Here is a 72,089-nt window from a genome sequence, read left to right on the forward strand (position 1 = left end):
CCTACATGACAGCTCTCTCTACCCTGAAGAATCACAGCAGGATCACGTTTACTTTTTCAGTAGTAACCATATTAAAGAAACATTGAAACAGTATGTCTTCAGAGGAGCCCATAAGTCTGAAATACTTCCTTTAAGAATTCAGTCATATCAGACCCCTCCATCCACATCTTTGAAATGTAAATAGACAAACGTACCTGATTTTCACATCTATCCCTTCTTCTGGATCCCCTCTGTCTAGGTCTCACTTTCTTGCCCTCTTGCCCCACGTGGATGCAGGGTGTGGGTGAGCACAAATTTGCCATCCATCAACTAGAGAGAGATATGAGCTGATATAATTTGCTCAGAAGGATAGCTAATTGGACAGACAAGAAATGACAATGTTCTGAAGAAATAGTAGGCAGGGATGGGAAGAATGGATTCATAAGGATTTGATAACCAACTAGACATGGGAGAAGAGCAAGGAGGAAACTATATCTGCTTGAGGAATAAACAGATAAAGTAACCTAGGGAATGAGAGATGAAAAGGCAGAGGTAGTTACCTAGAGTTAGAGTTTTAATTGACCCATGAACACTTAAGCAGGATAAGGAAAGCTGTATCCATTCTCTCCCACCAGCAAATTCCTGCTTTGAAACCCACACCCAAGTCTGGTGCCCAAGAATAGGTTAAAAACAGGTGATGTGACATTTCAGGGAAGAACATACAGGAATGTTCAGGATTGGGTTTTTTCCATGAGTTTGCGAAATGAAAATATCTCCTGCCATATCAATAAACAAGAAATATCACAGCCATCAATGATTTCTGGTCTCCAGTTGTGAAGGAGGGCTCCCAAAACTGGTCCAGGGGATACTGCCACCCCCCATGGTGACGGCTGAGGAGCTGGGGGATGCAAGAAGCAGCCATCTGCTGCTGCTTAAGGTGAACAGGGAAACAGGGTTGGCCCCAGATAGCTGAGCTGCATATGAAAGGAATGAATCCAGTGAGACCAGAGGCTTGCATCTTCCCATACATAGAACGCTACATTCCTTAACTTGGTACCTGATCTTTGATGTTCACATTCCCTGCTCCCTTTGCTGCAAACTTGTATACAGCCTGACTACCCCTGCTGCCTCTTTGGAGCAGTTTTCTCAGAGCTACTGAGATGCTATATCTCCAGGGCTTCAAGTCTTAAGCATTCCCACCAAATAAAATAACTCTACCATGTTCTGACTATACTTTTTGGCCAACAAAGTCATCTTGCTAGGAAGGAGGGTGTGAATGTGGACCAAGTTTAGATACTTTTTCTAAGCCAGAGTGACCTGGAGCATCTGTGATCTCGAACAAATTCATGCCCTCATTAGCCTTTGAAGAAGATGAGAAAACAGGGCAGTGCACTCATCGTGTATTTCCTTTGAGGAAAATGGTGTTTGAGGACCAATCCTCTAAAAGCATTTGACATGGAATGTGGTAATTATTAACAAAGCAAAAAAAAAATTACTTTATTCAGAATATTTCATTTTGAGCAATTTCCATATAACACAGAGGTCAGCACTATTCTATTGAGATACAGGCAATTAGAATATCTGCGGCATGATCTTGTATTTAATACAACATCATGGAAAAGTCACCGTGGATGTTCCCAGGGCACTTAGTTCAACATCATCATACCCAGGGTCCCCTTTCTCCCCCTGGAGCAGCCAGGGGCTCTCTCCTCCTTCCCCAGGATCAGCTTCCTCTGTAAAGATGTTTAGAGAAGAGCCTGAAAGAGGAAAGAGAGGTATGATTTAGAACAGAGACAAGGGGGCCAGACAGTGAGGAGGAAGCTAGTTAAGCAAGTGGTGATGAAAAAGCATCCCTGGGACCCAGGGGTGGGCAGGGAGGCTCAGACTATTTCATATCAGCTACAGTGAGGATGGATCCCAGCTGTCCTCCCAGGTCCAGTCCATTTACTCTCTGGGGCCTCAGCTCATGTGGAAATCCTGCATCACAGGAGACCTGTGCTCACACAGGAGCTCTGAGAAGACCTACCTCCAGGCAGTGAAGTGCTAGTTATTCAGTTGTGTCTGACTCTTTGCATCCCTATGAACTGTAGCCTGCCAGGCTCCTCTATCCATGGGATTCTCCAGGCAAGAATACTGGAGTGGGTAACCATTCCCTTCTCCAGGGGATATTCTTGCTCAAGGGATCAAACCCCAGTCTACTGCATTGCAGGCAGATTCTTTACCATCTGAGCCACCAGGGAAGCCCATCAAATGCATGAGATTACCCATGTTTTGAAACTGTAGAAAGGTTTGGCATTGAGGAGCTCAAATTCACCCTTTCCTGGACAGAGACCAAAGATTACAGGGGATCAGCTAATCCCCACTCACCTGTCTGAGACCTCATCCCATCTTCTTTCTTTGGGAGCCCTTCCTCCCTGCTCCCCTGAGAGGCAGGAGGAGCCCCAGACACTGGTACTTCTTCAGCATCATCATAATCCTCACCAGGGGCATCAGTCCTTTGATCTGGGGCTTCTGAGGGCAGAGCAGGGATCAGATGAAACCACAGTAAGTGGGTTGATCTGGGAAATACCTAAGATCCCTTCTGACCCAGAGTTTCTGAGCTGCTAAATAGAGGCACCAGTCACTCCTTGTTTCAAACGATTTTTTTATCTGAGACCATGTTTCATTTTGATGTGTCCATAAACCAAAACATGATTTTACATATCTTAATATTTCCTGACTGAAAATATATATGTCAAAGCAACTCTCCCACCTTTGAGCATTATTAAATATTTTGACAAACTGTGCTTTACAGATGTTATTTTTAAAACCAGCATGTGTCACTTGTGATTCTGAACACAGAGAGCCCAGCCCCAAATGTGCAACATCACAGAATAGCCAGAGAAGGAGAAGGACAGACCAGATCCGGACACAAGGGATCCCTCTGGTCCATTCAAGGAACTGTAAAGGAAGACTTCCCTTACATCTCCTCTCTATGAGGAGGGAAACTCTCCTCTGCAACACTCAGCTGAAGCAGGTCCACCTCTATTACCTGGAGCAGATCTGGAGTCAATTTTGTCCTCACCATCTGACAGGAAGCCTAAAGTGGAGACAAACATCACACAACACACAGAATGACCCTCCCACACCCACGGGACCAGTGTTCAGGCTGAGAAGGGATGGGTCTGGCTCTTGCAGTGTAGACAGAGGCTGGGGCTCACGGGGCTGTAAGAGGCCATCCTGCCACTTTGGAGAGCTGCCTCTGTGAGCCTGGGGAATGTGTGGGGTCTGCAGATGCTGAGAAAATGCACACACCCAGTGGGTGTGACAACCAGAGGTCCCAGGAGGGCAGACAGAGACACCCACCTGGGCTGCCAAGAAGACCCTCCTTCTGAGTCACAAGGTGATCAAGCTCCTCATACATGGCTTCAGCAAGAGCATCTTCATAGCTGGATAAGGCTGAGAGATCCCCAAGCAGGTCAGATGCTGCCCCAGACACCCTGGTCCAGCAGGCCCACCCTTTATCTCCCTGATGTTCACACAGAGGCTGCCTGGACCTCAGGAGCATCTCCCACCCCGTGCACCATGTCAGCACCTTCTTTCCTCGTCTGACCTGAATTCACAGCTCAGCCCCGACTCTCTGGTCTCATAGGAGAGGCTATGAATTATAAGAGTTCATGCCCCAGTCCTAAGAACCTCTGTATACTCACCCCTTAGAGCTCAGCACGGAGCACATGGAGTTCTTCAGACTCACAACAGAGACCTGGCCTAGGTTCTCCTCCTCACACCTGCCCCATCTCCTGCCTCCACACACTCTCCCTGGTCACTGGTTCCCCTTGCAGCCCACCTCTGCACTCTGCTCTCCATCTGAACACCTGAGTCACCAGGATGATGAGGACCAGGAAGAGAAGGGACCCCAGGATGAGGCAGAGGACCCCAGGCAAGGAGAAGATGCCAGGGAGAGGACTTGAAACTGGTCTGGACCCTAAAGAGAACAAGGCAACAGGGGTGGGAGAAGGTCCTTGGCACAGAGAAACCCCCTGTGCCAGCATTTCCAGGGGCTCCAGACAATAGCCTCCCAGCCTCAGACACAAGTGCACTGACAGTGACCTGGCTCCCCCAGGTCTCATCCTGAGATGCGTCAACTCCACTCCGGCCAGTGTGGCCCCGAGGCAGAGCCGGGGATTGTCAGGGAGCTGCCCTGCCAGGACAGCCTCTGAGGACCCGGCTCATCTCTTCTCCTTGGACTTCAGGAGACAGAGCATCAAACGGTCCTGGGACCCGCACCTCAATGATGAGGAGCAACACTCAGGGGCAGGTGGGAGAACCTTAGATTCTGCAACACAGGAACCAGTCTCCCTTGGACCCCAGTCATGAGAAAAATGCGGCCCCAGGAACCAAGGCAGAGGAGTTCCCCAACATAACGCACTGGGCTCCTCCCCAACAGCCAGGGCTCCTCAGGCTCTTTCCTCTCCTGAGCTGTCAGAGGGCCCACAGAACAGGTCCCCAGACCTGAGTATTCTCTCCTGCCCATGGGTGTTCACAGTACCTGCGGCAGTTGGGGGCAATGTTTTCCTTACACCTAAAGAGAAAAACAGCAGTATGAGGAAAAGAAATTGGCCAGAAAGCAGGGCAAACCCATTTTTCCCTCCTGAGCCTGAAATCAGACCTCAGTCTCCACAACACCAGTGTCCCGTCCTCCCAGCTCCCTCGTCCTAGATGAGAGCCCCAGGACCTGGACACTGTCTGAATACAAACTCCCCACCACCCCCGGCCCAGCCCACTGTCCTTGCGCTGCCCCAGCTCACCCAGGGTGGACCCCGAGCGCCTCACTCACCAGAGCACCTCACACCAGCATCCTCCTCGTGCTTGCAGTCACTCTGACCCCAGGGCTCCGCAGCACAGTTCCACAGGGAGGACTCCCGGCCCCCGCACCGCACCTCATCCAGCCAGATGCTCGCATTTCCAGGACCAAATGCCGCGGCCTGCACAGCTTCCAGGGCCTGGCCACAGCCCAGCTGCTGACACACCACCTCGGCCTCTGCCAGGCTCCAGGAGTCATCACACACGGTGCCCCAGAGGCCACTGTGCCAGACCTCCACCCGCCCTGAGCACTTGCTGTCTCCTCCCCTGAGCCGGAGCTTCTCTCTGTCTGAAAAGGCAGCAGCCCCTCCTGTGACTGCCCTGGTGGGAGGAAGGAGCCCCTGGGAGCCACAGGGGAGGGGGAGGGGCTGACATACCTGTGCAGGGGGCAGCAGTTGGACAGCTCTTGGGTCTTCTTCCTGCACACAACGGGGAAACAGTGGATCAGGGACAGCTGGGGGTGATCTTGTCCCCAAATAAGATTATCTAAGGTCCATGGCTCAGTGCAAATGACACATGAAAACACAGGCTCATTCATTAACTCCTGGGCTGAAACTTTCACTGCATCTGATCACAGCTGAAATTACTTAAATATTTACTTGTTTATCAGTCTTCACATCCCACAGCAAATATAAACATGGACATCTACAAATGTACACATCAGTTCAGTTCAGTTCAGTCGCTCAGTCGTGTCCGACTCTTTGCGACCCCATGAATCGCAGCACACCAGGCCTCCCTGTCCATCACCAACTCCCGGAGTTCACTCAGACTCATGTCCATCGAGTCAGTGATGCCATCCAGCCATCTCATCCTCTGTCACCCCCTTCTCCTCCTGCCCCCAATCCCTCCCAGCATCAGAGTCTTTTCCAATGAGTCAACTCTTCGCATGAGGTGGCCAAACTCTTAATGAAAGTTCCATTAGAAGAAGGACCTTGTATATCTTATATGTGCCATGTTTCTGCTATTAGGACAGTGCCTGCACATTGTATGCGCTCATTCAACAAATATGTATGGAAAACCTTTTCTAAATGCCTAGATAAGGACTTCATAGTTATTGAATGAATGGATGAATAAAATTCAGTAAAATAAAACTTTAAATTCACACTAATCAGTGAAATAGTAACCAAATATAAGTGCATGGTAATAGTCTATGATAATAGCTCATATTAAAAATAATCAGTCCAGAAGCACAGAGTTAATTTATACTCAAAATCTCACATACGTAATTTTAATGGAAAATTATTAGATAGATTATAAGCTACTCTTACCTACTATTCAGTGTGACAAGTGGGCAAGTGAAGACTACTGTTGTAAAAGGAAACGCTTTTTTAAATTTATTTTTAATTGGAAGATAATTGATCTACAATGCAGTGTTGGTTGTGTGTGTGTGTGTTAGTCGCTCAGTCGTGTCTGACTGTTTGTGACCTATGGAATGCAGCCCACCAGGCTACACTGTCCATAGGATTTTCCAGGCAAGAATACTGGAGTAGATTGCTATTCCTTTCTCCACTGGATCTTCCTTATCCAGAAATCGAACCCAGGTCTCCTGCACTGCAGGTAGTTTCTTTGCTGTCTGAGCCACCAGAAAAGCCCATAGTGTTGGTTAGGAATCTCTTCAAAAGGAAATATACAGGAAAGACTTAGTAGAATTCTAAGAAGATATATGTACACATATATGTACACACTGAGTAAGGCAGAAATTTTTGCAATAGAGTAAAAAAAAAAAAAAAAACCTGCTGAGAAAAATTTGTATTGAGAAGATGCGGAAATAACAAACAAAAGACTGAAAAGTATATATAAAAGAATTGAAGCTGAGAGAAATAAATACAAATTCAAAGCAACACAAAAAACCAGAAGGGTAAATAGTACCTGTCATAAAGTATCAAAATTTGTGTATTCTTTCCAGATCATCCTATCAAACCTCATACCCACTCTATGCAGAGAACCTCTGAGAAAATGGTGGCAGGACCTTTGTGAGCAGGTTGCTCATTTTCATGGTCAAAGACTTTACCACCTCTCAATTCTCAGTGTTTAATTATAGGAAAAATATCATCAATGAAAGGTCTAATAGTTTAATGCCTCTTTGGCCTCAAATGGAAAAGACAAAGAGATGAAAAAAGAGGCAAGGAAGGGAGTGAGCCTCTGCTTTTGAAATATCTCTTGCCACAGTCTTAGCTGTGGGTTTCAGGCAACATTCAGCGTACCATTCAAGGTGTACCTGAATGGGGGGGTATGTGTTTGTGTATGTGGAGGGGGAGGGAAGGAGAGAGAAAAACAGAGAGAGAAATGTTGAAGGAAGTAAGGTGCTATGGTTTAACTATTTGTCGCCCTCCCCAACATTTATTTATTTCATTCAACATTTATTTTCAAAATCCCAGTTCCCAATGTAACAATATTTAGTGGTGGGGCCTTCTCAAACACTTCTAAAAACAGAAGAAAGAAACACTTCCAAACTCATTTTATGAGGCCAACATTATTCTGATACCAAAACTAGATAAGGACACCACAAGAAAATAAAATTACAGGCTAATACTCTGATAAATACAGGTGCAAGAATCCTCAACAAAATATTAGAAAACTGAATTTGAGAATACACTAAAAGAATCATACACCATGATCAAGTGATGTTTGTTCCAAGGATGCAAAGATAATTCAACATTCATAAATTAATCAATGTGATACACCAAATAAAGAAAATGAAGGTAAAAGTCATATCTCAAAGGATGAAGAAAAAATGTTGACAAATTCAAAATCCATTTATGATAAAAACTCTTTTACAAAGTAGTTATAGAAGGATTGCATCTCAATATAATTAAGGACATATGAGAAGTTCACAGCTAACATCATATTTGACTGTAAAAAAACAAAAGCTTTCCCTCTGAAATCAGACACAAGACAAAATTATCTACTCTCACCACTTTTATTCAACTTAGTTTTGGTAGTCCTATCCAGATCCATCAGGCAATAAAAAGAAAATCAAGACAACCAAATCTGAAAGGAAGAGGCAAAACTGACACTATTTTCACATTGAAAAGTGAAAGTGTTAGTCGCTCAGTCATGTCTGACTCTTCACAACCCCAAGGACTGCAGCCTGCCAGGCTCCTCTGCCCATCGGGATTCTCCAGGCAAGAATACTGGAGTGGATTGCCATTCCCTCGTCCAGGGGACCTTCCCAACCCAGGGATCAAACCCGGGTCTCTTGCATTGCAGATGGATTCTTTACCATCAGAGTCATGAGAAAGGAGACTCCCTTACATGATACTATATATAGAAAACCCTAAAGACTTCACCAAAAATATGAGAACTAATACACTCAGTAAAGTTGTAGAATGAAAAATCTATATACAAAAATCAGTTGCATTTCTATGCACTAACAACAAACTGCCATGAGGAGAAACTGAGAAAACAATTCTATTTACATTTGCATGAAAATGAATAAAATATCTAGGAATAAATTTAACCAAGGAGGTGAAAGACCTGTACACTGAAAACTATTAGATACTGATGAAAGATACTGAAGATGACTCAAGTAAATGGAAAGATATTCTGTGCTCGTGGAGTGGAAGATCTAATATTATTAACATGCCCATACTACCCAAAGCAATCTACAGATTCACTGCAATCCTTACCAAAATGTCAATGGAAATTTTCACAGATACAGACAAACAATCCTAAAATTTGCATGGAACCACAAAAGACGCTGAATACCAAAGCAATCTTGAGAAAGAGTAATAAAGCTGGAAGTGTCATACTTCCTGTTTTCAAACTATATTACAAAGCTATATTAATCAAAACAGTATGTTGTTGGTATAAAAATGGACACAGAGATCAATGGAACAGAATAGAGAGCCCAGAAATAAACCCATATTTGTATGGTCAATTAATTTTTGACAAAGAAGCCAAGAAGATACAATGAGGAAAGGACAGTTTTTTCAGTAAATGGCATTGGGAAAACTGGACAGCCGCATGCAAAAGAATGAAACTGAACCACTATCTTACACCACACAAAAATCAACTCAAAGTAGATTAAAGACTTGATCACAAGTCCTGAAGCCATAAAATTTCTACAGGAAAAAACAGAAAATAAAATCGTTGACATCAGTCTTCATGAGGATTTTTTGGATTTGACACCAAAATCAAAGGGAACAAGAGTAAAAACAAGCATTTGGGACCACATAAGGCTACAAAGCTTCTGCCCAATTAAGGAAACCATCACCAAAATGAAAAAGCAACCTATGGAACTGGAGAAAATATTTACATATTATATTTCTGATAAAGATTATTATCCTAAATATGCAAGGAACTCACACAACTCAGTAGCAAAAATCAAACAATACAACTTTCAAACAATGGGCAGAGAAACTGATAAATATTTTTTTAAAGAATACATACAACTTGACAATAGGTACATGAAAATGTGCTCAACACTACTAATCATCAGAACATACAAATCAAAACCACAATGAGATATCACCTCATATCCTCTAGAAAGGCTTTTATCAAAAAGAAGAAAGAACAGGAGTTAAGGAGAATGTGAAGAGACAGGAAAGCTTTTGCACAATTAGAGGGAATGTAAGTTGACGCAGCCCCTATGGAAAAAGTATTGAGGTGCATCAAAAATTAAAAATAGAATTGCCATACGATTTAGCAATTTCACTTTGGGGCATTTGGGGCTGAAGGAAACACTAACTTGAAAACCCAATGTTCAATGCAGCAATATTTGTTCGGTTGCTAGGTTGTGTCTGACTTTTTGCAACCCCATGGAGTGCAGCATGCCAGGTTCTTCTGTCCTTCACTATCTCCCAAAGTTTGCTCAAATTCATGTCCACTGAATTGGTGATGCTAACTATCTCATCCTCCGTGGCCCACTTCTCCTTTTGCCTTCAGTCTTTCTCAGCATCGGGGTATTTTCCAATGAGTCAGCTCTTCTCATCAGGTGGCAGAAGTACTGGAGCTTCAGCTTCAGCATCAGTCCTTCCAATGAATATTCAGAGTTGATTTCCTGAATGGACTGGTTGGATCTCCTTGCTGTCCAAGGGACTCGCAATTCATTTGTGGCATCCAAGCACCACAATTCAAAAGCATCAACTCTTTGGCACTCAGCTTCTTTATAATCCAACTCTCACATCCATACATGACTACTGAAATAAACATAACTTTGACTATATGGACCTTTGTCAGCAAAGTGATGTCTCTGCTTTTTAATACTCTGTGTAGGTGTGTCATAGCTTTCCTTCCAGGGAGCGAGCCTCTTTTAATCTCATGGCTACCATCACCACCAGCAGTGATTTTGGAGCCCAAGAAAAGAAAATCTGTCTGTATCCACTTTCTCCCTTTTTATTTGCCATGAAGTGATGGGGCCAGATGCCATGATCTTAATTTTTAGAATGTTGAATGTTGAGCTTTATGCCAACTTTTTCACTCTCCTCTTTCACCCTCAAAAAGAAGCTCTTTAGTTCCTCTTCTCTTTCTTCCAATAGAGTAGTATCATCTGCATATCTGAGGTTGTTGATATCTCTCACGGCAATCTTGATTCCAGCTTGTGATTCATTCAGCCTGGCATTTCCCATGATGTATTCTACATATAATTTAAATAAACAGGGTGACAATATACAGCCTTGACGAATTCCTTTCCCAATTTTGAACAAGTCAGTTGTTTATATTCAGTTTCAACTGTTGCTTCCTGACCTGCATACAGGTTTCTCAGGAGGTAGGTAAGGTGGTCTGGTGAATTTTCCACAGTTTGTTGTGATCCACATAGTCAAAGGCTTTAGTCTAGTCAATGAAGCAGATATTTTTCTGGAATTCTCTTGCTTACTCTATGATCCAACAAATGTTGGCAATTTGATCTCTGGTTCCTCTGCCTTTTCTAAACCCAGCTTGTACATCTTGGAAGTTCTCAGTTCACTTATTGCTGAAACCTAGCTTGAAAGACTTTGAGCATAACCTTGCTAGCATGTGAAATGAGCACAACTGTGCAGTAGTTTGAACATTCTTTGGCACTGCCCTTCTTCAGGATTGGAATGAAAATTGACCTTCTCCAGTCCTGTGGCCACTGATGAATTTTCCAAATTTGCTGATATATTGACTGCAGCACTTTAACAGCATTACTTTTTAGTATTTTATAGCAATATATACAAGAGCCAAACAAGGTAAGTCTTCACTGATGGATGAATGGATAAAGAAAATGTAATATAGACATATATCCACCCATAAAAAAGGAGAAATTTTGCCAGTTTCAACAAGGATGGACCTTGAGGGCATTATGCTAGGTGAAACAAATCAGACAGAGAAAGAAAAATACCATAAAATCTCATTTATATGTGTAACCTTAAAACAAAAAGCAAGTTCAGAGATGTGAGTAGTTGGTGGCTGCCAGAGGTGGGGAATTTGGTGTGGCAAATGTAGTCAAAAGGTATAAACTTGAGTTGTAAAATTAATAGGTGAAGAGATATAACATACAGCATGGTGACTATAGTGAATACCATACTGTCTATTTGAAAGATGATGAGAAAATACATCTTAAACATCCTCATCATATAAGAAAAATATTTAACTATATATATATGGTTATGGATATAACTAGACTTACTCTAGTGATCATTTATCAATATATAAGCATTATGTTGTACACAGCAAACAATTATATCAATTAAAAACTTTTAATAAAGCAAGTTTGGAACATGTGGATTAAATTAGCTCCATCATTTTAGAAACTCAATTTAAACGTATCACTTAGATTTTAAAATATCAAATCTCAATACTATCCTACAGGGTTGGGACAGACACAGAAACAGATAGTAAGTCACCTGCACATGAGATGTAGGCTTCCTCCTTTGGAGAGCAGGAACTGTATTTCCAAGGGTCAGAAGGACACTGCCAGAGAGAGGTATCAGTTTTCCGACATTGGATTAAATCTACCCACTGGGGTCTAGAACCTTCCCTGAGACTAACAGAAGAGTTGAGGGTTCCACTGTCCCACAGCCAAGCTGTCTGCAGATCACGGACACAGTGATGTCTTCCATGGGGCTGCGGCAGACACTGCCCCAGGTCCCGTTGTAGAAAACTTCCAGCCACCCAGCACACTGCTGGTCCTCGTTCACCATCCTGAGGGCCAGGAACTCTGAGATTGAAAGGGAGGAGATGGGACACAGTGAGCACCCCACTCAGTGCTCTGGGTTTTCCTCTCTCCCCAGAATTGTGAACACTCATCTCTGACTCAGCTGAGGAAGCAAATCCACTAGATGACCAGAGTGAAATCTGTCTCCTTTTTATCTGATTTTGTCCATCTGTGTCTGTCTTTCTAAATATTTCTACCACCATGATGTAGTGGTTATGAACTGAGAGGAAGACCAACCTGGACACCTTCAGGGAGTGGAAGCTGATACCTGCTTCCTGACAAAACATCAAAAAGAGTGTATGAAAGGGGTGTGATGTGGACAGTGTGGAGGCAGATAGAATAATGGACCTGTGGCTGCTTCCTTATCTGGCAAAAGGGACTTTACAGATGTGATAAAGGTAAGGACCTTGAGATTACCCTGAAATATGATGGATTAACCACCTGAGCACAATCTAATCACAATCTTAGACTCACTATCCTTTAGAGTGGAATACTTTTCCTCGTTCTGGTTAGAGGGAGATGTGAATATAACAGTTAGAGATGTGGAGTGTTGCTGGTCTGATGATGAACAGAAGCAGGTTATGAACAAAAGCAGGCAGGCAGTTTTTAGAAGCTTGAAAAGACAAGAAACAGATTATTTCCCAGAGGCTGAGAGGTGATGTGACTCTACTGAAACCTTGATCCCCATCCTGTGAGATTCCTGCTGGACATCTAAGCTACAGAAGTGTAAGGAAGTACATGTGTTGTTTTAAACCATTAACTATGTGGAAATTTGATACAAAACAAAAAAACTAGCACCTTGGCTTTAAGACTTCTCTACCATATGTACCAGAAGAGTGAGCCCTGATTTCAAGGAAAACTGAGAAAAGGCTCTGCCAGCAAACACTGCTGAGGAGAAAGGACCAGAATCTCAGCTGCTGCAGGAGGCAGTGAAAGCACCTCGTCTTCACGTCTGCTGGAAAGACAGGTTCTATGGGAGGAAGCCTCCTTCTCTGATGCTTTCAGCATCTCTCCCTCAGGGATCAGACCCCCGTCCTCCTGGGCCCTCCCCTCCCCTAGTCGGTGGACAGTGTGGAGTGCTGACCCGGAGCAGATGACCCCCGCGTCCTCCTTGTGTCTGCAGTCGTGCCGCCCCCAGCCCCGGGAAGGGCACCTCCACACGTGGGACTTCTTTCCTGTGCAGTTCAGGTCGTCCAGCCAGATGGGCCCTGATTCTGCCCCGAAGTGAGCAGACCCCGAGGGCTTGTCCACAGCCCAGGTGCCTGCACACCACGCGGGCATCGTCCAGGTCCCAGTTGTCATCATAGATGGTGCCCCAGGAGCCCTGGTCAAGGATCTCCACTCTCCCGGCGCAGGGACCGCCCCCATCCACCAGGCGGAGTTGTCTGCTATCTGAGGAGAGAGAAATGGGACAATGAGGCGTTGACCTGGGGAATGAAATGGTCTTCTGTCCTGTGGGACCTTCACCTGAGCAGTAGGGGGCGCTCTGCTCTGAGGCTGCAGACCCTGCTTGTTCAGACAGGGAGTCATTGCACTGGGGCAGCACCTGGGTGCGGTTTCCTGAAAAAAGAGCGATGATTAGAGGGTTGGGAGGGTTGAAGAGCAGGAAATTCAGTTAAGCAAAATAATTTTTAGGAGGGGAGGGGAGTTTGGGGGGAAACAGTCCCTGGCTGTTCACCTGAAACTGTAATAACATTGTTAATCGGCTAAACCCAATACAAAGTAAAAAGTTCAAAATAAAATAATAATAATAATAATGACCTAGTGATGGAGCTGAGATGAAAGCTGTAACATACCAGTAAAGTTACCATAATCTTAGTGTTTCCTTTCTCTATGAACAGCCCTGGTCCTGACAATGCCACGATTCCTGCTTTAAGCCAAGCTTTGCCCTAAGAATGAGTTAAATTAGTTGCTCTATCCTTAATCTACCCCTAAATAGAAGAAGCAAAACAAAATCCTTTCTGAAGGGTTTGTTCAATTTTTTTATCTACAATGTTTGTGATTTTAAAAATACTTCTATAAAAGAGATCTCAAAAAATAAAAATAAAAGAGCTCTCATGGAAAACAAAAGGAAAAAGAAACATTAAAAAAATTTCCCAGGGTATTTGGCTCTTAAAGTTACCTGACAGAGAGTTTATTTTATTTATTTTTATTAATTTTTATTTGAGCATAATTGCTTTACAACGTTGTGGATGCTTCTGCTGTACAGCAAATTCAATACATTATATATACATGTAAGGGTTTCCTAGGTGACTCAGTGGTAAAAAAATCTGCCTGCCAAATAGGAGACCAGGGTTCCATCCCTAGTTGGGAAGATCCTCTGGGGAAAGAAATGGCAACCCACTCCAGTATTCTTGCCTGGGAAATCCTATGGACAAAGGAGTGTCGCAGGCTACATCCATGAGGTCACAAAAGAGTCAGACAAAACTCAGCGACCAAACAGCAATCACACACACACACACACACACACACACACACATATATATATATATCTTCTTTCTTGGATTTACTTCCTATTTAGGTCACCAGAGAGCACTGAGGAGAGTTCCCTGTGCTATACAATAGGTTATTATTTATCTATTTTAAGTGTTCAGTTCAGTCTCTCAGTAGTGTCCGACTTTTTGTGACCCCATGAACCGCAGCACACCAGGCCTCCCTGTCCATCACCAACTCCCAGAGTTCACCCAAACCCATGTCCATCGAGTCGATGATGCCGTCCAACCATCTCATCCTCTGTCGTCCCCTTCTCCTCCTACCGTCAATCTTTCCCAGCATCAGTGTCTTTTCCAATGAGTCAGCTCTTCACATCAGGTGGCCAAAGTATTGGAGTTTCAGCTTGAACATCAGTCCTTCCAATGAACACCCAGAACTGATTTCCTTTAGGATGGACTGGTTGGCTCTCTTTGCAGTCGAAGGGACTCTCAAGAGTCTTCTCCAACACCACCGTTCAAAAGCATCAATTCTTTGGTGCTCAGCTTTCTTTATAGTCCAACTCTCACATCCATACATGACCACTGGAAAAACCATAGCCTTGACTAGATAGACCTTTGTTGGCAAAGTTTATGTGTGCGTGCATGCTAAGTCACTTCAGTCGTGTCTGACTCTGTGACACTATGGATTGTAGCCCATCAGGCTCCATGTCTACGGGATTCTCCAGGCAATATCTATTTTATACTTAGTATCAATAGTGTAGGGCTTCTGAGTCTGGTGGCTGAGGCAGTAAAGAATCCACCTGCTGTGCAAGAGACCTGAGGTGATCCTTGGGTTGGGAAGATCCCCTGGAGGAGGGTATGGCAACCCACTCCACAATTCATTCCTGGAGAATCCCCATGGACAGAGGAGCCTGGCAGGCTACAGTCCATGGGGTTGCAGAGTCAGATACAACTAAGTGCACAGCACAGCACATCAATAGTGTCTATATGTCATATATGTCAATCTCAATGTCCCAATTCATCCCACTCTTCATTTCCCCTCTTAGTATCCATATGATGTTCTCTATGTTGGTGTTGTCTCTATTTCTGCTTTGCAGTAAGTTCATCTCTATCATTTTTCTAGATTCCACATATAAGTGATGTTATACAGTATTTGTTTTATTCTTTCTGATTTACTTCATTCTACATAACAATCCTATTTCAAACCCTAAAGATGATGCTGTGAAAGTGCTGCACGCAATATGCCAGAAAATTTGGAAAACTCAGCAATGGCCACAGGACTGGAAAAGGTCAGTTATCATTCCAATCCCAAAGAAAGACAATGCCAAGAATGCACAAACTACCACACAATTGCACTCATCTCACTAGCAAAGTAATGCTCAAAATTCTCCAAGCCAAGCTTCAACAACACGTGAACCGTGAACTTCCAGATGTTCAAGCAGGTTTTACAAAAGGCAGAGGAACCAGAGATCAAATTGCCAACATCCACTGGATCATCAAAAAAGCAAGAAAGTTCCAGAAAAACATCTTTTTCTGCTTTATTGGCTATGCCAAAGCCTTTGACTGTGTGCATTACAATAAACTGTGGAAAATTCTAAAAGAGATGAGAATACCAGGGCACCTGAACTGCCTCTTGAGAAATTTGTACGCAGGTCAGGAAGCAGCAGTTAGAACTGTACATGTAACAACAGACTGGCTGCAAACAGGAAAAGGAGTACGTCAAGGCTGTATTTGTCACCCTCCTTATTTAACTTCTATGCAGAGTACATTATGAGAAATGCTGGGCTGGATGAAGCACAAGCTGGAATCAAGATTGCTGGGAGAAATATCAATAACCTCAGATATGGAGATGACACCACCCTTATGGCAGAAAGTGAAGAGGAATTAAAGAGCCTCTTGGTGAAAGTGAAAGAGGAGAGTGAAAAAGTTGGCTTAAAGCTCAACATTCAGAAAACAAAGATCATGGCATCCAGTCCCATCACTTCATGGGAAACAGATGGGGAAACAGTGGCTGACTTTATTTTTTTTGAGCTCCAAAATCGCTGTAGATGGTGACTGCAGCCATGAAATTAAAAGATGCTTACTCCTTGGAAGAAAAGTTATGACCAACCTAGACAGCATATTAAAAAGCAGAGACATTACTTTGCCAACAAAGGTCCTACTAATCAAGGCTATGGTTTTTCCAGTAATCATGTATGGATACGAGAGTTGGACTATAAAGAAAGCTGAGCACCAAAGAATTGATGCTTTTGAACTGGGGTGTTGGAGAAGACTCTTGAGAGTCCCTTGGACTGCAAGGAGATCCAACCAGTCCATCCTAAAGGAAATCAGTGCTGAGTATTCACTGGAAGGACTGATGCTGAGGTTGAAGCTCTAATACTTTGGCCACATGATGTGAAGAACTGACTCATTTGAAAAGCCCCTGATGCTGAGAAAGATTGAAGGCGAGAGGAGGCGGGGACGACAGAGGATGAGACGGTTGGATGGCATCACCAACTCAGTGAACATGAGTTTGAGTAATCTCTGGGAGTTGGTGATGGACAGGGAGCCCCCTTGTGCTACAGTCAATGGGGTCGCAAAGAGTCGGACATGACGAGCGACTGAACTGAACTAAACCGAACATAACAATCTCTAGGTCTATCCATGTCTCTGCAAATTTCACAACTTTATTCTTTTATAGCTGAGTAATATTCCATTTTATATATGTACAACTTCTTCTCTATCCATTCCTCCTGTGAGGACATTTAGGTTGCTTCTGTGTCCTGGATGTTGTAAATAGTGCTTCAGTGAACATTAGGATGAATGTGTCTTTTTGAATGATGATTCTCTCCAGGTATGTGCCCAGGAGTGGGATTGCTGAGTCATACGATAGTTCTATTTTTAGTTTTTTGAGGAACTTCCAGACTGTTCTCCATAGTAGTTGTGCCAATTTACATACCCATATGTAGGAGGTTTCCCTTTTCTGCACATTCTCTTCAACATTTATTGTTCGTAGATTTTTTTAATGATAGACATTCTGACTGGTGTGAAGTAATACCTGACTGCAGTTTTGCATCTCTCTAGTAATTAGTGATGTTGAACATCTTTTCATGTATTTGTTAGCCATCTGTATGTCTGGAGAAATGTCTGTTTAGGTCTTTTCCCATTTTTCAACTGGGTTGTTTGGTTTGTTGATATTGAGTTGTTCGTGCATTTTGAAGATCAGTTGCTTGTTAGTTGTTTCATTTTAGTTGCAAATATTTTCTCCCATTCTGACAGTTGTCTTTTTGTTCTGTTTATGGTTTCCTTTGCTATGCAAAACCTTTTAAGTTTAATCAGGTCCTATTTGTTTATTTTTGTTTTTATTTTCTTTACTCTAGAAGGTTGGTCAAAAAAGATCTTGTTGCAATTTATGTCAAAGAATCTTCTGCCTATGTTTTCCCCCAAGAGTTTTATAGTCTGACAGAGAATTTAAATAGCCATGATTAAAGTCCTCAAAGAATTAATTAACAAGATGTGTGTCTTGGCAGAAAAACGATAATAAAAACAAGTGAAAATTCTACAGATGAAAAAGTTAACAGCTGAAATTAAGAACTAGAGAATTAGTCTATCAGCACATTAGATCAATATAAAGTAGAAATAGTAAAATGGAAGATGAGAGGATAAATATTCCTCTATATAGAAAAGCTAGTTACATGGTAAGTGCCTGGTTAAACAATACTGTATAACAAAGTTTCCCCCCAAATTTAGCAGCTGAAGGAATTTTTTTTTTTAATTTTGATCATAATTTCCTGGTCAGTAATTTGGGAAAGAATCAACTTGGCAGTTCTATCTTTGGGGTCTCTCATGTGGTTGCACTTAGATGTTATCTGGGGCTGATATCTCTAAAGGTTTGATTGAACTGTGGTTATGTAAGGAAATTTCCTGAAGTATTTTTTTGGTTGGGGATTAGGAGGGATAAAGGAGCATCCTGTCTGCAACTTAATCCAGAAAGATTTTACATACTCAAGGGTAAATGGGGCAGGAGAGGGACAAAGGAGGAGAGAGAGGGAAAGCTAGAACAAGACAGAGAAAGAGAGAGAAAACTAGAGAGAGAGAGAGGGGACAGAGAAAGAGAGAGAAAACTAGAGAGAGAGAGGGGGGGAGAGAAAATAAAGAAAGAAAGAAGAATTAAAGCAAAATACTAACCTAACATTTGGGGAATCCAGATAAAGTTCAGAGAGAATTCACTCCTAGAAAACCTTCACTAAAGGAAATACTAGTAACATCAAACCCATGAAATGCCTAGGAGAAAACCTAGGTAAAGATGTGCAAAACATCGGAGAGAAATTCAAGACCAAATTGAATGAAGGGATATATTTTGCCAATGATTTGGGACACTCAATGTTGTCAAAATAAATCATTCTCAAATTTATATACAGATTAAAGCTAACCTCAATAAAATTCCCTGATGCTTTTGTGTGTGTGAAACATGACAAGATGATTCAAAGTTTATGTTGTTCAGTCACTCAGTCATGTCTGACTCTTTGCAACCCCATGGACTGCAGCACGCCAGGCTTCCCTATCCATCACCAACTCCCAGCGTTTACCCAAACTCATGTCCATTGAGTCAGTGAGGCCATCCAACTATCTCATCTTCTGTTGTCCCCTTCTCCTCCTGCCTTCAATCTTTCCAAGCATCAGGGTCTTTTCTAATGAGTCAGCTCTTCACATCAGGTGGCAAAGTATCGGAGCTTCAACTCAAAAATGTATACAAAATACAAAAACCAAGAATGACCAAGGCAGTTAGGAAGAACAGCAACAACATAACTTCTTAAAGTTACCCAGACTTACTATGTGTTTTTAGTCACTCAGTCATTTCTGATTCTTTGTGATCCAGTGGACCATAGCCCAGCAAGCTACTCCCTCCATGGGGACTCTCCAGGCAAGAATACTGGAGTGGGTTGCCATGCACTTCTCCAGGGGAATCTTCCCAACCCAGGGATCAAACCCAGGTCTCCTGCCTTACAGACAGATTCTTTACCATCTGAGCCACAATGGAAGGTTCAAGATTTACTATAAAATTACAATAATTAAGAAAATGTGGTACAGGTGGAAGGATAGACAAATGACACAGTAGAAGTACACCATACCATTAAGAAAATTAAAATATAAGACAGAATTAAACACAAAAAATAATAATAAATATTTATTCCAAAAGTCATCATCATGGTAATTTGCACCTTTGTATTTGTAATAGTCAAAACCTGGCAACAAACTCAAATTTCTGCCACTAGTTGAATGGATCAATGCATGGTCATGTGATCATTCAAAGGAATACTCTATAGTAATAAAATTGAATACAATGTTGCCATAAACAACATCAGGAGTGAGAAATTAGACATGAAAGAAAACATTCTGTATGGTTACACATAAAGTTCAAAAACTGGGAAAATATTCTATGGCAGTACAAGTCTTAGGTAAGCGGTCTTCCCTGGAGAGGAGGAGAACACATCTATTGGGAGGCGATAGTGATTCTGTGGTGCTGTGCATGTTCTCTTTGTAGATCTGGATTGGGGAACATGACCCTAGGTATACACTTATTGTTTGTACTTTGTTCTCTATTATTGTCCTTAAATAATAATGTTTCATAAAAATATTATTCATCTAAGCATTTCTTTCCTGACATAGCACTTCTTAGCATTTCTTAGCACTTCTTTCCCCTGAAAAAAAATGAGTAAACAATGAGAATGCTATGGAGCAGGACCTTACGGAGCCTTCTCAGGACAGACCACCCTCATGTCCTGCACCTGCTTCTGTCTGTAGAAAAGCCTTAGCCAAAGAATAAATTTAATCACAGAAATGAAAAATTTTCAGAAACATAGGAAAACAGTCAAATAGGATAAAATAATAATAGTTTAGCCCTAAACAAAGTCAAGGATTTTTAGTTCCTCCTCATGGGCTATAGCTAACATTCTGAGCCATATCCTTTGAGTTGTTTTGCAGATGCTGAAATCCCAACCAGGAGGTAGAAGTAAATTACATGATGACCAGACTAGTGGGGTGCCATTTTCTTCTCTAGGGGATCTTCCCACCCCAGGGATCAAACCTGAGTCTCTTGCATTGCAAGCAGATTCTTTACCATCTGAGTCAACAGGGAAGCCCATAATCTTCTTCATCTTGCACAATTCCAAGAATTGGCCTCAAGGAAATGGGAACAGATCAACACTAGAACTGATGATTAACTGTATTTCAAATAATAAAGGTGACACTGATCAGACCTATTTCAAGATGACTGTCGGGGCTAGCTGTGCTATTCTGTAGGTAGCCTGTCCCCTACCTCCACCTGTGCACTCCTAAAATTCCCATTTAAAAACTCTTGTCCCTGATCAGCAAGGGAGAGCTGGTTCTTTGGTACATTAGTCATCTGTCTCCCCAGACCTGCTGGTTTACTCAACAAAGCTATCTTTAATTTTACCCCACGCTTGTCTCTCAGTATTGGATTCTTGAGTAATGAGCAGTTGAAACCTGAGTTCAATAATTTCACTACATAATATCTTCCTTTTGAAGCCTGTTTTCGCTTATTCTCTGCTCTGGGGAAATTTCACTCCAGGAGCATCCTAAGTATAGTAGCCTTTCCCTGTCTTACCTGAGCAGATCACAGAGGCCATGTTGCCATGGGAACAGTCAGGATCACCCAGGGCAGTCACAGGGCATTTCCACAGGAAGGACTCAGTCCCTGAGCAGTGAAATCGGGCTTTCCAGAGTTGATCACTTCCTTCTGCTCCATTTGGGGTGGAGATGGTGACTCCACAGCCAAGTTGACGACAGACAACATTGGCATTGGCCAGACTCCAGTGGGAGGCACAGAGTGCTCTCCATTGTCCAGAAATATACATCTCCACCTGCCCCATACACTGAGAGGTGTCATTTTTCATAAGCCGGACTTCTGTGTACACTGATAGAAAAAGACAGGATTTCAGCACAATCTGATTTCTTTTTTAGCTTGAACTGAGTGTACACGGAGGTTAAGTCCTGATGTGCATCTCAACTGAACAGACAACCTGAGCAGCTCCACTGTGGTGACAAGTGCCCCCTGGACAGGGCACTTTGGGGCAGGACCAGAGCTCAGGCTCCTCCCCCTTACACCTGAACGCTTCAGCCCAGACCTGGTGATCTGACTCTCTGAATGGCACATGTCCCAGGACAGACACAGCCTTACCACATCCCAGCTCTGCACAGATAACCTGGGCAGTGAGGAGTGTGAAGTTTCCATCCGACACTAGGGTCCAGGCTTCTCCAGAATGCACTTCTACTCACCTTGAGCAGGGTCATCCCCTCAAGCCAGACACACAAAACCTAACAGAAACAAAGAACAATAAACACAGTGAGTGTTCATGAACCTGGCTTGACAATTGGAAACAACATTCACAGGCATGAGATGGAGTGAAAGCTTTTCTTTCCAACAGTGGAATAAGAGGGGACAAGAAGAGAGAATTTGACTATCATTGTCAAACTGCATTTTCATGAGCAAGTTTCTGAAGAGATATCCAGAAGGATTGAAGGATCAGTTCGGAATGGCTGAATCCCGAGAATATATATCGGTTAGGATTGTTAATTCCTATCTGGGGCATGGAAACTACAGTGCCCAAAGAAACCGCACAGTGGTAGTCATTCAAACGTGGGTGCAGAGCTGAAGTGAGAGTGAAAAAGGTCCATGGGGTTCAAGAGCTTACAGGCCTAAGAGCCAGAGAAGTTTAGAAGTTTAGAGGACCATCCTGAGATTTCTGGGGCTAAACTTCTGGCCAGTTTTCTCTCAGAGCCAATATTCAAGTCACTGAGGACAGGGAATATCACACGGGCTGGATCTGAGTGCAGGTATTATAATCTAATTGTGAAAGAAGTTGTCCACAGGTAAGTTTAGAAATGACAAAAGCTCAGAGAGTCATAGGAGAGGGAGGGAATGGCCCTAGCCATATTTCTTAAAAACCTAGGATTTATCAAGACACCTAGGAGAAAGTGAGGTCTCAGTGGGATTATGCAAGACATTTGAGTTAGTTGATTACTTCATACTAGACATGAGATTCTCAACAAATGTGAAAGAGTAATGATAATTTAATGTATTCTAACCTTATCTATATGCTAATTGCATATGCCTTTCCTATTTGGATTTTTGAGATAAGAAGCCAGCAACCTATAAAAAAGGAAAATGAAAGGAAGAGAGCAGACAGCAAACAACCCAATATACTTTCAGTTCAGCCACTCAGTCGTGTCCGACTCTTTGCGACCCCATGAATCGCAGCATGTCAGGCCTCCCTGTCCATCACCAACTCCCAGATTTCACCCAAACTCGTGTACATCGAGTCGGTGATGCCATCCAGCCATCTCATCCTCTGTCGTTCCCTTCTCCTCCTGCCCCCAGTCCCGCCCAGCATCAGGATCTTTTCCAATGAGTCATCAGGGTCTTTTTGCATGAGGTGGCCTAAGTATTGGAGTTTCAGCCTCAGCATCAGTCCTTCCAATGAACATCCAAGACTGGTCTGCTTTATAATGGTCTGGTTGGATCTCCTTGCAGTCCAAGGGACTCACAAGAGTCTTCTCCAGCACCACAGTTCAAAAGCATCAATTTTTCAGCGCTCAGCTTTCTTCACCGTCCAACTCTCACATCCATACACGACCACTGGAAAAACCATAGGCTTGACTAGATGGACTTTTGTTGGCCAAGTAATATCTCTGCTTTTTAATATGCTTTCTAGGTTGGTTACTAGGTTGCTGTCTAGGAAGATTACTTTCCTTCCAAGGAGTTAACATCTTTTAATATATACTTTAGAGATTTCTAAATTGCAAACGCATCAATAGGAATGAAACATAAAAAGATTTGGGGGAAAAAAGACTTGTTCAACAAGATTTTAACACTTTTTATCCCCTGTGCTCCTCCCATTTACCACATAACCCTGCTACCCTTTCTGATTTCTCCCAATGCAGAAAAGAAAAAACAAGCTTAAGAGCTACAAATAGATGGCAAGGAGACTCCAAAAGGAAAGAACTTCTGTAGGGAGTGAGGTGGAGTGAGTGGCAGGTTAAATGGGGAGTGGATGGAGTATGAGAGAGAGAGACCAAAAAAAGACTGATGATAATGATTTCATCCTTCAGAGACCATATTTTGGATAGAGAAAAGGTAATCCAATAAGAAAAAAACCAGCACATCATAAAGAACAACTTTTTAAATAATTTTTCTGGTTTCTGAGCGTGTTCATAATTATTTATGTACATGGTGGAATTTGTTCTGGTGAAGGACTCTGATTGCATAAGTTTGTGAACTTGAAGTCTCAAAAAGAATGATGTAACAGAATAAAAATCTACTATAGAGAGCAGGTGGAGAAGGCAATGGCAATCCACTCCGGTGTGCTTGCCTGGACAATCCCAGGGACAGCAGAGCCTGGTAGGCTGCCGTCTATGGGGTCGCACAGAGTCAGAGATGACTGACGTGACTTAGCAGCAGCAGCAGCAGCAGCATAGAGAGCAGGAGAGAACAGAAAAGGCACTGCAGAAATTAAAGAATTGAAGGGTTAGCTTGACCACTCATACAAGAATGAATGATGAGAGAGAGGATGATCTGCTTGCCTTTTATTATTTATCCATTTCCATCTCCCCAGAGAGGCCCAGGTTAAGCCCCCTAATCTATTCTGGCTGGTAGTTTGGTCACAGGCTACACATCCTAGATAAACCATTTTCATTTAACTGGTTGTTGTTGTTGTTGTTGCTCAGCCACTCAGTCGTGTATGACTCTTTGCTACCCCATGGACTGAAGAATGACAGGCTTCCCTGTCCTTCACTATCTCCCTGAGTTTGCTCAAACTCATGTCCATCAAGTCGGTGATACCATCTAATTATCTCATCTTCTGTCGTCCCTTTCTCCACCAGCCTCCAATCTTTCCCAGCATCAGGGTCTTTTCCAGTGAATCCGTTCTTCATATCAGGTGGCCAAAGTATTGGAGCTTCAGCTTCAGCATCAGTCCTTTTAGGGAATATTCAGGGTTGATTTCATTTAGAATTGAGTGGTTTGATCTCCTTGCAGTGCAAGGGACTCTCAAGAGTCTACTCCAACACCACAGTTGAAAAGCATCAGTTTTTCAGTGTTCAGCCTTCTTTATGGTCCAACTCTCACATCCATACATGACTATTGAAAAAAACCATAGCTTTGACTAGATGGACCTTTGTCTCAAAGTAATGTCTCTGTTTTTTAATATACTGTCTAGGTTTGTCAGCTTTTCTTCCAAAGAGCAAGCATCTTTTAATTTCATGATTGCAGTCACTGTCCACAGTGATTTTGGAGCCCAAGAAAAAAAAGTCTGTCACGCTTTCCATTTTTCCCCCATCTGTTTGCCATGAAATGATGGGACAGGATGCCATGATCTTAGTTTTCTGAATGCTGAGTTTCAAGTCAGCTTTTTCACTCTCCTCTTTCACTTTCATCAAGAGGCACTTTAGTTCCTCTTCACTTTCTGCCATTTAGGGTGATGTAATCTGCATATCTGAGGTTGTTGATATTATATTAATTCCATGAGATTAAAGATTTAGAATAACAAAGAGAGAAGTATTTCTTGTATTCTGTTTTATATACCCTGATAAAAGTTACATATTCAAATATGTGCTGGATAATCAATAAAGTCTTCGGACATATTAAGATAGAGACTTCTGAGATATCTTATTTCTTTTTTATTTTCTACTTGATTTTAAAATTTACATAGAAGAATAAGTGTGTGAAAATTCTAAGAAAATTATTAAATAGAAGGCTGAATAGGAAAAGGAGTACATCAAGGCTGTATAATGTCCCCCTGCTTATTTAACTTATATGCAGAGTACATCACGAGATATTCTGGGCTGGAAGAAGCACAAGCTGGACTCAAGATTGCTGGGAGAAATATCAATAACCTCAGATATGCAGATGACACCACCCTTATGGCAGAAAGTGAAGAGGAACTAAAAAGCCTCTTGATGAAAGTGGAAGAGGAGAGTGAAAAAGTTGGCTTAAAGCTCAACATTAAGAAAACTAAGATCATGGCATCTGGTCCCATCACTTCATGGGAAATAGATGGGAAACAGTGGAAACAGTGGCTGACTTTATTTTGGAGGCTCCAAAATCACTGCAGATGGTGATTGCGGCCATAAAATTAAAAGACACTTACTCCTTGGAAGGAAAGTTATGACCAACCTAGATAGTATATTCAAAAGCGGAGCCATTACTTTGCCGGCAAAGGTCCGTCTAGTCAAGCCTGTGGTTTTTCCAGTAGTCGTGTATGGATGTGAAAGAAGGACTATGAAGAAAGCTGAGCGCTGAAAAAATTGATGCTTTTGAGCTGTGCTGTTGGAGAAGACTCTTGAGAGTCCCTTGGACTGCAAGAAGATCCAACCAGTCCATTCTGAAGGAGATCAGCCCTGGGATTTCTTTGGAAGGAATGATGCTAAAGCTGAAACTCCAGTACTTTGGCCACCTCATGCGAAGAGTTGATTCATTGGAAAAGACTTTGATGCTGGGAGGGATTGGGGGCAAGAGGAGAAGGGGACGACAGAGGATGAGATGGCTAGATGGCATCACCAACTCAATGGACGTGAGTTTGAGTGAATTCTGGGAGTTGGTGATGGACAGGGAGGCCTGGCATGCTGCGATTCATGGGGTCGCAAAGAGTTGGACACAACTGAGTGACTGAACTGAACTGAACTGAACTGAACTGAAATGTATTCAACATTTGTTGACACAACATGACTAGATATGCTAAAATTCTAGAGTGGAGATTATTTCAATGTTAGCCAAGGATCTACAGCTTATTTTTCACTGGGAATTTGCTGATTCATTGCATAATTTAATGATTCAGAATCTGGGCTTGGGCAAGCAGAGGACTATTGGGACAGGAAGCCAGCATAATTTGGGGGTTACCTGGTGCTGGAGTGACAAAATTAGAGTCTTGAGAGCCTTTCTCACACAGCATGTTTTCTCCTCAAATATCTGCCCATTATATAAGCTGTGAAGGATAGGAGGCTAAAGAACTATATAAAAAGACTTGGAAAGCAGAGTCTTTCTCATTCTCTTGGGTACTGAGCTACCATAGAATCTAAGCTCTGAACTGAACTCTCTGAAAGCCCCTGTCATAGGGACAGAAAAATCAGAGGTGGACTCAGTGCTACCAAAACTGCAACCTACACTTATTACAGCTCAGTTTTAGGTTATATTTAGATGTTTGAGTGATATACACCCCTTCCCCCTATCTGCCTAGCAAATCAAAGGGTAAATCATTTCAGGTATTAGAAAATGTATCAGGAGTATCTTACTTTTTCATATATAATTTATAGCATTCAATAAAACATGACATGATATTTGACAAGTTAGGATAACATGACAAATGACCAAGGTGAAAAAAAGAGATAAGAGAATGCAGAGACACACATGATAGAAATGCATAAGGATTTTAACTATGATCAGTGTATTTAGGGGAAAGGAGAGAAGGGGAGAATATACAGATAAAAAGATGAAAAAATTAACAAATAATCATAAACAAATAAAAATAGCAATGGAACCATTGCCAACCTAAAATAAAATATCTAGGTTTTAAAAGTGAATGAATACATCAAACAAATTTTAGATAGAACTTAGAATATAGTGATTTAGAGGAGTCCTAAAGATGAAAGATGAGAAGGAAAATAAAGAGTAGGAGAGGGAGAACAGATACAGAGACCGAGAGGCAGAACTACTTGAAGATGTAATAATAGAGAATTTTTTAATTATAAACTAAAGAGTATGAAAAGCCCCACTCCTAGTAAAGCTGCTGAAAATCAAAAGGAAAAAGGAAAATCTGAAATAATAACAGATTTATTTAATACTAAAGGAAGGGAAAAAAAGGGAGAGAAAAAGGAACATAAAGCATGTGGATCAATTAAAAGCAAATGGCAGATACCAACACATCAATATTAGTAATTGCATTTACAGTGAATGGGTTAAGATAAAACAAAACTGATGCAAATGTTACTTGCAAAATGATCACCTTATATTATGAAAACAAAAAAGGTTGAAAGTAAAATGATGGAAAAAATGTACTAACTATAAGAAAACTCGAGTAGCTTTATCGATGTCCCAGAAAGGAGACTTTAAGAAAAGATATACTAATTGACAGTAGTGCTGAGAGGGCATCAGAGGGCAGACAGACTGAAACCACAATCACAGAAACTAGCCAACCTGATCACATGGACCACAGCCTTGTCTAACTCAATGAAACTAAGCCATGCCATGTAGGGCCAACCAAGATGGACGGTTATGGTGGAGAGTTCTGACAAAATGTGGTCCGCTGGAGAAGGGAATGGCAAACCACTCTAGTATTCTTGCCTTGAAAAACCCCATGAACAGTATGAAAAGGCAAAAAGATAGGACACTGAAAGATGAACTCCCCAGGTCAGTAGGTGCCCAATATGTTACTGGAAATCAGTGGAGAAATAACTCCAGAAAGAATGAAGGTAGGGAGCCAAGGCAAAAACAATACCCAGTTGTGGATGTGACTGGTGATAGAAGCAAGGTCCAGCAGTGTAAAGAGCAATATTGCATAGGAACCTGGAATGTTAGGTCCATGAATGAAGGGAAATTGGAAGTGGTCTAACAAGAGATGGCAAGAGTGAACGTCAACATTCTAGGAATCGGTGAACTAAAATGGACTGGAATAGCTGAATTTAACTCATATGACCATTATATCTACTACTGTGGGCAGGAATTACTTAAAAGAAATGGAGTAACCATCATAGTCAACAAAAGAGTCTGAAATGCAATTGCTGCTAAGTCGCTTCAGTCGTTTCCAACTCTGTGCGACCCCATAGACGGTAGCCCACCAGGCTTCCCCGTCCCTGGGATTCTCCAGACAAGAACACTGGAGTGGGTCGCCATTTCCTTCTCCAATGCATGAAAGTGAGAAGTGAAAGTGAAGTCATTCAGTCGTGTCCGACTCTTAGCGACTCCATGGACTGTAGCCCTTCAGGCTCCTCCATCCATGGGATATCCATGGGATTTTCCAGGCAAGAGTACTGGAGTGGGGTACCATTGCCTTCTCCGCTGAAATGCAGTACCTGGATGCAATCTCAAAAACAACAGAATGATCTCTCTGTTTGTTTCCAAGGCAAACCATTCAACATCACGGTAATCCAAGTCTATGCCCCAACCAGTAATGCTGAAGAAGCTGAAGTTGAATGGTTCTATGAAGACCTACATGACTTTTTAGAACTAACACCCAAAAAAGATATCTTTTTCATTATAGAGGACTGGAATGCAAAAGTATGAAGCCAAGAAACACCTGGAGTAACAGGCAAATTTGACCTTGGAGTACAGAATGAAGCAGGGCAAAGGCTAATAGAGTTTTGATCATAGCAAACACCCTCTTCCAACAACACAAGAGAAGACTCTACACATGGACATCACCAGATGGCTGACACCAAAATCAGATAGATTATATTCTTAGCAGCCAAAGATGGAAAAGCTCTATAAAGGCAGAAAAACAAGACCAGGAGTTGACTGAGGCTCAGATCATGAACTCTTTATTGCCAAATTCAGACTTAAATTGAAGAAAGTGGGGAAAAACACTAGACCATTCAGGTATGACCTAAATCAAATCCCTCATGACTATACAGTGGAAGTGAGAAATAGATTTAAGGGACTACATCTGATAGACAGAGTGCCTGATGAACTACAGACAGAGGTTCCTGATACTGTACAGGAGACAGGAATCAAGACTATCCCCAAGAAAAAGAAATACAAAAAAGCAAAATGGCTGCCTGAGGAGGCCTTAAAAATAGCTGTAAAAAGAAGGGAAGCAAAAAGCAAAGGAGAAAAGGAAAGATATACCCATGTGAATGCAGAGTTCCAAAGAATAGCAAGGAGAGATAAGAAATCCTTCCTTGGCAATCAGTGCAAAGAAATAGAGGAAAACGACAGAATGGACAAGACTAGAGATCTCTTCAAGAAAATTAGAGATACCAAGGGAATATTTCATGCAAAGATGGGGTCAATAAAAGACAGAAATGGTATGGACCTAACAGAAGCAGAAGATATTAAGAAGAGGTGCAAGAATACACAGAAGAACTGTACAAAAAAGATCTTCATGACCCAGATAATCACGATGGTGTGATCACTTACCTCGAGCCAAACATCCTGGAATGTGAAGTCAAGTGGGCCTTAGGAAGCATCACTACTAACAAAGCTAGTGGAGGTGATGGCATTCTAGTTGACCTATTTCAAATCCTGATGATGCTGTGAAAGTGCTGCACTCAATATTCCAGCAAATTTGGAAAACTCAGCAGTGGCCACAGGACTGGAAAAGGTCACTTTTCATTCCAATCCCAAAGAAAGGCAATGCCAAAGAATGCTCAAACTACCACACAATTGCACTCATCTCACACGCTAGTAAAGTAATGCTCAAAATTCTCCAAGCCAGGCTTCAGCAATACGTGAACCGTGAACTTCCAGATGTTCAGGCTGGTTTTAGAAAAGGCAGAGGAACCAGAGATCAAATTGCCAACATCTGTTGGATCATTGAAAAAGCAAGAGAGTTCCAGGAAAACATCTACTTCTGCTTTATTGACTATGCCAAAGCCTTTGACTGTGTGGATCACAATAAACTGTGGAAAATTCTTCAAGAGATGGGAATACCAGACCACCTAACCTGCCTCTTGAGAAACCTGTATGCAGGTCAGGAAGCAACAGTTAGAACTGGACATGGAACAACAGACTGGTTCCAAATAGGAAAAGGAGTATGTCAAGGCTGTATATTGTCATTCTGCTTACTTAACGTATATACAGAGTACCTCATGAGAAATGCTGGGCTGGATGAAGCACAAGCTGGAATCAAGATTTCTGGGAGACATATCAATAACCTCAGATATGCAGACGACACCACGCTTATGGTAGAAAGTGAAGAAGAACTAAAGAGCCTCTTGATGAAAGTGAAAGAGGAGAGCGAAAAAGTTGGCTTAGAGCTCAACATTCAGGAAACTAAGATCATGGCATCCGGTCCCATCACTTCATGGCATATAGATATGGAAACAGTGGCTGACTTTATTTTGTGGGCTCCAAAATCATGGCAGATGGTGACTGCAGCCATGAAATTAAAAGACGCTTGCTCCTTGGAAGGAAAGTTATAACCAACCTAGACAGCATATTAAAAAGCAGAGACATTACTTTGCCAACAAAGGTCCATCTAGTCAGAAGCTATGGTTTTTCTAGTAGTCATGTGTGGATGTGAGAGTTGGACTGTAAAGAAAGCTGAACAATGGAGAATTGGTGCTTTTGAACTGTGGTGTTGGAGAAGACTCTTGAGAGTCCCTTGGACTGCAAGGAGATCCATCCAGTCCATCCTAAAGGAAATCAGTCCTGAGTGTTCACTGGAAGGACTGATGTTGAAGCTGAAACTCCAATATTTTGGCCACCTGATGTGAAGAGCTGACTCATTTCAAAAGACCCCGATGCTGAGAAAGATTGGGGGCAGAAGGAGAAGGGGATGTCAGAGGATGAGATTGCTGGATGGCATCACTGACTCAATGGACATGAGTTTGGGTAAACTCTGGGAGTTAATAATGGACAGGGTGGCCTGGCATGCTGCAGTCCATGGGGTCACAAAGAGTCGGACACAACTGAGCAATTGAACTGAACTGAACTGAACACTAATTGAATTAAAGAGGGAATTTTCAAGATTATAATGAGATGCACCCTTAATAAAGATATAGACATCAAAATTCAAGAAAGGTAACAGGACATAGCTTTGAAATATACTTGACAGAATGAAAAGAATAAATAGGCAAAATCACAATCAAAATGGGGGATTTTTACTGTATCTTTTTCAATAGCATACAAACCAGACATACAAAAAACAAAGAATACAGTAGATGTACAAGAAAATAATCAGCACATTTAACTAAGTAACACATAGAGCAATGCACCCAACAGTGCAAGAGTTCACATTATTGTAAATGCACTAGGAATATTTATCAAAAATGACCACATAATAGGACAAAATATTTCACTCTTTGAATTCAAACAGAGTATTTACTCTGGACACAGTGGAATAAAATTAAGAATTAAAAAGAAAATATTGTTAGCCATTCCTATTTTGGGAAATTCAGCAACACCGTTCCAAAAAACACCTGAGTCTGGAAATAAATTTAAAATTTACCAAATATTGTGAAATAATGATAATAAAAATACAATAATAATGATAATAAACACAAAATAATGATATTATCATAAATTCTTCTAATGAAACTCAAGTAGTGCCTAAGGGAAATTTATACCTTAGATTTAGAGAAGAGGAAAGACCAAAAGTGAAAAAAATGTAAGCTTCAATTAAGAAACTAGGAGATGAGAAATCCTAAAGAATATAGAATGTTGGGGTTAATTAAAAAAGGAACAATATTGTTACCATCTTTCTAAATTCCATACATATGTGTTAGTATACTGTATTGGTGTTTTTCTTTCTGGCTTACTTCACTCTGTAAAATAGGCTCCAGTTTCATCCACCTCATTAGAACTGATTCAAATGTATTCTTTTTAATGGCTGAGTAATACTCCATTGTGTATATGTACCACAGCTTTCTTATCCATTCATCTGCTGATGGACATCTAGGATGGTAACAATAACCCTGTGTACGAGACAGCAAAAGAGACACTGATGTATAGAACAGTCTTATGGACTCTGTGAGAGAGGGAGAGGGTGGGAAGATTTGGGAGAATGGCATTGAAACATGTAAAATATCATGTATGAAACGAGTTGCCAGTCCAGGTTCGATGCACGATACTGGATGCTTGGGGCTGGTGCACTGGGACGACCCAGAGGGATGGAATGGGGAGGGAGGAGGGAGGAGGGTTCAGGATGGGGAACACATGTATACCTGTGGCGGATTCATTTTGATATTTGGCAAAACTAATACAATTATGTAAAGTTTAAAAATAAAATAAAATTTTTAAAAAAATTAACAAAAAATAAAAAAGGAACAATAATGAACGGAAAAGAAGGTAAGCATAAGATAGAAAACATAGGAAAAAACCCTTTAAACATGGCTCATTGAAAACTGATGAACACTGATCAATACCAATGAAGAGCAGAGAGTAAAGGAAGTTAACAATACCAAGAATGAAAAGGGACATCACTATAAATCATACAGATTTTTTGGTCATAGTTTTTGTGTTGTTGTTTGTTTGTTTTTGGCTGTGCTGTGGCTTGTGGGATCTTAGTTCTCAGGTCAGGGATTGAACCTGGACCCATGACAGTGAAAGTCCAGAGATTTAACCCCCAGATTGCATAGCTTTATTAATAAAATTTATACATTTAATGTGGATAAGTACACGGAAAGTGTCAATTTCTCCACAGCCTTGCAAACACTTAGGTGTCTTTAAAAAAAAAAAAAGTCATTCTGACATGTGTGAGATGATATCTCTTTCTGGTTTGATTTACACTTCCCTGATGATTGACAATGTCAAGCATTTTTCATATACCCGCTGGCCATTTGTATGTCTTCTTTAGAGAAATGTCTATTCAAGCCCATGGCCAATTTTTTGGGTGTGTTCTGATTATCTACTCCTGAAGTTCTTCCTGATAAAGGACTGCTTAGTGATGCCCAACATCCAACCAAAAAATTATTAGAATTTCCAAAAGAGAGAAATGTAACCTATAACACATTTTTTAAAAACAATCATTTAAAGTAGGTTCAGAAATTACAGAAATGATTGAATTGACTGAAGAGCTCCTTAAACCCCTAATATCAATATGCTTAATGAACAATAAAAATAAACAGGGAGGAAAACTAGGAAAAATAAACAAATGAGACTTCTGAAACTGAAAAATATAGTATTGGAATGAATAGTCATCTGGATTAATTACACAAGAGACTAGACATTGCAGAATAAAAGAACTGGGAAGTAAGACACAGCAGTAGAAGCTAGTTAAAGGGAACCAAAGAGTAAAAAGGCAGAAAAATAAGAATGGAAACTCAATGACACGTGGGATAACATCAAAATGTATAAAATATGTGTATTTGGAGATTCAGAATAAGGGATGTGCAGAAAAATATTAAGATAAGATAAATGACATTTTCGCAAAGTTATTGAAAACTGTAAACCCACTAATCCAAAAAGCTAAACAAATCCCAAACAAGATAATGAAACCATTCTCAGAAAACTTGACAATGTTATTACTGAAATTTATTGGTAAACAAACAAACAAAAATATGTTAAGAGTAGCCAGGGAAGTTTGACATATTATATACAGGGAACAAAAGGAAAAGTATTATTTACTGACATTTTGTTGAAGGCAATAAAAGTCAGATGACAATGTAAGAACATATTTAAAGTATTGGGATTGGGCATTTGTTACACTAAAATTGAATCAGCTATGAAAATACTTTTCAAAACTGAATGAAAATTAAAAAGATTTCAGGTAAATGAGAGATGCTAGAATTGGAGGCCACCAGACACACACTACACAAAACTGCCTCAGAAAGTTCTTCAAGCTAAAGGGAGATGACAGCAGATGAAAACATGGATCCTCTCAAAGCTATAGAGACCGTGCTAAATGTTGATCCTCTATTAGAAGATTTAAGCAAAAATATGGGCAACAACCTATAAGATTCATAATAAATTTATAAATAGAATGTATGACAATGATAGCACCAATGACAGGGACAGGAAAGTGGAAGAAAAGTATAGTGACTGACATTGCGTGTTGTGACATTATATCATTTCAAGGTAAAATGTAATTGAGGATTAATAATTCAACATTGGGCTTTCCCGGTGGTTCAGTGGTGAAGACTCCACCTGACAATGCAGGAGACGTGGGTTCAATCCGTGGTCTAGGAAAATCCCACATACCTCAGAGCCACTAAGCCTGTGCACCAAAACTAGTGAGCCTGCACTCTAGAGCCCAGGGGCCACGACTACTGAAGCTTGTGCACCATAGAGCCTGTGCACTACAGCAAGAGAGGCCACCGCAGTGAGAAACTCATGCCTGCAGCTAGAGAGTAGCCTCTGATCTCCACAACTAGAGAAAAGCCCATGCAGCAATGAAGACCCAGCCAGCAAAAAATAAAAATTACTTAAAAAAATTTTTAATTAAACATTATAATCACCTAAAAATCTGATGCAATTAATAAACCAATACAGTATTTAAATTAAAATGATAAAATATACTCGAAGATTAAAATAAGAACAAAGATATAACGTATAGCAGCAGCTGCTGCTGCTACTGCTGCTAAGTCACTTCAGTCATGTCCAACTCTGTGAGACCCCATAGACAGCAGCCCACCAGGCTCCCCCGTCCCTGGAATTCTCAAGGCAAGAACACTGGAGTGGGTTGCCATTTCCTTCTCCAATGCATAAAAGTGAAAAGTGAAAGTGAATTTGCTCAGTCGTGTCCAACTCTTAGCAACCCCATGGACTGCAGCCTACCAGGTTCCTCCGTCCATGGGATTTTCCAGGCAAGAATACTGGAATGGGTTGCCATTGCCTTTTCGGACAAATAGCAGGCAAGTACACTTAAACCCAATTATATCAATAATTACATTAAATAAATAACTTAAGTACTCCAAATAAAAAACAAGATAATCAGACCAGATAAAATAAGACAAAACAATATACTGTCTACAAACTTCTATGTGTTTAAATATAACATAGAAACATATTAAAGAGGTAAAAATTAAAACCATGCAAACACAATTCAGAGAAAACTCTGTATAATATCTAAATTAATATCATACAAAGTCAGAGTATAAGACAAAGAATTCATTCATAGAAAAAGAAACATTTTATGATAATAAAATACAAAAGAAATTATATAGTATTGAAACTGGTGGGTTAAAAATAAAGTGATGCTTAGAGGAAAATTTAGAACCTTGATGCTTCCTTGATGACTACATTAGAATAAAAATAGAAACAGAAGGAAATGATCCAAGACTCCACAAAAGCAACCACAATCATAACTGAAAAAGAGAAATGAAAACTGAGCATAGAAATCAATTAAGAAGAAAGCAAATACACGATCAAGAAAATCAATACAGTCCATTAGTGATTCTTTTAAAAAGAACATTAACACTGATAATCTTCTAGCAAACCAATTAAGAAAAAGAGGGAACACATTAACAGCACCAGTAACAAAAGGAGGAATATCATTGTAGATCTTCCCAACATGTAAAGATATGAGATATGAACCAGTGTTACTAACTTGAAATTTTTTTGTAAAATGGGCCAAGTCCTTAAAAACACATTACTTGTGAAACACAACTCACCAAAATCTGATACAGAAAAAAGAGAAAAATATGAGTAAACTTATTTGTTAAATAAACAGAATCCATATTATAAAAATTTTCCACTAAAAAAACTGCCAGCTACAAATGCTAGCACTTCCACAGAGCTGAGAAATGACTCCCACAACAGGATAAAGGAAGAGAGGGAGGGAAGGAATGAGGGCAGGAAGGAAGTGTAACACAGAGGCTGTGGTGAATGTACGAACTGACCTGCATCTTTCCAACCCTCCCCTCCTGCAATCCTTGCATCTTTATCCCATCATCATTTTGCACTTCAGTACTGTAGTCCCTGGTGGCTCAGAAGATAATCAAGACTCTGCCTGCAATGCGGGAGACCCAGATTTGATCCCTGGGTGAGAAGATCCCCTGGAGAAGGAAATGGCAACCCACTCCAATAGGGTCACAAAGAGTAGGACAGGACTGAAGGAACTTGGAACGCTTGCACCACAGTCCACAATTTGTGTGTTCCCTCCCAGATCTTCCACCTGAACTCCTTGAAATCTCATTTTTTCAAACAAACTTCTCTACATTCTCCTCTGGTCATTGTTTCCACTCTGCTGCTGCTGCTGCTGCTACTGCTAAGTCACTTTAGTCGTGTCTGACTCTGTGCGACCCCATAGACAGCAGCCAACCAGGCTCCCCCATATCTGGGATTCTCCAGGCAAGAACACTGGAGTCGGTTGCCATTTCCTTCTCCAATGCATGAAATTGAAAAGTGAAAATTGAAAGTCAAGTCGCTCAGTCGTGTCTGACTCTTCGCGACCCTATGGACCACAGCCTACCGGACTCCTCTATCCATGGGATTTTCCAGGCAAGATTACTGGAGTGGGGTGCCATTGCCTTCTCCTGTTTCCACTCTAGATTTCTCCTAAACACGGTACTTCACTTCCAGCAATCCACTACTTAAGCTGGAATTTCTCTTCCATATCTGACTGCTAAGGATGAGCAGAAGAAACTCCGAGTTTTGATTAAGATAATGAAAACACATGCGATTCTAATCTTATTTCTGCTACATCACTACCACTGACTTATCTTCACATCATTAAAATATGTCTGAAAATACAGAAAAAACAGACCAGGAAGAGGAAACTAGTGACAAAAAGAGAAATAGAAGGAACCTGGAACCCTTCATAAAAATGTGAGAGTCTAAGTTAGAGCAATGGTAGTCAGGGTGTACAAACCACAATCAGGGTTTAAATATTAGTTCAGTTCAGTTGCTCAGTCATGTCTGACTCTTTGTGATCCCATGAATCACAGCACGCCAGGCCCCGCTGTCCATCACCAACTCCCGGAGTTCACTCAAACTCATATCCATGGAGTTGGTGATGGCATCCAGCCAACTCAGCCTCTGTCATCCCCTTCTCCTCCTGTCCCCAATCCCTCCCAGCATCAGAGTCTTTTCCAATGAGGCAACTCTTCGCATGAGGTGGCCAAAGTATTGGAGTTTCAGCTTTAGCATCAGTCCTTCCAATGGACACCCAGGACTGAATTCCTTTAGAATGGACTGGTTGGATCTCCTTGCAGTCCAAGGGACTCTCAAGAGTCTTCTCCAACACCACAGTTCAAAAGCATCAATTCTTCAGCGCTCAGCTTTCTTCACAGTCCAACTCTCACATCCATACATGAGCACTGGAAAACCATAGTCTTGACTAGACAGACCTTTGTTAAATATCAGAGCACTTCCAATTCTCTACTTCTAAGTATATCTTAACTGGAATTAATAACAAGACATCAGTTTTCTTAAGATAACATTGGGAGTTCTAATTTCACACAAAGTTTCAACATCACACACTCCATTTTAATTCAGATGCTGATTTATCAAAATATGGTAGACACACCTGTAGTATTTCCACAAATTTATCTTCAGTTGGAACTATGATTATGACATTGTGACAATAAGGAAGGTTACCTGAGATGCCAGAAAACAGGTTTGTTTAAAACAAAAGTTTCTAACTAAAATTCAAATTCACCTTGAAAATAATTATTTTTAATAAGAATGATAAAGAGAAAACATTTTGAAGAGATGAATAGATTTATGACATAAGTGCTGTAGTGGTTTCACAAATGCATACTTATCAAGCAGTTTTGTATGTCAGACATACCTCAATAAAGTACTTTTTAAAAAAGAAAAGAATTGTTTCTTTAAGGGCATCAACTAGAATCATCAAAGATCTGCTGAAGGTGAGATTAGAAAAGATCACTTTTCCAGTGATCTTCCTGTACATAAAGACCCAAGAGCTGATTGGCTGTGGCTGTTAAGGACCTACTGCAGATGTCTTCAGGGCTCCCCTGTCCCACCATCCCATTAGATGGGGTGGTACTATCCTAAGACCAGCCTTCTATCTTAGGGAATTCACTGTGATAACTGACAATATCTTCCTCCAGTCCAATTGTTCTGATGTGATTAATAACCTGGACATCCAATCTGCAATTGTGATAACAACTAGAAGCATCTCTGCCAAACACTGTGAGCACCCATTCACACCCTAGCTTCACTTCTGTCTTTCCTGCATCCACCTTGGCATAGGTCAAACACACTTAGGTAGCACTGAGTACTTCTTAGGAGTCACATCAGGTCCTCTTAGCTTCAATTCAGTTCAGTTCAGTTCCTCAGTCATGTCTGACTCTTTGCAACACCATGGACTGCAGCATGCCAGGCCTCCCTGTCCATCACCAACTCCTAGGGTTTACTCTATCTCATGTCCATTCAGTCGGTGATGCCATGCATCCACCTCATTCTGCCATCCCTTTCTCCTCCCACCTTCAATCTTTCCCAGCATCAGGGTCTTTTCCAATGAGTTGGTTCTTCGCATGAGGTGGCCAACATACTGGAGTTTCAGCTTCAGCATCAGTCTTTCCAATGAACACCCAGAACTGATTTCCTTTAGGAGGGACTGGTTGGATCTCCTTGCAGTCCAAGGTACTCTCAAGAGTCTTCTCCAACACCACAGCTCAAAAGTATCAGTTCTTCAGTGCTCAGCTTTCTTTAGAGTCCAACTCTCACATCCATACAGGACTACTGGAGAAACCGTAGCTTTGACTAGACCGGTCTTTGCTGGCAAAGAGATGTCTCTGCTTTTTAATATGCTGTCTAGGTTGGTCATAGCTTTTCTTCCAAGGAGCAAGGGTCTTTTAATTTCATGTCTGCAGTCACCATCTGCAGTAATTTTGGAGCAAAAAAAAAAAAGTCTGAAACTATTTCCACTGTTTCCCCATTTGCCAGGAAGTGATGGGACCAGATGCTATGATCTTAGTTTCTGAATGTTGAGTTTTAAGCCAACTTTTTCACTCTCCTCTTTCACTATCATCAAGAGGCTCTTTAGTTCTTTGCTTTCGGCCATAAGTGTGATGTAATCTGCATCTATGGTTATTGATATTTCTCCCGACAATCTTGATTCCAACTTGTGCTTTATCCAGTCCAACATTTCTCATGATGTACTCTGCATATAAGTTAAATAAGCAGGGTGACAATATACAGCCTTGACATACTCCTTCCCCAATTTGGAACCAGTCTTTTGTTCCATGTCCAGTTCTAACTGTTTGCTTCTTGACCTACATACATATTTCTCAGGATGCAGGTCAGATGGTCTGGTATTCCCATCTCTTGAAGAATTTTCCAGTTTGTTGTGATCCACACAGTTGAAGGCTTTGGCATAGTCAATAAAGTAGAAGTAGATGATTTTCCGGAACTCTCTTGCCTTTTCAGTGATCGAACGGATGTTGGCAATTTGACCTCTGTTCCTCTGTCTTTTCTAATTCCAGCTGAACATCTGCAAGTTCACAGTTCATGGACCACAGCCTTGTCTAACTCAATGAAACTATGAGCCATGCCATGTAGGGTCACCCAAGACAGACGGGTCTTAGTGGGGAGTTCTGACAAGACGTGGTCCACTGGAGATGGAAAGGCAGACCACTTCAGTATTCTTGCCTTGAGAACCCCACGAACTCTTAGCTTCACTGCCTCTTAAATGTGATGTGCTTCAGCTACTGTGTTGTAAACTTCAAGACTTCATTTTCCTGCTCCCTCAACATCCCTGCAAATGTGGTGTGAGCTCCCCACTCGATTCATCAGGTACACCAGTGTGATGAGATTTTCCCTGCCACAAGTCCCGCTTCTGGCCTCCTCTGACTGTGACCTAGGGACATTTAAATGCACCACTGAATTTCTCTCACAGCTTTTCCTTGTGTAACTGCACCATGACTTCGGGTATGGTCACCTGTCCATGGGTCTTCACATGCCCTTGTGGGGTCACCATTGCTTGGTTGAGCCTGTTCTATTGGCACATCACCCACATACCAACCTGATGGAGTGTGGTGACTCTGACTTTTAGGACCAAGGAGGATAATGAACCTTGTTGCCTACAACTCTCCTATGACACCACCCCCCCATCAATGTAGCCATACCCTACTGACCATTATGTCAAAGAATACAGAACAATTACCATGCTGAGACTGTGTCACAGAGGTCGAATCCAGAAGCTGAATCTGTATGAAACTTTTGACCTCACCTCTGCCTCCTGTGACATCACAAAGACCCTTCACCCAAGTATGTTCTAAAGGCTGTATCCGTAATCTCGAGTCATTCTGGTAATAAGACAGAGGCTTTTCCTGCTAGAGATCACCACACAGACCAGACAGGACTTACCTGAGCAGACTACTCCAGCATCCTCATCTTGGGAATGGCTATTATTATGATAGTCTTTAATATTAGAATGCCTACAATCACTGACAGTTGACTCCACCCCTTTACATGAAGTATACAAAAGCCAAATGGGGCCAAGTCCTGGCCCAAAATAAGCCCCTTCAGGAAAACCAATGGCAGCTCCACACCCCAGCTGTCTGCACACTACAGATGCATCCTTCAAGCTCCATTCCAGATTATCCACTGTGCCCCATTCTCCTTGGTGCTTCACTTCCACTCTCCCCTCACAGCGGTGGGCTCCATCCTTCAGCCTCAGCTCCAGAGCTGCAAGAGAGACCCACAACAGGAAAGATTTTAGGAGACTTAGAGTGGCATAATATTTAAAACATTAGCTGTCTGAGGAGAAAAACAGTGCATAGGATATAGTATTTCCTGTCCTCTGTGGTATAAGCATTCCCAGTGTGGCTAACTCTAAGCCCCCAATGTGCCATCACTGAACACAGAGCAGGAATGGAGGCACCAAGTATTTCTCAGGAGCCTATAGAACCAGCTCCAGGGACACCACCGAGGACAGGCCTTCAGAGACTCTGGATGTTGCCCTCCCTGTAGATATGCCCAAGGATACTAGGGTCCAGCTTCTCCATCTCAGTTGCAGCTCATGGCCCGGGACCCAGGGAGGAATCCTCCCTCTCCTTCCCTGTCCATAGGAAGCATCTCATCCAGCTCAGGAACAGAGGGCTGGGGTAACAGGCTCTAAAGTGTCCTGCTTATTCCTTCCATCTGGTGTTCATATCTTTGCGTAATTCCACACTCCAATGTACCTGTAACACGCATCTAACAGATGGAATTTGACAAAAGTGATGAGATGTCACTTTAGCAATTAAATCATAAGATGACTCTGGTTTCTGTACATAAAAAGGAGTTCATTAGTAGGAACATCATAGATGGAGACATTCCCAGGGTTCAGTTCAGTTCAATTCAGTCACTCAGTCATGTCTGATTCTTTGAGACCCCATGGACTACAGTACACCAGGCCTCCCTGTCCATCACCAACTCACCGAGTTTACTCAGACTCATATCCATTCAGTCAGTGATGCCATTCAAGCATCTCATCCTCTGTTGTCCCCTTTTCCTCCCACCTTCAATCTTTCCCAGCATCAGAAGACTCTACTTAAAAAAAAAAAAAAAAGAAAAAAAAAAGAACTAACCAGATATTTTGCAATTCTCTGATAGCTCAGTTGGTAAAGAATCCATCTGCAATGAAGGAGACCACGGTTCAATTCCTGCATCAGGAATATCTGCTGGAGAAGGAATAGGCTACCCACTCCAGTATCTTGGTCTTCTCTTGTGGCTCAGTTGGTGAAGAATCAGTCTGAAATGCTGGTGACTTGGGTTTGATCCGTGGGTTGGGAAGACCCCCTGGAGAAGGGGAAGACTAACCACTCCAGTAAGGCCTGGAGAATTCCATGGACTGTGTACCCATGGGGTCACAAACAGTCAAACATGACTGAGTGACTTTCACTTCTTCAATTCTTCAGATATTTTGAAGCTGAATAATGAATGAATGGGCTTCCCAGGTGGCACTAGTGGTAAAGAACCTGTCTGCAAGTGCAGGAAATCTAAGAGACTCGGGTTTGATCCCTGGGTCTGGAAGATCCCCTGGAGGAGTGCATGGCAACCCACTTCAGTATTCTTGCCTGGAGAATCCTATGGAGAGAGGAGCCTGGTGGGCTACAGTCCATAGGGTCACAAAGAGTCAGACATGACTGAGGCAACTTAACATGCACAATATAATGAGTAAACTGAAGAATTCAACACAGAGATTCAACAACAGACTTGACCAAGGGAAAGAAAAAGAAAAAGGAATCAATGTGTTAGAAGAAAGATTAGTTGAAAGCATCCAAATAGAGGAGCCAAAAGAGAATGAAAGGAATATAGAAAGCCAGTGGACACCATAAAGAGAAACAGTGTATGGACTGGAGTCATAACAGAAGAAGTGAAGGAGAAAAGAATTAAGGGCTGAGGACTTCCCTGGTGGTGTAGTGGTTAAGAATCCACCTACCAATGTAGGGGACATGGGTTCAATCCCTGGTCCAGGAAGATTCCACATGCCGCAGAGCAACTAAGCCAGTGTGCCACAGCTGCTCAAACATGTGCACCTAGAGCCTGGGGTCTCCAGCAAGAGAAGCCACTGCAGTGAGAAGCCTGTGCACTGCAGAGAGGAGTAGCCCCTGCTTGCCACAGCTAGAGAAAGCCCGCATGCAGCAAGGAGACCTAGCACAGCCGAAAATAAATAATTATAAAAAAGAAAGAAAGACAGGCTGCGAATTTCCAAACCTGGGGAAAAATCTGGGCATCTAAGTTTAAGAAGCTAATAAGTCACCCCAAAATCTCAATCCAAAACAACCTTCTCCAAGACTCACAGAGTAAATTGCTCAAATGCAAAGAGAAAGAGAGAATTCTGAAAGTCTAAAGAGTAGAAAAAAATGCTGTCACCCAAGAGAACTCCCATAAGGAGGTCAGCGGATTTGTCCAAAGAAACCTTGCAGACCACGACAGAAGGATTGGTAACATACTCCACCCTCACTCAGGGGAAAACAGCTCCCAGGGAGTGAGGGACAGGAGAAGGCATGAGAGAAAGTGCTCCCTACAGAGTCACAGCAGATCCTGGGAGGGGAAAGACCATCCCAAGCCCCCAGCACATCAGGAAATGAGTCACGGGGACCGGGGCAGGGACTTGGGAACTTATACACGTGGGACTGCACATCAACTGATCTTTACAAACAGAGGGACAAGTCTTTCATTGGAAGGACTGATGTGGAAGCGGAAACTCCAATACTTCGGCCACCTGATGTGAAGAGCTGACACATCTGTAAAGACCCTGAAGCTGGGAAAGAGAGAAGGTGGGAGGAGAAGGGGACAACAGAGGATGAGATGGTTGGATGGCATCACCGACTCAATGGACCTGAGTTTGGGTAGACTCCGGAAGTTGGTGATGGACAGGAAGGCCTGGCGTGCTGCAGTCCATGGGATCGCAAAGAGTCAGACATCAGTGAGCGACTGAACTGAACTGAACTGAACAGACAAGAGGTCCCCTCTCCTGAATGCAGGCTTCTCTGCTCCTTAATGGACACATGGTGGGAACAGGTAAGGCCAGCAGGCAGAGCCTCTCACAGAGCCCAGTGCTGGGCAGACATGGCAATAAGCAGAGGGGAGCCCGAGAGATGGGGGACGGAGCCAGAGAGAGGCATACAAGTGCACGATTATCTCTGATCCAGTTACATGCAGTGGCCATGACACCCAGCTCTATGGACACCCCTTGTGCTTCACAGACCAGCGGACTCACTCCCTGCTCAGCAGCTCTGTTCCTTTCACACAGACAGGCTCCACCTCCCCTCACACAGACACACACACAGCCTCACACACCCTCATACACTCCTCACACACTCCTCACTCACCCACACTTACCCACACATACTCCTCACACACCTTAATACATCATTTGAACACTCCTCACACACTCCACAAACACATACACTCTTCACACCCACATACACCCTCACACATACACACCCTCACATACTCACACACACACACTCTTCATACCCTCACACACACACACCCTCACACACCTCTCACCTGCACACATACACACACACACACACACAATCACAGAGCCTACAGGAACGAAGACACAGGATACACGGGGACCCAGGGGCAGTGCTCACACACCAGGCACATGGAGCATGTGGGAACAGCCCAGAGTCCCAGCTGAGCTCAGTCACTGGACCTTCCACATACTGGGAGCCACTGGGACTCCTAGAAGCTCCCTGAAAACAAGGAAGACCGTGGAGGTGACTTAGGCTGACCCAGCTTGGTCCAGAACAAACCTTACTGCTCTGTAAAATCTGCTGCTATGACCAATGGACCCCCCATAGGAGATGGACCTGTATTCACATCAGCTTGGTTCTTTTTTGGTCAAACACACTGAGGCTCGGCTTGAGAACTCCAGACAACTTTCCCTTCACCAAGGAATTCACTCCCTGCTGTGGACCCAGGACAGAGGGGCAGCTCTTACCTTGACCACCCACCACGGTGCCGAGGAGGAGGACACAGAGTCCCCACAGGGAGAGGTGTCTGCCCAGAGCCATCCTGACCCCACATCCTCAAGGTCACAGTCCCAGCTGCAGGATCAGCCTGTGAGGAGGCGTCAGGGTGCCGACTGGGGTCTATATAGACCACCCCTTACACCCTCCCTCCAGAGAACCAATAGCGACACCTTTCACCATTTCAGGCACTATTGGAGGCTGCATCAGCCACTTTCTGAAGCTCAGACACAAATGAGCTTCTGAATCTTCAACATCTCCTTATATGAGCAACACAGTCCTTTGACCTCCTGCTTCCGTAGTCCTGACAGCTGGGTCCCACCAGTGGGACTAGGGTAGAAACGGTTCATCAAAAACCATGAGTGCCTTTCTCTCCCCTGATCACCCTGGTCAATATCTTCAGACTGTGAGATCTCACAGGGTCTGGGTGTGGGATCTGTTGACCCGTGGAGAATAACTTTTGTAGAATCGAGTATTGATCTTCCCCCGCACTGAGCTCAGCGTGGAAGCAGAGAACTACAAGAAGTCTTGAAATACAAAAGTATTTATCAGGTCAGCAGAAAATGAGGACCAAGAGTACAGGAATTCACAGGTGACTGTGGAGGCATGAAGTGAGACCCATCAAGTTGGGGGGATGAGATTGCAGGGTTTTCCCTCTTCTCAGAATGATCTGGAGACTTGGTCCTGGAGCAAGTGCCTGCATGCTCAGTCGTGTCTGACTATTTGCAACCCATGGACTGTAGCTCGCCAGCCTCCTCTGTCCAATGGATTTCCCAGGCAAGAATACTGGAGGGGGGTGCCATTTCCTTCTAAAGGGATCTTTCTGACTCAAGGATCCAAACCACGTCACCTGTGTCTCCTGCATTGGCAGGCGGGCTCCCTATAGGGACATTCAGACGAGTTAAATCCCTTTCTGTTTATTGCATTTCATTTTATGTGAAGTATCTCTTTCAGCTAGTCACTAAATGATGCTGACAGAGAGAAAGAGATTGCTATTACAGGAAACAAAGAGAAATTAGGAGTCGTCATTCAACTCTAGACCACCAAATTAGGAGCAGGGATCTCTAGAAGAAAACATGGGGCTTCACTGATGGCTCAGCAGTAAAGAATCCACCCACAAAGCAAGAGACGTGGATTCGATCCCTGGGTCAGGAAGATCCCCTGGAGAAGGAAATGGCAACCCACTCCAGTATTCTTGCCTGGAGAATTCCATGGACAGAATGGCCTGGGCAGCTAAGTCCATCGTGTCAAAATGAGTTGGACACGACTAAGTGACTAAACAACGAAAACAAAAATAAAATTATACTTTGGAAAGACTAAAGTTTTCTAAACTTCACATGTACCCCCTTTATATGCTGCGAGTATGGTTTGATAAGATTCAGAATACATTTGTATTATAAAACCATAACTAAAGAAGATGCAAAATATAATTTAAGGGAACAGTTCCAGAGAGATGGGGAAATAGAAAGTCTGCTACATGATAGCTGCAGGCAGGGGGTAAAGAAGGGGTGAGTGAAGCAGAGAAGAAAAAGGGGTTCATGCTGCCTGAAACCACCAATGAACCCACCTCCTCTGTTCTGCATTTAAGAAGAAAGGTGGCGGCAAGAATGGAATCCCAGGTGGGTTGAGGGGACAGATCCAAGCAGAAGGGATGATGTCCAGTGTAGCCATTGCTGCCTTGTTCTGTTTCCACTCATCAGAGAAGCTCCCAGATGCTCCCCCAGAAGGTACCCCAGGGATGAATAGAGAGACTGAGAAGGGCCATAAGTGATGCAAGATAGAGCTCCCCCATCGAAATCCAAGGTCACTAATGTGCTGCCCCCTTTCCTCGTGCCCCCTCAGGCTCAAGATTCCCATGATGCAGCCCTGTGGTCCACACAAGCCCACCCTGAGGCCCCCTCACCCTGACTCCATCTTTTCAGCACAGACGTGGAAGGAAGCATCTGTGACACACAGGCCCGAGGGTCCCCACCAGAGCTCAGAGACAGCTTCAAGACCACCCACGGCCCACCTTAAGGTCTCAGTAGGGCCAACACTGAGGGCAGCTGCAGGTTAGTCCACAGCCCTGCCACATCCCCCACCAGAGGGACCCCTCATCCCAGTCAGCAGACACAACTTCTCTGTCCTGCCATGCCTGTCCTTCATATTTGAGACGGGAGAAAAGACAGTTGAACACATGCTTCTCTTCCTCTAAATATGCTAATATTTATCCACTATTTATTCAAGAATCACTTCCTTGTCATCTGGTCCTCTCACTCTCAAGCCCCGTGACTGTACCTGACCCCATCTCCTTCTATATCTGCAGCTTTACCACATTAATGATAAAAACTTATTATAAATATCAAAACCAAAATTTACACTCAGTTGCTGAAGTAAGACCAGGATCTGCTCAGTCACTTAGAATTGATGCTGTACTCCCTCTGGGCCCAGAGCCATCATTCCTTACCCAGTTGTGGAGTCCACACCATCACCAGAAACCACCAGCCAGACACCAAGAACACAGGACGTGCTTCCTGAAGTCTAGTCATCCCTCCCACAGGGTGACACAGGGATGTGTTTAGTGAACCAGGTACATATACACATGGTCTCAACTTGGGATGGAGATCTCACAGGTAAGATGCTGTTAGCAGCTCCAGACCCTATATAGAAAGGGATGGGCTATAAGGAGCGGCAAACTCAGGACTGGCAGCCTGTCCCCACCCTGGCACCCTGGTGCCCCACTGGCACCCTGACCCTCTACCCCAGAGCTGGGGGTGCAGGGTCAACATGGACCAACTCACCCTTGGAAGAAGCTACATCTTTCTGACACATAAAGAAATCTCAGTATCCGATCTCATCAAAGATTTGAAGGAGGAAAGTTTTAGGGAGGACACTAATCCAGCTGTGTCCACAATGAACATGAAAGAGTGCAGTACAGGGTCAGGAAAACAGGCTCAGGAGCCAGACTGTCTGGTCTTAACTCACAGTTTAGCCACAGGTCAAGTGTGGGCCTTGAACAGGGTTCTTACACTCTCTGATTAGTAAAAGGAGGGTGATGATCCCACCAAGATGACTGATTTTGGTGAGGATTAGGTGAGTTGGCATTAGCACGTGATATTACAACACTAGTTAACAGTAGTACATGTGCTGATGCTGATGTGCTCAGTCGTGGCCAGCACCTTGCGAACCCATGCCAGGTTCCTCTGTCCATGGAAATTTCCAGGCAATAGCAGTAGTGCATAGTCGTAGTATTATGTACTACTGTTAACTTGCTTTCCTGATGGCTCAGATGATAAAGAATCTGCCTGCAATGCAGGAGATCTGAGTTTGATCCCTGGGTCAAGAAGATTCTCTGGAGAAGGAAATGACAACCCACTTTGGTATTCTTTCCTGGGAAATCCCATGGACAGAGGAGCCTGGAGGGGCTACAGTCCACAGAGTCACAATGAGTTTGTCACAGCTGAGCGACTAACACACACACATACTTATACACGTAGTAGTAGTAGAGAAGCAGTGTTAGGGCATCTCCCACCATCTCATCCCAGGAATCCCAGTACTCTAGAACAGGAATTCAATTCTGTGACCTGGAGCCTTGACTGAGGCTGTCAGAACTCTCCCAGGAACCACATGCTGTGATGGTCATTGGTGCCAATCAGAGCTGTGAGTCTTCCACACATCACTCCTTCTCTCTGTGCCCCATGTAACTGCTCAAGAACCTCGACCTTACCACTGGTGAGCTTTTGTGAATTAAGTTGTTTCCTTAATCATTTTACTTTATAAACTCAGATATACTTGGTAAAACATTTTGTGTCTAATTCACCTCCATATCCCCAGTGCTTGGCTAACTAAAAATTGTAATGATGTCTCTTGTATACCTGAATGAATGAATGTCAGCCTGGTATTTTACACAAATTATTTCAATAAAAAAGGAATCTTTTGAGAAATAATTTAACTTGTTGTGAGGATGTAACAGCACAATGCAAGCTGCATCATTTGTTTTAATGATATTTCAATACTATTAAATGGTATGAGCTATATATGGTTCACTTCAATGCCTTTATGCAATGAATGCAGTAAATTTCAATAACTAGAAACAACCCAGCCCCAGTACAAGAGCAGTGCTGAGACAGCCAGTTCTAAACATGTATAAACGCTGCAAATTTCTTTACATATCTGAAGATAAAGAAGACAAACCACAGAACACTGACAGGTGAAGACCATGAAGCCTCCTGTTCTGGTCTTAATCAGATATGGCCAAGTGGTCAGGATGTTTATGTATCGGTCATTTGGCATATTTTCAATTCAAACCACACACAACTGCAACAGGAAGAAATTTAGTTATAAAAAAATTTAAACATCTTCCACCTTGAATTAGAAGTACAGAAGTAAAGAGCAGAATCTTGTTCTTTCACTTAGGCTAACTATTTGTCCTTATGGATTGTGAAGTAATACAACATGTAGCATTATTATTCCCAAATCACCATGAGAAAATGGTGGTCAGAGGTTCAGTAATCTCTTTGCTAGGAAAGTTAATAATTAAACCTGCTTGCTTGAGGAAAAGTTCCTCAGGACCAATCAGACAGACTAAAATACAAAATATTTTTAAATTAAAAAAGAGGTGTACAACTCTAAAGGAAAATGATTAACTGAGTTGTTACACCAAAGCGTTGGAGACCCCCTTCACCATCTGTGTTCCTTGCATGGATGGGACCAAGGTTAGTAAAGACTCCTTTACCAAAGACCACTTCATCACAAGAGCATGAAGGAAAGAGCAAGGTCATGAGCTGGCTGATGTCCAGCCCATCATCTCTCTTCAGCCCTTTACAGTCTATAACCAGAAACATCGAACAGAGTGTGGAACTGAATTGGCCTCATTCATTCCTCCATAGTGCAACATCAGATACTCAGAGACAAGAGCAGATCAAAGCTAAGAAATCAAAGACAAGCAGATTCTAAGTGGAGAGCATGCAGACAAAGGGTCCTTCCCTACTGCTGTTGGAAAGGAAGAAGCCCTCCGACCCCAGGCACCACCTGTGGGAGGAGAGACAAGAAGATGCCTCCTGAAATAGAGGAAAACCAGTCTCAGCACGGAGCTTGAACTAGAAATGACAAGACAGTTATTACCATGAACCCAAGCTAAGTTGAGGGATAAATTTTAAATGGGAGAGTCTGTGTTAACTTTATGGAACTTTCAATCCACACAAATATCCCTTGCTAGTGCACAAGATGAAATCCATGATAAAAATAGAGCATATTACATTTATGTATATTTCAATTCTAAGCTAGGCTAAGGCTAAGTCACTTCAGTCGTGTCCAACTCTGTGTGACCCCGTAGACGGCAGCCCACCAGGCTCCCCCGTCCCTGGGATTCTTCAGGCATGAACACTGGAGTGGGTTGCCATTTCCTTCTCCAATGCATGAAAGTAAAAAGTGAAAGTGAAGTCGCTCAGTCGTGTCCAACTCTTAGTGACCCCATGGACTGCAGCCCACCAGGCTCCTCTGTCCATGGATTTTCCAGGCAAGAGTACTGGAGTGGGGTGCCATTGCCTAGGGACACATTTTTAAGCCCATTACAGAAAGAAAATTCATAAATCTTCTCTTGTTTTTAAAAGCACAGAGTTGTCACGTCTATGAACTCTTTCTGATTCCTCCAGCTCAAAATTACTGCTGTGTTTATTTAATCTGTAAAACTTTGCTCACTGTCTCTAAGGTGGGTGCTTCTTGAGAGGAAGTATGTGTCTTACTCTTCAATATCTCCTTAAAGTGAAGTAAAGACACATAGAGAGAGCTTAACAAATAGTGGATAAATAAAGTAATGAATGCATAAACAAATGCTGAAAATCACCCTGCAGTTAGTGATACTGAGTGGGGAGGATGGTGGGGGCAGGGGAGACACGAATCTGACTACTCCCACTCAGCACAGACAGAAGTGCAGTAAGGAGCCAGAGACACACCAGAAGAAGGAACCAGATACAGAAGGCCTTCTTCAAATCCCATTCTGGGGACGGTCTAATGACATTTAATTTCTGCACAAAATTGTACCTCAGAAACTTCACCAAGGCAGGAAAAAAAAAAAAAAAAAACTGACAGCATTGCTACCAAGGGTGTGGCATCAATAGTAATATTCATCAAATCGCTGTTTTTCTATCTCCCAGTGACTCATTCTGGCCAATGAAACGTGGGTGTTGTCACCTGTGTCACTTCTGAGTAGAGGCATGAAAACCCCATGCGACTCTGGTTTCTCTCTTTCCTGCCCCAGAAGCTGCGTGTTCCACATGGTACACGTGTAAGCTAGTGGAGCCTCACTGACCACAGTACGTTTGCAGGTTGGTAATGAATGTGTGTAGGCATGTGTGTGTTCCTTCTGAGATTTGGGAGTCAGTTGTTCCAGCATCAGAACAGAGCCTATTCTGAAGACGTGAAAGGAAGACAAAATCTGTCACATGAAGCAGGTACTTTTCTGGATCTCCTCTTCCTTCTGTGTCTTCATCCCAAGCTGCTCCCTCAGGTCTCAACTTGATTCCTCTTTGGGGCTTGGTTGATTCCTAGTCACCATCACTGATTGACCAACAACTAGACCTAAACTTCTGTGTAAGAGCATCCACACCTGGTGCAGCTCCTCCTCCCTTTACATCAATCTGTGCTGACAGTTGTGTTTACATTTCCCCATTTTTGTCTCTGAGCATCTTGACCTTCATCCTTAAACAGCTCTCCTTTGCTCTGAGTTAGTCAGTTCATCATCTTAGATCTTATTTTTACATTCCACCAATCCTGTACTAATGAAAAAGCAGCATGTACTTTCCAAACCTCTTCTGTTTCTTCTTGATTTCTGGAACAAATCTGATTCCTGGATTTAGTTCTCCATGTAGTTCATTAAATTCTTCACCTTTGGGTAAGAAGTAATTTTGCCGAATTTTTTTTTCCCTCAACTGAAGCAAATGGCACATTCAAAACCTATCTCCTTGTGACCATGTAACCGAAAGGTATGTGTGAGGGATCCGGCTGCTAACCGCTCAAAAGCCAGTATACAGGCCAGGTTGGTGGAAAGGAAAGTTTGTTTTATTCCAGATGCCAGCAACTGGCGGGGAGGGTGGTGGACATCTGTACAAGGGCCGACTCCGCCCACCCCATGACAAGAAGAGGGTGAGACCTTCTATAGCAGAGCTGGGATTGGGGGAGGTTATATGCAGAAACAGCACAGTCATCTCTAACAGTCATCTTCAAATTGGTCATCAGTGGTCTGATTAGCATCATCTTGGTTGTCTTCAGTTCATTTCAGTCCCTCAGTCGAGTCTGACTCTTTTCGACTCCATGGGCTGCAGCACACCAGGCTTTCCTGTCCATCACCAACTCCCAGAGCTTGCTCATACTCAAGTCCATCAAGTTGGTGATGCCATCCAAAGCATCCACTGGTTGTTTTAGGTACAGTTGATCTTTAGTGCCTGGGTGTACTTGTTCCCATGTCTTTGTGGTCAGTCCTCAGAATTGTGGACGCTCAAGTCCTGGGTACAGTGTGGTCATCCTGTAGTCCACTGCTCCACCTGGTGTTTTGTGTCTATAAGACAGCTCACAGGACACGGCTCAGAATATCATCTATAACCCTTGAGAAAGAACTAAAGGTCCTTGACTGTGCTTAATGACTACATTATTATTATTTAGTCTCCTCTGACTGTTTTTCTTTGTTTCCACATTTCTCGCTTCTCCAATTCAACATATTCTTTGACTAAAGTTTTCCACAGGCAAAAGGCAGGCAGAAGACACGGTGAGGGGGCAAGGATCATAGAGTCCTCTCTGGTTCAGCCGCAGCCCTAGGGCCCCCCTCAGGACTTGGAAGGGGCTGGTGCAAGGAGAGGCTCTGAAGAACATGCTTCATTAACTTCATGATTAACTCACCTCTGCTCAGAGCTGATGTAATTACCAACTGCAGAGCTATTGAGTTCTTGTGGGTGGTGATTCTTAAACCACTTAAACCTAAGGTTAGTGCCTCTGGGATGGCACTCAGAGTTCAAAGCCTGAGTGATTGCCCAGACTCAAAGTCTATGAACTGAGGCTCTATTGCACATGGAGCTTTGGTGCAGCTGAGTCCTGCCCACAGACCAGCCTAAGAACACTGGAAATACAGCAAAATGTGTTCCTCCTTTAACATCAAAGACTCTGTGAACAGACCTCTTTTCCTTGTCATCAAATGCTTCCCAATCTGGGCATGCTAACCAAGGTGCCTGCAGTCTGCAAGCATTGTCTGAGGCCTTGCCAGGGCCCAGGATTGGAGTGAGGCCTGTGCCTGTGTATAAGCTCTATATTTCCCCTCTCTGTAACTTCACAGATGCTCAGCTAATATTTATTGAATGGCTGAATGGCACTGTACTAAATATTGAAGATAAATTGTCTTAAATATAAAGAAATCTTTCTGAGAACATCATTTAGCTAATATTTTTGTTTTAAAGACAAATGTTTCTGGCAATTAGCAAGGCAAAATTTGATTTTCATAAACAAGCAGCTATCACCAACAAATATGTCACAACGAACACTGCAAATCTCTATCTCTAAGGATACACAAGACAAACCACAAAGTACCTACATGTGGCTTCTTAATAAGTCTTTATCAAACCCAAGTGAGGAGACAGGATATTCATATGATTTATCATTGGCAGTTTTTTCATTAAAACCACACAGCAATATCACAGGAAGAAAATTTTCGATTAAAAAATACAGCTGCACCATCTATATGACATAAGGAAGGAGATGAGGTGCCCAAAGATTTCTTTGGCTTAAAATAACAGACAGCTTAATTAGTCTTTCACTTTTCTAAGGAGTCCTCTTTGGCTGATCTTGAAAGATGATGTGGAGACCAGGACAACTCAACTGTTCTGCACAACAGTTAGAACTGTGAACTGATAAATTTGGATACTGTTGCTCTTTGAGTCCCTTCTTGTTACTTTTTGTGAATCTACTGTAGGTTTTTATATTTTTGTTGCCACATGGCTCACATAAAACATCTTAGAGGGACAACAGTAAATACTACACTGATAACAAATTAATTCCAATGACATGCAAAAGCTCTACCTTTTTATCCCCTTCTACGCATTTTGTTTTTGATGTCACAATTTACCTCTCTCTATATTGTATATCCACTAACAAAATATTTCTCTTTTTAGCTATTTTAATACTTTCTTTAGACGAAAGCTACCTGATTAGCACACTACCATATTACAGTGTCAGAGTATGCTGAATTGGATTCAGTATTTACCTTTACAAGTCTGTTGCATATTTTCACTTCTTTAATATAAAAATTAGCATCCTTCATTTAGTTTGAGGAACTCCCCTCAGCAATCTTGTAAGACAAGCCTAATGTTGGTGAATCCCCTCAACTGTTGTTTGTTTGGGAAAGTCTTTATATCATCTTCATTTATGAAAAACAACCTTCCTGAGAAAAGTATACTTGGGTGATAGGCTTTTTTTTTTTTCATAAGTTTGAATATATCATCCTTTCTCTCCTGGACAGTCAGGTTTCTACTAAAAAGTCCACTGATATTTTTAAGGGAATTTCTTTTTTGTGAGCATTTACTTTTCTCTTGGAGAAGGAAATGGCAACCCACTCCAGTGTTCTTGCCTGGAGAATCCCAGGGCCGGGGAATCTGGTGGGCTGCCGTCTATGGGGTCTCACAGAGTCGGATGACTGAAGTGACTTAGAAGCAGCAGCAGCACTTTTCTCTTGCTGCTTGTAAAATTATTTTTCTTGATTACAAGCAATGTGTCTTGGGGATGATCATTTGAATCAACTCTGAAGAGTGATCTATTAGCTACATGTACTTGGATGTCTAAATCTCATCAGATTTGGGACTTATCTGGTATTATTTCTTTAAGTACAATCTGTGTCCCTTTCTCCCTCTCTTGTCCTTCTGGGACTCCAATAATGTGCAGGTTGTTTCTGTGAATGTTACCCCAGAGCTCACACAGGTTCTTTCACTCTTTTTCATTCCTCTTCTTCTTTGTCCCCTGGCTGGGTAATCTCAATGGTCCTGCCTTCTAAGTTACAGAGTCTATTGCTGTTGTTGTTGATGCTCTAGGTAGCATTTTTCATTTTGTTGCATTTCATTCATATTAGTCTTAAGCAACTGATCTAACCAGTCCATCCTAAAGGAATTCAGTCCTGAATATTCATTGGAAGGACTTATGCTGAAGTTGAAACTCCAATATTTTGACAACCTGATGCGAAGAACTAACTCATTAGGAAAGACCCTAATGCTGCGAAAGATTGAGGGCAGGAGGACAAGGGAACGACAGGGGATGAAACGGTCGGATGATGGCATCACTGACTCAATGGACATGAGTTTGGGCAAGCTCTAAGAGTCGGTGATGGACAGGGAAGCCTGGTGTGCTGCAGTCCATGGTGTCGCAAAGAGTCGGACATGACTGAACCACTGAACTGAACTGAATCTTAAGCAACTGAATCTCTGTTTGGTTCATTTTTCTGTTTTGTTTCTTTTGTTATTCTCTTTGCCTCACTGCAAAGCTTAAGGGATCTCAGTTCCCCTACTGGGACTGAATCCAGGCAACAGCAGCAAATGCATTGAATCCTAACCACTAAACTGTCAGCAAACTCCCTGTTTACTTCCTTTTTTATGGTTTCTATCTCTGTTTTGAAAAAAACTCTGAATTTATTCTGTGAAGTAACACCCTAGCTCAACAATTACTGAGCCCTAGCTCAATAATTACTGAGCCTGAGCTCTAGGACCCACAAATCACAAATAGGAGGCGATGCTGCAACCCCTGAAGCCTGGGTGCCTAGAACCTGTTCACAATAAGAGAAGGCCATGAATGGAGAAACCTGCTGTCCACAGAGAAGAATAGTGCCTGCTTGCTGCATTTAGAGAAAGCCCATGTGCAGCAACAAAGACTCATGCAACCAAAAATTAAAAACAATAATAATGATGATGAGAAATTTTTTAAAATCTTATTTTCTTCATATATTGTCTTCATGAATTTTATTGTTTATCTGTGCTTTCTTGGAGTTCACTGAGCTTCTTCATGTGTGTGCCTTATTTCATCATTTGTCATTTATTTCATCACTTCCCAAGGGAATAGACATGTGAGCTGACCTGGAAGAAGCCCTGGGCATCTTTCCATCCCCAAGCACAGCCTAGAACTATGAAGACTGCAAGGGTGAGTGTAGGTTGGAGCCCTAGAAACCATCCAGAGTCATCAACCAAGTAACTGGGTGGGTCCAGCTCACAACCAGGCCAGCACTCTCAAGTTTTATATTAGTGCAGCAGCTTGTCCACATGTCCACAATGGAATTGGCCGGGGGTGGGGATAGGGGTGGGGGGCAGCAGGGTTGCGGGGGTAGTGCTGTGTAAACGCAATCTTTACTTTGTCACTTCTTCATGACAGCTCTCTCTGCACTGAGGAGTCACACCATGATCACAATTACTTTTTCAGTTCAGTTCAGTCACTGAGTCCTGTCCCACTCTTTGCAACCCCATGAATCACAGCACGCCAGGCCTCCATGTCCGTCACCAACTCCCGGAGTTCACCCAAACTCATGTCCATTGAGTCAGTGATGTCATCCAGCCATCTCATCCTCTGCGTCCCCTTCTCCTCCTGCCCCCAGTCCCTCCCAGCATCAGGGTCTTTTCCAATGAGTCAACTCTTCGCACGAGGTGGCCAAAATATCGCAGTTTCAGCTTCAGCATCAGTCCCTCCAATGAACACCCAGGACTGATCTCCTTTAGGATGGACTGGTGGATCTCCCTGAAATCCAACGGACTCTCAAGAGTCTTGTCCAACACCACAGTTCAAAAGCATCAATTCTTCAGCACTCTGCTTTCTTCACAGTCCAACTCTCACATCCATACATGACCACTGTAAAAACCATAGCCTTGACTAGATGGACCCTTGTTGGCAAAGTAATATCTCTGCTTTTGAATATGCTATCTAGGTTGGTCATAACTTTCCTTCCAAGGAGTAAGTGTCTTTTAATTTCATGGCTGCAATCACCATCTGTAGTAATTTTGGAGCCAAAAAAAAAAAAAAAAAGTCTGACACTGTTTAAGCAACCTTGAAACATCTGAAAAATAGATGTTTTCAAAGAAGCCCCTTGGTCTGAAATTCTTCCTCTAAGAGATCAGTCATGTCAGATGCCTCCATCCATATCTCTGAAACATAAATAGCCAAATGTTCCTGATCTTTCTATCTACATTCATTCTTTTGGATCCCCTCTGCCTAAGTCTCCACTTTCTTGCCTTTTAGTCCCATCTGAATATAGGGTGTGGGTGAGCACCAATTTGCCTTCCATCAACTTGAAGATATATATGAACTGATATAATTCACTTAAAAGGAGAGATCCTTGGAGAGACAAGAAATAGCACCATCCTAAAGAAATAGTAGGAAGATATAGAGAAGAAAGAATGGATTTATAAAATTTGGATAATCAAATAGACATGGGAGATGAGCAAAGAGGTGTCTGTATCCATTAAAGAAATAAAAGAGAGATGAAAAAGGAAGAGGTAGTTATGTACAGTTAGATTATTAATTGCCCTGTGAATATTGAGGCAGGATAAGGAAAGCTGTAGCCATTCTCTTCCACCAGCCAACCTTCTGCTTTGAAATTCATACCAGGCTGGTGTCCAAGAACAAGTTACAAACTGGTGATGTGACATCTCAGAGGTGTTTAGAACTGTTTTATTTTGTTTTGTTTTTCCATGAGTTCATCTTGTTAGGAAGGAGTGAGAGAATGTAGGCCAAGTTTACATCCTTTTCAAAATAAGAGTGACCTGGAGCACTTGTGAGAATGCCCACATTAGCCTCTAAGACAAGTGAGAAAACAGGTCAGCCAACTAATCTTGCATTTCCTTTGAGAAAGATGGCATTTGAGGACCAATCCTCTAAAAGCATTTGACATGGAGCTTGCTAAATTAACAGCACAGCAAAAAGTTAATTTATTCAGAATATTTCATTTTGGGCAATTTTCATATTCCACAATTCCAGGTCAGCACTACTCTATTGAAATACAGGCAATTAGAATATCTGAGGCTTGATCTCATATTAAATACAGCATCACGAGAAAGTCACTGGGGATGTTCCCAGGGCACTGAGTTCAACATCATCGTACCCAGCATCCTCTTTCTTCCCCTGGAGCAGCCAGAAGCTCTCTTCTCCTTCCCCAGGATCAGCTGCCTCTCTGGAGAAGTTCAGACAAGAGCCTGAAGTAGAAAAGAGAAGTTTGATTAGAACTGAGGCACGAGGATGGGACAGAACCCTCTGGTGGAAGGGAGTCAAGCAAGTGCTTATGACAAAACATCCCTGGGACCCAGGTGTGGGGAGGGAGGCTCAGGCTATTTCACATGAGTTCCAGTGAGGATGGATCCCAGCTGTCCTCTCAGATCCAGTTCATGTGATCTCCTGGACCTCAGTGCATGGGGAAATCCTGCATCACAGGAGACCTGTGCTCAGGAGCTCTGGGAGAACTCTTCCAGGCAACACAATACCAAGGAGATGCCCAGCAATGGTAAGAATCATAAAAAGGAATTTAAATGTTCTCCTTTAACAGGTGATAGATGCAAATTCACAATAAGAGGGAGACTGGAGACAGGAAAAATCAGAATTCCTCACTCACAACCCAAGTCTGCTCTTAGTTGACTTGACTCCTGTCCCCAAATGTCCACAAATAGTATCACAGGTGCACCCACAGGTATCTCCTCCCCAGAAACTACACAGACCCTCAAATGGAGAAATACTCTTTTCTAGAGAATGAGTGTCTTCTCGCAGCTACTGAACTATCAGTTTATTGTGACACACAGTCAAAGGCTTTGGCGTAGTTAATAAAGCAGAAATAGACGTTTCTCTGGAACTCTCTTGCTTTTTCGATGATCCAGCGAATTTTGGCAATTTGATCTCTGGTTCCTCTGCCTTTTCTAAGTGCAGCTTGAACATCTAGAATTTCACAGTTCATGTCATGCTGAAGCCTGGCTTGGAGAATTTTGAGCATTACTTTGCTAGCGTGTGAGGTGAGTGCAATTGTGTGGTGGTTTGAACACTCTTTGGCATTGCCTTTCTTTGGGATTGGAATGAAAACTGACCTTTTCCAGTCCTGTGGCCACTGCTGAGTTTTCCAAATTTGCTGGCATATTGAGTGCAGCACTTTCACAGCATTGTCTTTTAGGATTTGAAAGAACTGAACTGGTATTCCATCACCTCCACTAGCTTTGTTCAGAGTGATGCTTCCTAAGGCCCACTTGACTTCACATTCCAGGATATCTGGCTCTAGGTGAGTGATCACACCATCATGATTATCTGGGTCATGAAGATTATTTTGTATAGTTCTTCTGTGTGTTCGTGCCACCTCTTCTTAATATCTTCTGCTTCTGTTAGGTCCATAACATTTCTGTCCTTTATTGTACCCATCTTTGCATGAAATATTCCCTTGGTATCTGTAATTGTATTGACCAGATCTCTAGTCTTTCCCATTCCATTGTTTTCCTCTGTTTCTTTGCATTGATCAGTGAGGAAGGCTTTCTTATCTCTCCTTGCTATTCTTTGGAACTCTGTATTCAAATGGATATATCTTTCCTTTTCTCCTTTGCTATCACTTTTCGTCTTTTCTCAACTATTTGTAAGGCCTCCTCAGACAACCATTTTGCCTTTTTACATTTCTTTTTCTTGGGGATGGTCTTGATCCCTGCCTCCTGTACAATGTCACGAACCTCCATCCATAATTCATCAGGCATTCTGCCTATCAGACGTAATCCCTTGAATCTATTTGTCACTTCTACTGTATAATCATAAGGAATTTGATTTAGGTCATACCTGAATGGTCTAGTGGGTTTCTCTACTTTCTTCAATTTAAGTCTGAATTTGGCAATAAGGAGTTCATGATCTGAGCCACAGTCAGCTCTTGATCTTGTATTTGCTGACAGTATAGAGTGTCTCCATCTTTGTTTGCAAAGAATATAATTAATCTGATTGCGGTACTGACCATCTGATGATGTCCATGTGTAGAGTCCTCTCTTGTGTTGTTGGAAAAGGGTGTTTGTTATGACCAGTGCATTCTCTTGGCAAAACTCTATTAGCCTTTGCCTTGCCTCATTTTGTACTCCATGGCCATATTTGGCTCTTACTCCAGGTATCTCTTGACTTCCTACTTTTGCATTCTAGTCCCTTATAATCAAAAGGACATCTTCTGTAGGTGATAGTTCTAAAAGGTCATGTAGGCCTTCATAGAATGGCAACTTCAGCTTCTTCAGCATTACTGATTCGGCATAGACCTGGATTACTGTGATATTGAATGGTTTGCCTTCATGTATGTGACCCTGCAAAGATATTATTAAAACATTTGTTCCACCTTTGAATTTGATTCAGTTCAGTTCAGTCAATCAGTCATGCCTGACTCTCTGTGACCCCACGGACTGCAGCACATCAGGCTTCCCTGTCTATCATCAACTCCCAGAGCTTGCTCAAACTCATATCCATCGAGTCGGTGATGCCATCCAACCATCTCATCCTCTGTCATCTCCTTCTCCTCCTGCCTTCAATCTTTCCCAGCATCAGGGTCTTTTCTAAGGAGTCAGTTCTTTGCATCACGTGGCCAAGGTATTGGAGCTTCTACTTCAGCTCAGTCCTACCAATGAATATTCAAGGTTGAAATCCTTTAAATTGACTGGGTTGATCTCCTTGCCATCCAAGGGTCTCGGAAGAGTCTTCTCCAACACTACAGTTCAAAAGCATCAATTCTTCAGCGCTTAGCTTTCTTTTAAACATGTTGAATTAATTGATAAGTTTCTCTTTCAGCCATGACACAATGCTTGCGGGATCTTAGTTCCTTGACCAGGGTTGAACCTAGGCCCTAGCAGTGAAAATGCAGAATCCTAACCTCTGGAAAACCAGGAAATTCCATAATTTATAAATCTTCATGCAAGTATATCACATATAAAGTGATAAGTTTATGTCACATTATGGAGACATAAATGCCAAAAAGCGGAGTGATTCCTCACTCCTTGCAAGGAGTCTGACAGCATTAAATATGGCATATGTTCAAGATGATGCTACCAAATATATGAGATTACCTATATTTTGAATCTCTAGGGAGGCCTGGACATTGAGGAGCACAAATTCACTCTTTTCAGATAGAAAGATTGCAGGGGATGAACTGACCCCACTCACCTGTCTGAAAGGACCTCACCCCATCCTCCTTCTCTGGGGGCACTTCCTCCTCGCTCCCCTGAGAGGCAGAAGGAGTTCCAGGCACTGGTACTTCTTCAGCATCATCGTAATTTTCAGCAGGGACATCAGTCCTCTGATCTGGGGGTTCCAAGAGCAGACAAGGGAGTGGATTAAACCACAGTAAGTGGGTTGTTCTGGGGAATACCTAAGATACCTTCTAACCCAGAGTTTCTGAGTTTCTGAATAGAGGCACCAATCACTCCTTGTTTTAAAAGACTTTTTTCTCTAAGACCATGTTTCCTTTTGATGTGTCCATAAGCCAAAACACGATTTTACATATCTAAATATTTTCTGGTGGAAACTACATATCTCAAAGCAACTCTTTCACCACTGAGCATTGCTAAAGTATTTTGACAAATTGTGCTTTACAGATGTTATTTTTTTAAAAACATTGTGTGCCTGTGGTGATTCTGGACACAGAGAGACCAGCCCCGACATGAGACATCACAGAACAGCCAGTGAAGAAGGACGAACCCCATCTGGACACAAGGGATGCCTCTGGTCCATCAAAGGAAAACCATTCCCCTTAAATCTCCTCTCTATGAGGGAAACTCTCCTCCCCAGAGCCCAGCCGAGGCAGGTCCACCTCTATTTCCTGGAGCGGATCTGTAGTCACTGTTGTCCTCACCATCCCTGGTGTAATACGGCAGTTTAGTCAGTGAAAAATCTGACGGAAAGCCTCATGTGGAGACAAACATCACACAACACACAGAATTTTTCTTCCCCACACCCACGGGACCTGTGTTAAGGCTGAGAAGGGACAGGCCTGGCTTCTGCAATATAGACAGAGGCTGGGAGGTCACGAGGCTCTGAGAGGCCATCCTGCCTCTTTGGAGGAGCCGTCTCTGTGAGCCTGGGGCACACATGGGGTCTGCAGATGCTGAGAAGATGTGCACAGCCAGTGGGTGGTGACAACCAGAGATCCCAGGAGAGCAGACAGAGACACTCACCTGGGCTGCCCAGACCTTCCTTCTGGGTCAGAAGGTAATCGAGCTCCTCATACACAGCTTCAGCAAGAGCATCTCCATAGCTAGATAAGGCTGAGAGATCCCCCAGCAGGTCAGAGAAGCTTCCCAGATACCCCGATCCAGCCAGCCCACCTTCATCTCCCTGGTGCTCACATGGGGGCTGCCAGGACCTCAGCATCGTCTCCTACCGCATGCACCATGTCAGCACCTTCTCCCCTCGTCTGACCCTGATTACAGCTTAGTGCCAACTCTGTCTGGTCCCACAGGAGAGGCCATGACTTATGAGAGTTCACACCCCAGTCCTAAGAAGCTCTGTCTACTCAGCCCTTAGAGCTCAGCACGGAGCACATGGAGTCTGCAACTCAGAACAGTAGCTGGCCCAGGTTCCCCTCCTCACACCTGCCCCATCTCCCGCCTCCACACACTCTCCCTCGTCCCCAGTTCCCCCTGCAGCCCACCTCTGCGCTCTGCTCTCCTTCTGAGTAGCTGAGTCACCAAGATGATGAGGACCAGGAAGAGAAGGGCCCCCAGGATGATGCAGAGGATCCCAGGCAGGGAGAAGATGCCAGGGAGAGGATTTGAGGTTGTTCTGGTCCCTAAGGAGAAAAGGAAAAAGGGCTGGAGATAGTCTTTGGCACAGAGAAATCTCTGTGTCAGCATTTTCAGGAGCTCCGGACAATGGCGTCTCAGCCTCAGACAGTGTCAGGGTTCCCCCGGGTCTCGTCCTGAGACAAGTCGACTCCACTCTGGCCAGTGTGGCCCCGAGGCAGAGATGGGGATTGTCAGGGAGCTGCCCTGCTGAGACAGCCTCTGAGAACCCAGCTCATCCCTTCTCCTTGGGCTTCAGGAAATAGAACATCAAACAGTCCAGGGACCTGCACCTCTCTGATGAGGAGCAACACTCAAGGTCAGGTGGGAGTTCCTTAGATTCTATAACATGGAAACCAGACTTCCTTGGACCCCAGGCATGAGAATATTTGACCCTGGACATCAAGGCACGGGATTTCTCCAGTGTAATGCCCTGGCTGCTCCCCAACAGCCACGGCTCCTCAGACTCTTTCTTATTCGGAACAGGTCCCCAGTACTGAGTATTCTCCCTTGCCCGTGGATGGATCACAGTACCTGCTGTAGTCGTGGGCAATGTTGTCCTTACACCTAAAGAGAAAAACAGTAGTGTGGGGAAGAAGAATTGGCCAGAACACAGGGCAAACCTTTTCCCTCCTGAGCCTGAAATCACCCCTCAGTCTCCACAACATCAGTGTCCAGTCCTCCCAGCTTCTGCATCATAGATCAGGGCCCTAGGACCTGGACACTGTCTGAATACAAACTCCCCACCATGCCCGGTCCAGCCCAGTGCCACTGTGCTGCCCCGGCTCACCCAGGGTGAACCCTGAGCCCCTCACTCACCAGAGCACCTCACACCAGCATCCTCCTCGTGCTTGCAGTCTCTCTGCCCCCAGGGCTCCGCAGCACAGTCCCACAGGGAGGACTCCCGGCCCCCACACTGCACATCGTCCAGCCAAATGCTCCCATTTCCAGGGCCGAATGTCGCGGCCCGCGTGGCTTCCAGGGCCTGGCCACAGCCCAGCTGCTGACACACCACCTCGGCCTCTGCCAGGCTCCAGGAGTCATCACACACAGTGCCCCAGGAGCCGCTGTGCCAGACCTCCACCCGCCCTGAGCACTCGCTCTCTCCTCCTCTAAGCCGGAGCTTCTCTCTGTCTGAAAAGGCAGCAGCCCCTCCTGTGACTGCCCTGGTGGGAGGAAGGAGCCCATGGAAGCCACAGGGGAGGGGGCTGACATACCTGTGCAGGGGGCAGCAGTTGGACAGCTCTTGGGTCTTCTTACTGCAAACAACAGGGATACAGTGGATCAGGAATAGCTGGGGGAGGTCTTCTCCCCAGACATGAGTATCTAAGGTTTTTTTGTCACAGTCAAATGACAAGAGACCACAGAAGCTTCATCATCTACTTGGCTGAGAGGTTCACTGCATGTTATCAGCAGCTGAATTTACTTTATCTAATTAGTTGTTTACCATAACAACAGCAAACAAACAGACACAGAGACAAATACAAACATACACCTACATTTTGTAGACTCAACCAAAACCCATCAGTTAGATTTGAAAATATGAAATCATACTAATGACATCCTACATGGTTGGGAGTGACACAGAAACAGACAGTAAGTCACCTGCACACGAGATGTAGGCTTCCTCCTTTGGAGAGCATGAGTTGTAATTCCAAGGGTCAGAAGGACACTGCCAGAGAGAGGGGTCAGTTCTCTGGCACTGGATTCCATCTACCCAGTGGGGTCTAGAACCTTCCCTGAGACCAACAGAGGTGTTGAGACTTCCGCTGTCCCCACAGCCAAGCTGACTGCAGATGTTGGACACGGTGACATCATCCATGGGGCTGCGGCAGACACTACCCCAAGTCCCATTGTAGAAAACTTCCAGCCACCCAGCACACTCCTGGTCCCCACTGACCATCCTGAGGGCCAGGAACTCTAAGATCGAAAGGGAGGAGACAGGAGACACAGTGAGCATTCCACTCAGAGCTCTGGGTTTTCCTCTCCCCCAGAAATAGTGACGGGAAGACCAAACTGGGCAGCTGCAGTGATGGGAGCTGAATCCTGATTCCTGACAAAACTTCTAAAAGAACAGAAAATGATGTGGACAGTGAGGTGGTTGACAGAATAATGGACCCCCAGAGATGTCCACAGCCTAATCCCCGAACATGTGACAGTTACCTTACATTTCAAAAGAGATTTTACAGACGTGATTAATAAGGACCTTGGGATGGAGACATAAAACTCAAATATTGTGGATTAACCATGTGAGCCCAGCCTTACACATCTTTAAACCCACTATTCTGAGAAATGCATCATCTTTCCCAGCTCCAGTCAGAGGGAAATGTGAGTGAGGGAGAACGGTTGGAAAGGCACTGTTGTCTGAAGAAGAAGAATAAAGAGGGCTCTGAGCCAAGAAATGAGGCCACATGGGAAACCAGAAAAGGCTGGGAAAAGAGTTCTGCCCAGAGACTCCAGGAAGAACACAGCCCTGTGGACACTGGGATGTTGGCCCACGGAGACTCTCTTCAGAATCCTAGCAAACAGAACTGTAAAGGAAAAATATGAGTTTTCACTATGTCAGGCTCCTCTGTCCATGGGATTCTCAGGCAAGAATACTGGAATGGTTGCCATGCCCTCCTCCAGGGGATCTTCCTAACCCAAGGACTGAACCCACATCTTTTACATCTCCTGCAATGGCAGGCAGGTTCTTTACCACTAGCACAACCTGGGAAGCCTAGGATTTCCGGGTGTTACTTCCACAGATAACTGCAGAGTGAGCCCTGCTTTCAAGTGTTAACTGTAAGAAACAGCTCTGTCAGGAAACACTACTGAGAATAAAGGATCAGCATCTCAGCTGGGATCAGAATCTCAGCTGCCTCAGGAGGAAGTGAAAGCACCCAGTCTTCATGTCTGTTGGAAAGACAGGCTCCATGGGAGGAAGCCTCCTTCTCTGGTCCTTTCAGCATCTCTCCATCAGGGCTCAGACCCCTGTCCTCCAGGGTCCCACCCCTCTCCCAGCCTGTGGACAGTGTGCAGCACAGACCTGAGCAGATGACCCCGGCGTCCTCCTTGTGTCTACAGTCGTGCCGCCCCCAGCCCCGGGAAGGGCACCTCCACACCTGGGACTCCTTTCCTGTGCAGTTCAGGTCGTCCAGCCAGATGGGCCCTGATCCTGCTCCGAAGTGAGCAGACCCCGTGACATTGAGGGCTTCTCCACAGCCCAGCTGCCTGCACACCACGTGGGCATCGTCCAGGTCCCAGCCGTCATCACAGATGGTGCCCCAGGAGCCCTGGTCAAGGATCTCCACTCTCCCAGCGCAGGGACCACCCCCGTCCACCAGGCGGAGCTGCCTGCTGTCTGAGGAGAGAGAAATGGGACGATGGGGTGGTGGTGACCTCAGGGGTTGAGTAGCATCTTCTGTCCTGTGGGACTCTCACCTAAGCAGTAGGGGGCGCTCTCCTCTGAGGCCGCAGAGCCTGCTGGTTCAGACACGGAGTCGTTGCACTGGGGCAGCACCCAGGTCTGGTTTCCTGCAGAAACAGCAATGATCAGGGGTCTGGTTGGGTTGAAGAACAGGAAACTGAATTAAACTAAATAATAACCTAGTGATGGAGTTTGAGATGAAAGCTGTAACAGCAGTGAAGTTAGTATAGAGCTCAGTTTCTCCAAGCAGAGGTCTGCTTCTGACACTGCCACAATTTTTGTTTAAGCCAAGCTTTACACTGAGAACGAGTTAAATAGTGGGTTCTATACCTAAATCTATATCTAAATAGAAGAAACAAAACAAAATCTTTTCTGAAAGATTTCTAAAAGTTTTTGTCTTCCGTGTCTGTCACTAACAGAAGGGAAAAAACTCATATAAAAGACATCAAATGGAAAACCAAAAGGAAAAAGAAGACATTCCCCAAAATTACCCAAATACTCAACTATTAGAGTTACCTGACAGAGAATTTAAATAGCCCTGATTAAAGTGCTCTTAAGATTAATTGACAAGACACTTTTCTTGGCAGAGAAATTTTAACAAAAAAGAAATAAAAGTTCTAGAGCTAAGAAACTTAATATTTGAATTTAAGAACTAAAGAATGAATGTATAAGCACATTAGATCAGCATAAGGCAGTTATTAAAACAGAAGATCAGAGGACAAATATTCTATTAGGTTGGTGCAAACATCACTGCGGTTTCAGACCATGAATTTTAAATCATTATAATTAGACTCAGACATATCTTTATTAATCAAAATAGGAACCATTACAATCAACACATTTTTGCCAATGAGAAATTAGTTTGTTTTTTCCTGTAGTGTAAAGCTGTGCTTTGGGATTTGATGAACTCTTGGAAAGCATTTTCTGCCTCCTGTTGGTTGTGGAAGCATTTTCTCTGCAAAAAGTTGTCGAGATGCTTGAAGAAGTGGTATTCAGTTGACAGGAGTTCAGGTGAATATGGCAGATGAGGCAAAACTTGGTAGGCCAACTCATTAAACTTATGAAGCATTGCTTGTGTGATGTGTGGCCACGCGTTGCCATGGAGAAGAATTGGCACCTTTCTGTTGACCAATGCCAACTGCACGTGTTGCAGTTTTTAGTGCATCTCAGTGATTTGCTGAGCATACTTCCCAGATGTAATGGTTTTGCTGGGATTCAGAAAACTGTAGTGGATCAGACTGGCAGCAAGTTTGGCTTTGGGAAGTGCTTTGCAGCTTCTTCTCAGTCCCACCACTGAGCTGGTCATCGCCAGTTGTCATATAAAATCCACTTTTCATCACAGGTCACAATTCAATTGAGAAATGGTTCATTGTTGTTGTGTAAAATAAGAGAATATGATGCTTCAAAATGACCAGTTTTTGATTTGTGGTCAGCTCATGAGGCACCCACTTATCAAGGTTTTCCACCTTTCAGCATTTGCTTCAAATGCCAAACGACTGTAGAAAGGTCAACATTCATTTCTTAGGCAACTTCTCATGTAATTGTAAGAGGATCAGCTTTGATGATTGCTGTAATTGGTTGTTGTCAACTTTCAATGGCGGGCCATTGCACTCCTCATTTTCAAGGTTCTCATCTCCTTTGCAAAACTTCATTTCTTAAAAAAATTCTTTATTATTTATTTATTTTTGGCTTTGCAGGGTCTTTGCTGCTGCTCAGGCTTTTCTCTAGTTGTGGCGAGTGGGGACTAGTCTTTGTTACAGTGTGCAGGCTTCTCACTGTGTTGGTTCTCATGTTATGGAGAACAAGCTCTAGGGCTTCTGGGCTTCAGTAGTTGTGGTTCCCAGGCTCTAGAGCACAGGCTCAATAGTTGTGGTGCACAGGCTTAACTGCTCTGCAGCATGTGGCGTCTTCCTGGACTAGGGATTGAACCCGTGTCTCCCGCATTGGCAGGCGGATTCTTTACCACAGAGCCACCAGGGAAGCCCTGCAAATCTTCCTGAACAACCACTGCACTATATGTTCATTAGCAGTTCCTGGACCAAATGCATTGTTGATGTTGCAAGTTGTCTCTGCTGCTTTATGACCCATTTTGAACTCGAATAAGAAAATCACTTGAAATTGCTTTGTGTCTAACATCATGTCTATAATCTAAAATACATATGAAATAAGCATCAAGTAATAAACCATAGCAAAATAAAAAGCAAGAAATACACATTAAATGATGTGTAACATAACCACATTTATTTAAGAATACATTCCAATATCAAATGGCAAATTTCAACAATGCAAAACGGCAATTACTTTTGCACCAACCTAACTGCAGGTCACATGGTAAGTGTCCTGGTTATACTGCTATGTAACAAATTTCCCCCCCAAAATTTAGCCACTGGAGGAAAAAATATATACTTCATTTTGCTTAAGACTTCCTGAGTCAGTAATTTGGGAAAGACTCAACAGTTCTGTCTTGGGGTCTTTCAGTGCTTGCACTTAGGTATCATCTGGGGCTGCAATCAGCTGAGAACTGGACTGAACCTGTGGTTACATAAGGAAATTCCTCATAGTATTTTAGTGGTAAAGGGACATCATGACAGCAACCTAATCCAGAAAGATTTTATATGTTCAGAGAGAAATGAGACAGAATGAACCAAAAACTAGCATTGAGGGATTCCAGTTAAAGGTCATCTGGAAATGTTTATATTATTCTTCTAACTTTGCAGTGTCTCAAATTACATCAAAATTTTAAAAAAAATGTTAAAAGATGAAAACAAGTCAGAGATAATTCATTCCTAGGACATCGTCCATAAAAGAAATACTAATAACATAAAAAATAAATAAAATGCTTAGGAAAAATATAGAAGAAGGTGGACAAAACTTCTGAGAGAAATTCAAGACCTAGCTGAATGGAGGGATATATTATGTCAATGGCTTCCCAGATGGCTCAGTAGTAAAGAATCTGCCTGCCAGTGAAGAAGTGGGTTCAATATCTGGGTCAGGAAGAAGCCCTGGAGGAGAGCATGGCAACTCACTCCAGTATTCTTGCCTGGGGATCCCATGGACAATGGAGCCTGGGCAGACTGCAGTCCATGGGTCACAAAACAGTTGGATGCAACTTTGTGACTAAACAACAATAAAAATTATGTCAATGAATTGAGAGATCCAAAATTGTCAAGGTCAGTCATTCTCAAATTTCTGTGTAGATTAAATCTAATTTTAATCAAAATACCCTTATGCTGATTTTTTAGGAAGTGTGAAAAATAACAAGCAGATTCCAAAATTTAGACAAAATACAAAATACCAAGAATGACCAACACAGTCAGTAAGAAAAGGAACAAAGTTAAAGGAGTTAATATAAAGTAACCCTTGTAAATTAAAATTATCTAGACTTATTATAAAGTTATAGTAATTAAGAAAATGCAGTATTGCTGCAAAGATAGACAAATGATACAGTGGAACAGAATACAGAGTCTTTAAAAGGACTCAGACATATGTACTCTTCTGCTTAAGATAAAGGTAGTACTGCAGTGGGGAAAAAAGTCTCTCCAGAAAAAGATTCTGAGTGAATTGGATGTCCATGTGAAACATGACTCATCTTACACAGATATCAATCCCAGAAGGAACATACAATTATATGCAAGAGAAAAAGAAACTTTTGTAAGATACTCTAAGAGAATATTTTCATGATCTTGGAGAAGGGAAAGTTCTTTTTAAAGGGATATAAGAAGTATTAAATATACAGGGAAAAGTTGGCAAGTTATATTAATATTTCCTTCAAATTAAAAACTTTCTTTATCAAAGGATCCTGTACCATTTAGAAAAAGAAAATACCAAATGTTAAACACACAAAATAAGTAACATATATTTGCGCCCCAAGTCATTGTCATGCTACATTCTAGCATCATATTTATAATAGTCAAGAGCAGGAAACAACTCAAATTTCTAACATCAGTTGAATGGATTAATGGCCATGTTATCAATGAAAGCAATATTCTACAGTAATAAAAATGAATAAAGTACTGCTATAAACAACATCATGAGTGAATCCTAAACATAATGTTGAGTCGAAGAAGTCACACACAAAAGAAAACACACTGCATGATTTTATATAAAGTTCAAAAACTGATAAAACCCTCTATGGTAGTAGAAGTTAGATAAGCAGTTTTCCCTGGAGAGGAGGGAGGCCAGTTATTGGAGGCAACAGTGACTCTTGGGGCTGGGAATGTTCTTTGCTGCTCTGGGTACATGACTGAAGTCTACATGTATTGCTTATACACTGTCTTCTATGATCATATGTCAATAACAATGTTGCTTTAAATTATATTATTCCCCTTCACACTTCTTGCCCTAACCTGAAAAATGAGTGAACAATGAGGAGCACCATATTTCATCATGAAATATCTTCCAAAGCCAGTTTTCCCTCACTCTCTGCTCTTGGGGACATTTCACTCCAGGAGCATCCTAAGTACCAATAGCCCTTCCCTGTCTCTTACCTGAGCAGGTCACAGAGGCCATGTTGCCATGGGAACAGTCAGGACCACCCAAGGCAGTTACAGGGCAACTCCACAGGAAGAACTCTGCCCCCGAGCAGTGAAATCGGACTGTGGAAATCTGGTCACCTCTCTCCACCAAGTGTGGTCCTCTGGGAGCGGAGATGGCGATTCCACAGCCGAGCTGACGACAGACAACATTGGCATTGGCCAGACTCCAGTGGGAGGCACAGAGTGCTCTCCATCGTCCAGAAATCTTCATCTCCACCTGCCCCTCACATTGAGAGGAGCCATTTGTCATGAGTCGGACTTCTGAGTATGCTGGTAGAAGAAGACAGAGTTTCAGCAAAATCACATGACTTTCTCACCTGAACAGAGTGTGCAGGGAGGTTAGTCCTGACCTGCATCTCACCTGAACAAACAACATGAGCAGTGCCACTGTGGTGACAAGTGCCCCCTGGACAAGGCACTCTGGGGCACCACCAGAGCTTACGTTCCTCCCCCTCACACCTGAACTCTTCAGCCCAGACCTGGCCATCAGACTCTCTGAAGAGCTTGTGTCCCAGAACAGACACAGCCTCGCCGCACCCCAGCTCTGCACAGATGACCTGGGCAGTGGGAAGAGTGAAGTTTCCATCAGACACTGGGGTCCAGTCTTCTCCAGGACGTACTTCTACTCGTCCTGAGCAGGGTCCGTCGTCTCCAACCAGATGCACAAATCCTAAGAAAACAACAACAAGAAATCCAGTGAGTGCCCATAGACCTGGTTTGGCAATTGGAAACAATGTCACAGGCAATAATGTGAAATTTTTTCTTTTCCAGGAGTGGTGCCTGGAAAGAGAATTGGACAGTTATTCTCAGAATTTCATGAGCAAGTATTTTCAAGACCAAGTTTCTGAAAAGAAACCCTGAAGGATTTTCAGGGTCAGTTTCAAATGGCTGATTTCCAAAAACATGGATTTTGAGGTTAATTAGGAATGTGAATTCCTCATCTAGAGGCCTGGAAACTACAGAGCTCAAGGATACTGCTCTGTAGTGGGCACCAGGCTCAGGTTCAGAGCTGTACTAACCCAGAGTGAAGTAGATCCATGGGCCTCAAGAGGTTAGAGGACTAAGAGCCACACAAGGTTAGAGGGCCATCCTGAGATTTCTGGGGCCAGAATACTGGCCAGTTTTCTCTCAGGAACCAACACTTAAGTCTCTGAAGATAAGGAAAATCATGCAGGCTGGATCTGTGAGTGCTCGCTGACAGTAGACAGACTTCTGGCTTAACAGGAGGAAAGCTAGACATTATAACAATATTTCACACGTTTCTTAAAATTTTTCACAGTGAAAAATTCCAAGAATTTCTTAGGTGACCTGATTTTGGAAAGTTGTCCAGAGATCAGTTTGGATAGGAAGAAAGCTCAGAGTCATAGGAGAAGGGGCTGGTCATAGCCATCTTTCTTGAAAGCTTAGAATTTATCAAAGAACCTGGGAGACAGTGAGTTCTCAGTGGGAGCATGTAAAACAGCTGAGGTTTTTAATTACTTCATACTAGACATGTGATGGAGAAGGCAATGGCAACCCACTCCAGTACTCTTGCCTGGAAAATCCCATGGACGGAGGAACCTGGTAGGCTGCAGTCCATGAGATCGCTAAGAGTTGGACATGACTGAGCGACTTCACTTTCACTTCACTTTCATGAATTGGAGAAGGAAATGGCAACCCACTCCAGTGTTCTTGCCTGGAGAATCCCAGGGATGGGGGAGCCTGGTGGGCTGCCGTCTATGGGGTCGCACAGGGTTGGACACGACTGAAGCGACTTAGCAGCAGTAGCAGCAGCAGATATGTGAACTTTAGGAAATGCTAAAGAGTGAAGATGAGTTAAAGTATTTTAATCCTGTCTATATGCTGTTTGTTCCTTTCCTATTTGGGTTCTTGAGAAATAGATACCATGCTGTAAAGAAAGAGAGTAAGAAGAAGAGAGCAGAAGGCAAATAGTGAAGTGAAGTGAAAGTCACTCAGTCATGTCTGACTCTCTGCGACCCCATGGACTATATA

The 72,089-nt window shown here is 43.0% G+C and overlaps 1 protein-coding gene and 1 pseudogene across 1 annotated transcript in view; both read right to left on the reverse strand.

Moving 5' to 3' along the window:
- Window positions 1-1,590: 1,590 nt before the first annotated feature.
- LOC129644284 (antigen WC1.1-like) lies at window positions 1,591-44,445 on the reverse strand (annotated as a pseudogene).
- A 12,684-nt stretch (window positions 44,446-57,129) lies between these two features.
- The window catches only part of LOC129644136 (antigen WC1.1-like), a 69,128-nt gene continuing 54,168 nt past the window's right edge, over window positions 57,130-72,089 (reverse strand). The window contains exons 9-20 of the mRNA XM_055569569.1: window positions 70,459-70,767; window positions 70,050-70,367; window positions 65,577-65,669; window positions 65,182-65,496; window positions 63,759-64,073; window positions 63,371-63,412; window positions 62,973-63,287; window positions 62,688-62,720; window positions 62,024-62,161; window positions 61,548-61,637; window positions 60,538-60,675; window positions 57,130-57,581 (exon numbers count right to left, since the gene is read on the reverse strand). Of these exons, the coding sequence (XP_055425544.1) occupies window positions 57,436-57,581; window positions 60,538-60,675; window positions 61,548-61,637; window positions 62,024-62,161; window positions 62,688-62,720; window positions 62,973-63,287; window positions 63,371-63,412; window positions 63,759-64,073; window positions 65,182-65,496; window positions 65,577-65,669; window positions 70,050-70,367; window positions 70,459-70,767 (2,252 nt within the window). The 3' untranslated portion in view covers window positions 57,130-57,435. The remainder of the gene's footprint in view (window positions 57,582-60,537; window positions 60,676-61,547; window positions 61,638-62,023; window positions 62,162-62,687; window positions 62,721-62,972; window positions 63,288-63,370; window positions 63,413-63,758; window positions 64,074-65,181; window positions 65,497-65,576; window positions 65,670-70,049; window positions 70,368-70,458; window positions 70,768-72,089) is intronic.

The sequence above is a fragment of the Bubalus kerabau genome, chromosome 1 (assembly GCF_029407905.1).
Source record: "Bubalus kerabau isolate K-KA32 ecotype Philippines breed swamp buffalo chromosome 1, PCC_UOA_SB_1v2, whole genome shotgun sequence".
Classification (NCBI taxonomy): domain Eukaryota; kingdom Metazoa; phylum Chordata; class Mammalia; order Artiodactyla; family Bovidae; genus Bubalus; species Bubalus kerabau.